Source organism: Lytechinus variegatus, chromosome 15 (assembly GCF_018143015.1).
Source record: "Lytechinus variegatus isolate NC3 chromosome 15, Lvar_3.0, whole genome shotgun sequence".
Taxonomy (NCBI): domain Eukaryota; kingdom Metazoa; phylum Echinodermata; class Echinoidea; order Temnopleuroida; family Toxopneustidae; genus Lytechinus; species Lytechinus variegatus.
Window position 1 is genome coordinate 22,512,957 of NC_054754.1, and position 72,089 is coordinate 22,585,045.

At 35.5% G+C, this 72,089-nt stretch overlaps 1 protein-coding gene and 3 long non-coding RNA genes across 6 annotated transcripts; 3 read left to right on the forward strand and 1 right to left on the reverse strand.

Annotated features, from left to right (window-relative positions):
• Nucleotides 1–13,799: 13,799 nt before the first annotated feature.
• LOC121428911 lies at nt 13,800–16,434 on the forward strand. The gene is made up of 3 exons (XR_005971854.1): nt 13,800–13,838; nt 14,827–14,953; nt 15,428–16,434. It is a non-coding gene; the product is annotated as an uncharacterized LOC121428911 (long non-coding RNA).
• An 8,311-nt stretch (nt 16,435–24,745) lies between these two features.
• LOC121428406 (MAM and LDL-receptor class A domain-containing protein 1-like) lies at nt 24,746–45,320 on the forward strand. Its single transcript, XM_041625006.1, has 4 exons — nt 24,746–24,899; nt 29,291–29,335; nt 30,042–30,098; nt 45,172–45,320. The coding sequence occupies exons 1-4, from the start codon at nt 24,830–24,832 to the stop codon at nt 45,318–45,320; spliced, it is 321 nt and encodes a 106-aa protein (XP_041480940.1). The 5' UTR covers nt 24,746–24,829.
• On the forward strand, nt 32,887–39,410 carry LOC121428862. 3 transcript variants are annotated; one of them, XR_005971847.1, is made up of 5 exons: nt 32,887–32,971; nt 34,953–35,314; nt 36,153–36,373; nt 36,754–36,830; nt 38,136–39,410. It is a non-coding gene; the product is annotated as an uncharacterized LOC121428862 (long non-coding RNA). The 3 variants fall into 3 exon arrangements; XR_005971845.1 differs by having other exon boundaries at nt 36,213–36,373; XR_005971846.1 differs by lacking the exon at nt 32,887–32,971 and adding an exon at nt 33,429–33,573 and having other exon boundaries at nt 36,213–36,373.
• A 23,671-nt stretch (nt 45,321–68,991) lies between the features above and the next one.
• Nucleotides 68,992–71,264, reverse strand: LOC121429118. Its single transcript, XR_005971869.1, has 3 exons — nt 71,225–71,264; nt 70,099–70,231; nt 68,992–69,619 (listed from the first exon to the last, which is right to left on the reverse strand). It is a non-coding gene; the product is annotated as an uncharacterized LOC121429118 (long non-coding RNA).
• Between the last annotated feature and the right edge of the window lie 825 nt (nt 71,265–72,089).

The window sequence follows — 72,089 nt, forward strand, 5'->3', positions numbered from 1 at the left end:
TAAATATGTTTAACACATGTTCAAACTTTAACTGAAACATATCTATAATTAAATTTCTTTCCTGACAATTGTTTATTTCTATTGTATATTGCTTACAATGTATATTCATTTGTTGTACTGGCTTGATTCTCTTAATATCTCTCTCATTTTCTATGTTGTATAATTGAGTTGAGAAATGAAATGAACCAAACTTGAACTTAAACTTAAATAGTATGATTAGTATTACATTAGTTTGAATATTAGTATTTCATTTCTTCTTCTGAGACACGTCGCACGGTTAGCCATTTCAATCAGGCCAATTCATGCACATAATGTATTTTACCACATAGACATGATGACAAGTACAATAATTTTAGTCAAGGATAAGCCCAATGGAAAATGGACAAAGCCTTGATTTTGTTCGTATATACAATATTTTTATGGGCTCTCGTCAATTCGATGGTGCTGATTCCGAATCTAAATTATGTCATTCTTGTCATCTTGAGCATTTTCCGCAAATTGGCAAAATCCAATATGGTCGCCAAAATATGCAAATTACCATGAAAATCATAAAATCGCCCACACATTGACTATAACATGCATGTAGTTGTGTTGTAGGAATACCCTCCGGAAAAAACGATATTTGACAAAATATTTTTTCTTGATATTCAAAATTACCGCCATATAGACCCCTGTATACACTATTTTGTAGAATATGAATGGGGAAAATACTTAAAAAATCAACAAGAGCACAATTATTGCATGTGATTGAAAAAGATTATTAAAAAATTCAAAATGGATGTTATAGACCTCTTATATTGTATACAATATAAAAAAGGGGACAAAACATTTTGACAATTGGATTTGCTCCACTATAAAATGCCAATAATTGTGAAATTTTGGCGTAACAATGTCTGGCAATATGAATTCTAACGAGACATATCATTTCCTTTGCGATTTTTATAATAATGCTTTATTATGACATTCAAAATGGCCGCCATAGGTCTTATATCTATTATGCACAATGCGAATAAAGAAACTAATTTCACAAGAGTAAGAACCATAAAATGAATGTAATTGCGATCTATACAAGTAGAATATTATCGGAACACATGTTTTCTAGCGAAGCATATCATTTCGTTTGCCATGCATGAGATTGTTAAATTCAAAATGCATAGACCCTCTCAGTATTATCTACAATGTTGGGGACAGATAATTTTGTAAGAATTATGATAGGCTTGACTATGAAATCCATATAATTCTGTTACATGAGTAAAATATTGTTTGGAAACGTATTTTTTTATATAGCATTATACATGTGTGCATATAATACACTCTAAAAAATGAAGTGCTAATTCAGCTCTTAAAAAGCGTGTATAGTGACTGCACTTCTGAGTGCTGATTTTTCCCGTTCAAATTTGAACTAGACAAATCAGCACTCCGAAGTGCAGTCACTATACACGCTTTTAAGAGCTGAATTAGCACTTCATTTTTTAGAGTGTATATGCATATTGCATTTCCTCTTCCGTACAGGTGATAAAATTCACTGTGACTTTCAAAACGGCCGCTACAAGCACTAACTAAACATGCGTATAGGGAAACTAAATTTTTCAAGGTTGAGAACCAAAAATGCATTTAACTATGATATATGAGTAAATTATTGTGGAGCGTTGTGGCCCGGTGGATTAGTCTTCGGACTTTGAAACAGAGGGTCGTGGGTTCGACTCCCAGCCATGGCGTAATTTCCTTCAGCAAGAAACTGATCCACAATGTGCTGCACTCAACCCAGGTGAGGTAAATGGGTACCGGTAGGAAGTAATTCCTTAAAAAGCTGTGTGCGCTATGAACGCCTAGCTTGGCCGGGTATATAGGAGCGCCTTGAGCACCTAACAAGGTGGATATGTGCGCAATATAAATACCCTATATTATTACTATTATTGTCTTGAACATGATTTATTACTAAATACATCACATATCAGTCATAAAGGTGATAAATTCCTTACTTTGAAATTCAAAATGGCTGCCATAGACCCCAAATCATTATGTACATTGTAACGGGGGACATATAATTTAGACAGAATTTAGCTTTATTTGATTATTAAAAAATAGATTTGATATGAGAGTGTCTAAAACCATGATTTCTAACGAAATAAATCTCATCCTGTGCATGTCATAAAACTGATAAATGCTGCATTTTGAAATTGAAAATAGCCGACATAGGTCCTTAATATCCTATAATGTACAATTTAAAGTAAGAAATATAATTACAATAAAAGGGCATATTGCAGCCATTTTGAATTTTAAAATGTAACATTTATTACCTAAATAACATAACAAATGATCTATTTCGTTAGAAATCATGTTTTCAGACAATGTATGAGATATTTTATTCGTCTTTCTTTCTGCACATGCATTTTGTCTTACAAGTGTGATTTCACATTTTACAAATGCAAATTAATTAATCATAAACCATTGTTACAGTAGAAAAAGAAACACAGCAAATAATGAATTACGTATTGAAAGAAAGACAAGGAGAACCCCTGAAGCAGGGCGTGTAAGGTTAGGGTCTCCTTTGTTTTAAGTACATGACTAAACAGTATTCAGTGTGTACATGTAATATCTCTAAAACTAAAAAAAACAACTAACAACTAAATAAGAAATAATAATAATAATCAATGACAAAAACACACAGACTATAATACATTGCTTGAATGTACAATTATTAAGTCTAATAAATTAACAACAATATTATCAGGTGATATATGATGGAAAAAGAATAAAACATGACAAAGGTAAAAAGAAACAATAAAAGAATACAAAAGGAAAAAAAAAGAGATGGGCTGATCCTCTGCAGATGGATCCAGTTAAACAAGTAACAAAATAAATAGATATAATAACATTCTCCAGTCATATATACACTTTTTATAGGCTCCAAAAGTAAAATAGACTAGTATATAAAAGCATATCTTAATCTAGAGCAACTCACAAATACCAATTAAGAAGACAACCTTTAAGTACACGCTGAAAAGTATAAATGCTTACCGATTTTGTTTTATACATTTGAAATGGGAGAGTTCCAGAACCTTGGCCCAGTACTTACAATTGTCTTAAAAGCAAAGCTTGAACGTAACTTGGGTAGGTGGAATACAGAAGCATTTCGTGTATAATGGTTATGTATGTCACTATTTTTCATGAATATTTTAACCAGAGCTGGTGGCATGATGCCTGCATTGCATACATTAGAGTACAAAGTTGAAAATCACAGATATCATGTAATTTTATAATTCTATGCTCATAAAAAGTGGGGGTAGTATGCGCTCGGTAGTTAACGTTACAAACAATTCTTAAAACTTTTCAGAATCAAGTACACTCTTTGTTGGTTTTAAGAGAATTACCCCATGCAAGAACATCGTAATTGAGATACAGGAGAATTAATGTTGAATACATCATACAAAGAATATCAGTAGAATAAAAGGTTTTCAATATGTATATTACACCACTATTTTTTGATAATGTCTTATAGAGATGATTTATATGGGTTTTCCAAATCAGTTTTTCATCTGTGTGCAACCGCAGAAACCTTGTCGTCTTTACTCTGTCTATTAACACATCATTAAATCGCCTGGAACTTCTATAATCGTGTTTCTTGTTTTCTGCAAATTTAGAGATGATTTATTTGCTTGAATCCAGAAAGTGACTTTCCTCAGTTACAACACCATTTAGTCCAGCAAAGCACAAATTCTGTTTAAATTATGTCTCCTTTACGTTATAACCGTTAGGGCCTGTAGCGGACATTTGCCTTTTAAATACAGTGTTTATCACTTATCTACAGTGGCGTAACTACGGGGGGGGCATGGGGGGCACGTGCCCCCCCCCCAATCGGCTGGCCCAAAAAAAAAAACGGGGAAAGGGAAAAAAAGCGGGAGAAAGAATGAGAAACGTAGTGGGGAAAGAAGAAATTATGTTCATTATAAATGTTATATTATAATTATGTTATATTACATAAGAAGCATTTTTTCATAACTTTATGAAACATTATTTGCTCACAGGGCCTATGACTTTATTGTTCCTGGTGCTCGCATAGACCGTTTAAAGAGATAAATAATCCCGATGTACTAAAACCTCCCGTTTTCAAATCAATATACTGTACACCAAATATATTACCTCGCGACTCGAGTCATAATTTTTTTCATGTAGTGACATTTGCTTTTTTTCATGACTACTTAAATTGATTGCGCTATTTAAGGTCTAATATAAAACATTTCCTGTCCGTGCTAACGTTCGCATTAGTTGATTGGTGAGATGTCTACTCTTCAATGAATTCCTAAAATCAGTCCTTAAAATGTCAAGTTTTCTGATCTCAATATCAAAAATTTTCAGCTCGCTCTTCGCGCTCGCATCATTTTGTTAGTGAAATACGTACAGTCTTAGTGAATTCCTGCAAACAAACAAGTCTTAGAATGCCCCTCTTTAGGTCTGAATTTCCGAAATTTTCAGCTCGCGCTTCGCGCTCGCAGTATTTGATTAGTGAGATGCGTATGATAATCATGATTACCATGTCTAAAAAAAATGCTAAATGTGTTTATATGTAATTCTAACAAAATCAGCAAAGGTTGGTACTAGCATTAGATGACTTTGCTGAGATATGTATACTCTTAATGGATTCCTAAACTATATTCCCCGTTTTGGATCAATATATACAAAAATTTCAGCTCGCGCTTCGCATCGTTTGTTTAGCGAGGCAGGTACATATCATGATTACAAAAAATGCATATAATGTCCCTTTTTAGGTCTGAATATGAAAAATTTTCAGCTCGCGCTTCGCGCTCGCATTATTTAATCAGTGAGATACATATCCGTTTAATAGCACTGAATGTCCTTAAAATGTTTCTATTAGGTCAGTATACCTAAAAACTATATTATATTATTATTTATGAATATAATGAAACACGATGAATTTTCATTATTTATAAACAATGAGGTATACAATTCATTATTTAACAAATAATCGTTATTAGTAATTAGTAATCGCCAACAATTACTATGGAAAATTACTTATAAATAAAGAAATGTGAAATGTAATCATTAACAAATAATCATTATTTATAAATAATGAGAATAATGGCGCACTCGAAAAATATCTATTAATAATGTTTTCATTATTTAACAAATAATCATTATTATAAATAATGGGAAACTCAACAACCTATTTATAGATAAAGAAATGTGCACTGGCATTATTAATAAATAATTATTTAAAAATAATAGAAAACTCGACAAACTGTTTTGTTGTAAAAAAATGAAAATTGAATCAAAATTATTTATAAATAAAGAAGTATGCAATGTCATTATTTAGGAATAATTTGGAGATAAGATATCATCATCTATAAATAATGGAACACGAATTGCAATTAATTATAAATAATGAAGTATGTAGTGTCATTGATTATAAATAATGAAAAAGAAATAATCATTATATATAAGTCATGGAATGTCGAAATATTTATTATTTACAAATAACGAAGTATATTTTGGAATTATATATAAATAATTAAAAATGTCATTTTATATAATAATAATCATTTAGAAATACAAACGATGCCTCATAGCAGCAGTAGTTGTATTATTATGTAATAAAATAATACTACTTTAGCACTACTTTACAACAACAACAACTACTATTACTTCCACCACTACCATTACCTCTTCTACTTTATTATTCTATTACTACTACAAAATTTTTTCTTCTATTACTGTTTTGAGTATAATTTATTTATTTCCTTGTTCTTTTTCGTCTATTTCTTCATATTTTTATTTGTCTTCTATTCCAATGGAATAGATTTTATTTCTTAACACTGAGGCACGTCGCATGGTTAACCATTTCAATCAGGCCACTTCATATGCATAAAATAAACTTTACCACGCAGACGTCGTGATAAGTACAATATTTAGTTTTCTTGATATTTTCTCTATCATGTCTAAAATCTATGATAATTTTCACCTTTAACCTCGACACAGTGCTCTCTTACAGAAACATTTCAGATAAAAAACATTACAAATACTTTTTTTCTGACTTTGCTTTTCTTATTCATTTGAGTTTTTCAAAATTCTTATGCTCGGGCACATAACTCCGTGACATTCTTACGCGTAAGAATAGAGTTCAGCTTCACAGAAGTCTTTGCTGGGACTTGAGGGTTTGTCTTATCACTGGCAAGAATCATTCGTGTTTATGGTTTAATTATTAATGTCGTAATCAATGAGGACCGTTAACATAATTCACATAACAATCGTTTTCTAGATTTGACAGAGTGACCCGATTCGGGGCATGTTTGTATAGTTAAAATTTAGTTTTACTTTTCTTTGTATTTCTATGATTGTTACATTTATCAAAAATCTTGCTCTACGTAATTGTGACGTTGATCGTTCTCATAAATTTTGTTACAGTGCAAAGCAGAACCTTCCATATGCGAGGGCAATATTCTGTAACAATGTCTTTTTCTATTTTAACATTTTTCATGTTTTTTTATCTCCTCCTCCCCTTTCTTCTTCGTTTCTTCTTCTTCTTTAGTAGTAGGAGTAGTAGTATAGTTGTAGTAGTAGAAGAAGAAGTAGTAGTAGTAGTAGTGGTGGTGGTGGTGGTATAGTAGTAGTACTACTAGTAGTAGTAAGTATGCAATAAAATAATACTACTTTCACACGACTAAAAAACTGCTGCTGCTGCTACTACTACTACTAATTCTTCTCCTGTTACTGTTTTTTTCTTCTTCTCCTTCTTCTCCATCTTCTTTTTCTTTCTTCTTCTCATTCTTCTTCTTCTTCTTCTTCTTCTACTACTTCTCTTCTCATTCTTATTGTTATCGCCTTTCCCCTGGAACCGCAACTAGTAATATTGTTTATTTCTCTTGTATATTGCCTACAATGTCTATTGATTTGTTGTTTTGATTAGCGTCCTTTTATATCTCTATCGTTTTCTATGTTGTATAATTGAGTTGAGAAATGAAATGAACCAAACCTAAATTTTAACTTGAAGACTATGACAAGTATCACTGTAATTTACATGTTTCATTTCTTAACACTCACTCTAAAAATTCGAATGTTAACTCAACATTTGAAAGGTTGGAAGAGTGACAACCTTTTCCAAATGTTACATCCAACCTTGTATAAAGCTGAATCCAACATATCAAGGGTTGGGTAGAACCATTTAAAGTGGTAAATGCAACATTTAGAAAATGTTGTCACTCCTCCAACCTTTAAAATGTTTAGTTAACATTTCTTTATTTTAGAGTGCTGCTACAACTGATAGTGATGATGAATCACTTTAACTATGTCTTCTGCTACCTTTTTATGTCGAAATCATAAAAGAAGAGGTATCGAAAAAAGAAAAGTTTGTTTTCCTAGTGAGGGGGGGGGGGGGTCACGCTGCCCTTGGGTCAGTTACCGGATACTACAATATGACTAACATTACATTACATAATTCATTTTTTGATACTGCTGCTACTAATAACGATGATGAATCGCTACATACCATCTCTACTTCTACCTCTTTTTCGAAATCGTTTGTGTTAGAGAAGAAGTAAGCCTACTGAATGGTATATGGGCGGGTACACACGCGCACCAAATGAAAATAAAAACGGATAGATTTTCGCCTTCAATCCAAAATCATGCTATTCATAGATTGTATTAAATGTACTGCCCATTTCAATTTTCCGCATGCAAAATCTATTACAGAAATTTGAAGAAAAAAATGGTCACTCTCTTTGATCCCTCACAATTTTCTGAAAATATTGAACTATGTCAAAACGCAACCCTTATTGTCGCCTCATCTCTTCATTGATAGAAGAATGATATATATTTCATTCTAAAGATGATAAAAGGTGATGGTGTCATTGGATGATATACATGTATACTGTAAATATTTATATACATGTAGTCTAAAAGAATAAATATTTAATAACTATTTTGTTGACCGTAGGTAAAGATTATAATCATGAGAGTCTACGAATAATGCTAACGATAGTAGCTTAGTAGTAATAATAATAATAGAAATAAAATTAAACAGAACAGCTTTATAAGGATGTTTCAAAGCACGCAGGTTTACTAACTCATTAATACAATGAATCTATGAACGAAAAGATATGTACATCACCAGGAATAATCTAGATATTGTGTTGAAGGAACACTATTTTGTCCCTCGTATTTATAAATCAATGTGTAAGGGCTAAATAAATATTTTATCACTGCATATGACTATTTTTTTCAAGCTGACCGGCATCATCACGTAAAAATCCTTTATCTTTACTTTCCCCATCTCCATTAATGTTGCTGACGTTTGCTGAATGCATTGAACCCACTTCAGGATTTAGTTTTATTTGATTTGGGCAGCCAACTAGACGCCTATTATTTTTGCATGATGATTATGCAAAAGCTTGGAGACTAGATATAACGTCATAGACGGATATCAGTCAATTAATCAAAACAAAATACATGTATATGAGACAATATCCGATAATACAAACGTAAGCACGTACTCAAGGTATCCTATTCCACTTTTTGAAGAATTAAGATGAGATAAACAATAAATGATCCCCTTCGGGATCAAATTCTTTTATCCAGGTAGGCGAACTATTTTGAAAAGGGTTAAATCGTCGTTCATTCAGACCTATTTTGGACTATATTGAAGAAAGAAGAGTGAAATATGCTGCTGCAATATGTGCCAATTTGGCCTTATTGCAACCATCATTGCAATGGTGAACTTTATTTGGTGTAAAATGGGGGAAATAGACAGTTTTTCTTATATAGCATTAAATCTATTTGGTTTTATTCACCTCTCTTTAAGAATGTCGAATAATCCGTTCTTCTGATTGGTCAAAAGTGGGGTCATGTAATCCACCATGACTGCAAAACAACAAACTTACGTGGTAGCCAAGGGCAACAGGCATATTTAACAAGATTTCTGCCCGTTGCCCCCTGATCCGCCCCTTAACCACGGGCACAGCAAAATTTGGCTGAGATCCCCATTTGATTGCGTGTAAAATGTTGCTTTCTGCGGTGATTGCGGATACAATAAATATCCGCGCGATTTGATCGAAAGTTTTAGACTATTTGCGCATTTACGGATATGACATATCGATGGAACGATGCCGATCTTTGACTTTTGCTTGTTTATTCTTGCGAAAATCTAGGCAATATTTATCGAAAATAATACTAACTTATAATGGATGTATATCTATCAATCATCAAATCTGTTGCAGTTGTTCAAATGCATGGTATATTGTATTACCGGACACTATCATATTTCCGGACGCACATATAACTGCGTAGGAAATCAATTTCGTACCGTAAGACTTCCGCAGTTCAATATCACAGATCAATTCAAAGAATGAGATTGCAAAAAAAGGCGAAAATATAACTTTTACCTTATTTTTCTCTAAAAATGACAGAAAATGCTTGAAATAACATATAACACAGTTTTGGCATTAACAATTGATCCCAATTGATCTATTTTCTGATTGAAATACGGACCTGATTCGCCGAATTTCAATCTCGTACGCTCCATCGATTAAATCGTCGACGGCTAGTTCTCAATGTTCCCGGTACGTACCCGGCGCGGCCGTGCGCGAGGTTTACCGTGATGGAGAGCCGTCAATGATCGACAGCGCATCGATGGAACTTAACTTGATGACTGAGTCTTACGATATGAACGAGTGCAATATCGAACGCGCAATTAAAAAAAGGAAATTAGTTAGCCAACGCAAATTTATAACAAAGATCTGATCAGAATCGTTATAAGAAAGCAAACAAAAACTTAGAATTTACTCATGAGATGATTAATCTCCAAAAAATCACACCAATTCTTTCTTACATCATTATAATCAAGAATATTTTTACCCGTCCGGCGCGCGTCCGGAATTACAATATAATTTGTCACGCACGAAAATAATTGTTTTTCGCGGAGGGGTATGCGGCAAGTGCGGTGCAAAGAAAACAGTTGGAAAATATGAAATAATTTCATCATATTCATAATTTTCAGAATATTTGGAATAGCAAGGTATAATTTTTCTTTATTGTATTTCCTCTAGTTGTCATTTTTAAAGCACTGAAATAAAGGTGTCCGGCAATAGGATACACTGCCATACTAGCAAAAGGTGAGTATAGGCAAAAAAGACAAGACTTTCGCTGCACGCCACTAGATCTAGACTCTAGAAGAACCTATGGACTAACTTTAGACTCTAACTTAACCAGATCTAGATCTAGGCCTAAGCATGACAAACGACAACGTTAGGTCCGGCCGTTAAGTCTGGACCTAATGACAATTAATGTTGTCGCTAGGTCTAACGTTAGAGTCTAGTTCTAATGGAAGCTTAGTCTAGAGAAGTCAGGGTCTATACTCTAACGCTAGATCTGTAACGTAACATCTAAGTTATAGACCTTGATGGTGGATCTAATGTTCCGTTTAGATCTAATCCTAGATCTGACGTTACTCTTACTGTTAGTAGTGTTACAGTTAAAAGTTAGAGATCTAAGCTACGTTAGATCTCGACTCTATTAGAGATCTAGATCTACAGTGCTAGATCTACTGTGACGCTAGATTTTTGAAATATCTTACCCTGGCCTAATTTGATTCCTAAAATATCTAGAGCAGGTATGGACTGTTTTGATTTTCCAGACCTAACGTCAGGGTTAGGCCTAACCGTTAAGACTAGACCCTAGATCTAGCGTTTAATTCGGTTCATATGGACTGCTGTGATATTCGAGACACGGATGTTTCTTTCGGCTCGCGGGTACCGCACCGGCCAGACCATGCCCTCGGGCAAAGCCCTCGTGCATAGTCGCGGTGCGGTCCCCTTGAGCCTCTAGAAACAACCATGCCTCTCAAAGCTGTCCATATATCTATATTATGTCAGTAAAAATAGTATTTGTATTAGTAGTGGTGGCGGTAGTTGTAGTAGTAGTAGAGGTAGTAGGTAAGTAGAGAAGTGTTAAGGTAGTATTACTTTCTTTCATACTTAGTTACATACTTATGTTATATATAGCAGAATTGTAAGTGCAATTATATTCATTTTTTTGTTATTTCCTCTGTAAGGATATTCATGGCATATGATAATTGAGAATATTCCAGAATGTCTCAGTAAAGCTTTGTTAGGCATGTCTATTCAATGAGAATAATTTTTGTTATTGCTGAAATGCACAAAAAGACAATAATAGACTGCAACACAATAGAAAATCCTTGTGGTAGTGAAAACAAAAATATGATTAGCTTTATTGTTTATGTTGTTAATTTCACTGAGGTCATTCAAGAGTCTTCTAGAAGTGGACTATTCTCGAAAGAAGGATAACGTTCTTTTTAAAGACAATAGCAGAAGCTTCCAGAATAGTGAATAATTTGTATATAAGCTGGCAGTTTCTTCAAGGACATCATCACAACATATCAGAACTCAGAGTTTCACACCAGACTTTATGCCAGAGCATAGTTTATTTCCAACTGGAATATAACATTTATCTGGAATTATTTGCACGCCATCAATAAACTGTTTGCTGTTACTTTGAGAGAGGAATTATCAGTTCTCATCGAGATAATCAAGCTGTCTGAATGAACGCTTTTCAACCCATGGATTGCTGAAATTGACTGTTAATCATCACCAACATCATCTTCATGGACATTTCAATATTTTCATTTCATCATCGCCATCATTGTTACCTTTAATGTAAGGAATGATTATAATAATAATATGCAACATTTATACAGTGCGTATCAAAAAAAAGTTTACACTTTGAAAAGATCCTGTAAAATTATACATTTGTAATATCCTGAAGATTGTTCCACATTTTAACATTGGTACAGGTCCATTAAAGCAAATGACAATATAACTGTCGAAAAATATTTCCGCTTGAGTGAGCACTACTTACTTTTGGAAAGTTAGTGAAGAATGATTTGCGCAGAAATTTGAAATAGTTATTCGAATAAAAGTAGACCTTAATCATAAAGAACACCTGGAATTTAGCTAGTAAAAGTGATTTGAAGATATCCTTGCCCAAAACACTTCGAAGAGTGCATTTTGCCCCACCCCACTCCCCCACACACCGAGGCAATCGTGACGATATTTGCTTTACACTGAGCTGTGATTTACATGGAATGGCTTAAGCTTGATTTTCATTTTGTTAGTCATTGCTAAGCTTGGGAAAAGTGTGGAGAAACAAGTATTAAATGAAAAATGAAATGTAAACCAACTTTCAATGATAAAAACTTAGTGAAAAAAATGCTGGAGATGTCTGATATAATCTTTTGTTCAGATTCAGATCCAGGTGGCACAAATAGGGTAAAAGTTGTGCTTATTGAGTGTTGAAATTTAAATTTGGGTGGCAAAATTGTCACAAAATGCTTGAATGTATCCGTTTTATTCCAATTGACTAAAAGTGCAAGGGAAATGTATGATAAATCTTTCGTAGTGTCAATTTGATTTCGTCCTTTCGACTTGACACAGCAAGAAAACGAGCATTTCTGCGCAAACAGATTTCTACGAGCTTTACAGAAATGGACAGTGCTCACTCAAGTATAACATTCTGACAAAACTTTACTTTCATTGGATAGATGAGACCCAAACCCAAGATTATATGTGAAAAAAATTACCCTAGTGTTGTGCATTTTTTAATTCCCAGGACTTTCTCAAAGTGTAAACTTTTTTTGATACGCACTGTATAGTGCTTAATGCAAATGTTTCTAAGCGCTGCATACTATTACCTCGGCTTTAGCACGGCTACCCTGATTGGGCGCATCGAGCATTCAAGGAATTTCTTCCTACCGGGTACCCATTTACTACACCTGGGTCGAGAGTGGCAAATGTAGATAAACGCCTTGCCAAAGGACGCTAGTGCTGCGGTGGGATTTGAACCCCGGTCCTTGTGGTTCACAGTCCGGAGACCTATCCACTGAGCCACAACACCTCTACACCAATCTTCACCAACCAACTTGGATTTTATCTGGATTTGATACAGGACTATCATAACTTTGGAATATAATCAGAACTGACACTTCAAGACATGTAAGATATTTTGTTTTATTTTGTTTTGTTGATAGATCTATTTCCTGTAATAAAAGAAAAAAATCTAATTTAAAACTAAATTTTCATTGTTTTTTTGTTGCAGTATCTTAACAAATAGTTTGGGGTCTTTTCCGGGAATTTGAACAGAAAACCAATTTGAAACGACAGCCAATTTGAATTGAATACATAATTTTTTGAAAGTTCTAGATTATACTGTGTTATTACTTGCTTGTATTTCTGTTATTCTACTATGGCTACATTTGATGTTGAAGAATTCCTTGCAATGACAGAACTGTCATATGATCATTTGAAGTCATTGAAAAAGGATGATTTGATAGCTGTTTGTGATCATCTGGGTGTATCCCACAGAGATACGATCTTACGTATACGTAAGCTCCCGAAGGGAGCTAGAGAGGTAACTCTTTTCGCGCGTTTTTATTTCCCATAGGTTTTGTACACAGCCAATATGGCTGCCGGCGGACAATTTGAAGGGTGATTTTGGAGGGTCAATGTTTTATTCATAAGAATGACGTCAAATTACGCAAAATGCACTTCTCTGATTGGCTAAGACGCTAATGTTTTATTCATATATTATGAATTAAACACGTTTTTTCGATCCCACAATTCCCTACGAGATCTGTGCGAAGTGTTGTTCTTTCGGACTCTGCGAATTTCCAGTTTCTACAACGAAATAGCTCGACTAATCATCTGTTTATAGAATTGATGTTCGAAATCGTGATTTCTGAGTGAACTTCATTGGAGCAGAAAATCTTGGAGGGAACATCAATATTAACTTAATGACATTCCATAAGAATAAAAGTAAGTTAAGTTCATTTTCATGTTTTGATCTCACTTGCAATGGTGATGTGTTTGCCGGGGTTCGGGGCCCATCCCGTATTACTTTACTACGTAAACCTCCATTTCCATACACTCCCATTTCTTTTGCCTGACTTCCAAATAAATCATCTGTCAGTTAGTTTCTCAAAAAAATAGGCCTAACTTACCATTTGTCGTAGACCTTCATCGGAATATGCTTCATGTAGGCAAAAAGTAAACCTGTATTTCAGTTTTATTGTCAATTATCAGGGGTAGATGTGGACTTGTTTCCGACCTCCTGACGACAAACTGTCGATTTTGGTCAGAGCGAGATCCGGCCTTGATATCGCCGGCGCTCGCCGGCTAGCAAGATTGTCGATGTAGTGATGGGGTATGAAAATAGCGGGGATGGACTAGGCCCAAACTTCAAGCTTGAAAGTTGAAGTTTAGGCCTAGTCCGTCCACGCTATTTCATCTTCATATGAATAAGTATAATTCTCAGCAGCTTCTATTATTCAGAAACTTTTTACTTCAGAGTAATCATGAATGAAATCCAATTGATTTAGTGTTAGGATTTGAATGAAATGACTTAGACGTAAATCAAGTTTCTATTTGAACAGGATGCCCTGGGCCTGGCCTGGGGTGGTATTCTGAAAACGTTTTTAGTACATAGTTATTACTTCATTCAAATATAATGTGATTCTTCAGTTATATACAGGACCAGCATAGACCAGGTCCTGATTCAGCTATACAGCTGAAGCAATATGTGGTTAGAATCATTTTACTTTAATAAACAGTTGGGTACCTGGTGTGCGTATGCCTCTGTGAAACTTCATGATAGAGAGAGAATGAAGTTTTTGGACCAGATAATTTAGTTTGGAATATTCATACTTCAATGATATGGGCAGCTGGATTTTTTTTAAATATTGTTTAAGAAGAGTAGTTTTATTTATCTCTAATACTCTCAAACTAAAAAAAATGTTTATTGCAGATCCAATAGGACCAAGATCTTAGCAGTTCACACCCGGTCAGAGGGACAAAATTGAGAAGCATGCAGATCAGCAAGTGTGAGTTACACTCTAATGAGGAACAGGACATCTGAATTGGAAAATTGCAAGGTATGCTTGTTGTTTTAATAATAATACAGCCTGTATCTAAGCTCATCCCACCCAAAAAACCAAAACAAATAGTCTAAATAAATAAATATTCCCTCTTTTGGGGAGGGGGGGGGGGTATGGCCAATTGAGCTGAATAAAGATGAGATGTCATGTAAAATTAAAGCTCCACTGATAGATAATATTTGCTTGAATTCAGATTCACCAGTATTTCCATTTTTACCGACCATACCTTATGTCTATGTGCATGTACATAAAAAAACATGATATTAACAGTTATCATCTGATAAATATTTGAAATAATTTGCACTCTTTATTATCAAAACATACTGTAAATAGTTATATTGATATATCAATTTATTTGGATGTAGAACTAAATAGAGTTTAAATCTTAATAAAACTGGACTACATGTAGATGAGTAAGAATAATTTACATCAGCAGCTCATTTTGTTCTTTCTCTATTTTTTACAATGCAGATTTCCCGCTGCCCAAGCTGTTTAAGTACCGGTATCACAACAAGTACCAAGATGGAAGAAGTATGTAGGCCAAGTTAATAAGTAGTTACTTCAAATTAATGTGAATAGACATATCAACAAAGCATTGAATGTTCTTTAAACTGCATATCTGTAGAAAAGAGTGTAGTACAAGTTCAGGTTCATCAGCAGGCAATGACATTAAAGTATAAAAAAATTTACACAGAATACAAGTAAGAAATATTTTTTTTTCCAATGGGCAAATGTATTACCTTTTATTAATATTTAATACTTCTACTAATTCTTAGAAATTTTTGAGAAATTAAATATAATTTCCATTTTAAAGGCCTATTGAATACAAGACAAAAATTTATCTTTTGAAATAAAAATCATGCGTAGATAAATGTTAATAAACGTGATCAGAGGATTAAGAAATAATTTTAGTATCATTCCTGGACCTCCATTATAAACAAGTTATTACTATTATAATCTTGTCACTATGACAATTACCATGGTAACAGGGCTGAGCAAGAAATCAAGGTCTTTATGGTAGCTGCAATGGGCTTGGACAAAGTTACCATAATTGCAAGTCTTCATAGAATGGCTGAATAATTATGTAGGAATATTAAATTGCATTTATTGTTATCTTACTTTTTAAAAAGTTTTGACATGGATAACCTCAGCAAAAATATATAAATAGACTATATTTTTAAAAATAGATTGAATTCTAGCCACAGTGACAGTAGACAATATCAAATTTTGTGAATGATTCACCAATGTATTGACTGGGAAAGGCACTCTTTAGGGAGATTCTGGAATTATCCCCCCCCCCCCCTTTTATGTGGAGTGCTCTCACATTAGTAGAATATTTCTTGTCAGCAAATTTGGAAGGAATTTACCTCCTTTTTTTGAGTGACAAACTTTTGTGGAAAAATAAACAGAATATCACAGATTTTATGTTCTTTATGAAATCCTGGATGCATCCCTCATATTAACTATTAGGCTCATCGACATTTTTTAATGAAATTTTAATAAACATTGTATATTTTGACTGAAGTGTAGAAAAATGTTCTCAATCCTTTATTTTTTAAATCTAAGTTAATGCTTGTAGACTCTAATTATTATTGTTATGTTATTTTCAATGTTTTAGAAAATGGATTTCTTAATAAACATGTTAATTTTGAATTAAATTATCTGATCTTGGTCATTTTCATTCATTAATCACCAATTTGTGATATATTGCTTCCAAAAATTGTTAAGCACAAATGGCACAAGATGTTGCACTCTGTACTCAAATGTGATGATACTACTGTGACATCATGAGAGCAAACAGCAGTTAAAGTATTCTTCAAGAGAAATAAGGATAAGAGTGGGAAAGTAATAAAATGATAGAATTGTTTGCCTTTATGCATATATTTGTGTGTGTCATTTTCTGAGAGAGAGAGAAGAGGCAGGAAATTGGGGTGGGGCAGTTAGAGAAAGTTGTTTGTTTTGGAAGAAGCAATCATAAGACCTTACTGTTCATGATGGGTGTACGGGGAGGGGAATTATTTCTACAAAATATGGAACCTGTATATAAAATGTATTTTTCTTTCCATACCAAAATTTACCAGATTCATTTCCAGTTGAAAATAAAAAATAAGTATCCTATAGCCTACGATGGGTTTGCTCTCTTGCCTAGATAATTTTGAGAATCCCCCTAAAATATTGTACCTAGGTCATGGTTATTGAGGAATGATGGTGACATAGAAGTCGCCATTTAAAATTAAGTGCTCCTGACTGCTATTCGTAATAGGACCTATATTGGAGACTACAATGATTATATAAAATAATTTGATTTGTTCTTATTTTTGTTCAAATGATGAAATAAAGGTTCGTTTAGTTTTCTGCAATTAAATATGAACAGAAAGGATAAAAATGTAAATGAAGAGTTTAGTTGCAAAAGGGGTTAGGTCCATTCTCATTCTCACTTATACTGCATTACTCTTATGAACTAATTTGTTATGATGTACTACCCTATCATGTGAACATAAAATTGGGTATAAAAGGAATCTACCTGTCTTCAATTTTTTTCTATATATTCTTTAAAAAAAATATCATTGTGGACCACTGGACCTAACCCCTTTTGCAACTAAACTGAAATGAATCCAATCAATTTTGATTAAAAAGGTGATTTTTCTTTCTCATGTGAATTTCAAATTTTTGTTTTCATTAGAACGACTAAAAATATAGAGGTTTTGAGACAGAAAACAATAAAAATTTATGAACTATGGACCTAACCACTTTTGACAAATGAGCTCTTCAGAATAGTTTGTTTGCAAAAGGAGTTAGGTCCACTCTTCCATTTTGCGATATTTTTATTTAAAACTAAATTGCAATATTCTTATGCGAAATTAAATTTTCATGATGCCCTACTATGTGAACATAAAATTGGCTATGAAAGAAATCTACCTGTCTTCATATTTTGTAAAATATTCATTTCCCCCCCAAAAAATGTGTGGACCTATACCCCTTTTGAAAAAAAAGTAGGCTCCCTAATTTTTCTTGGCCATTCTAGATCACCTTTCAGTGGGAATTTCAACTTTTCTTTGGTATCATCTTATAGAGCTACTAAAAATGTACACATTGAGACAAAAAAAAAAAAATCAAATTTGATGAAAAATGGACCTAACCCCATTTGCAAGTGAGGTCTTCAAATAAGGGCTTCAGAAACATAAAGAGATCAACCGAGGAACATTTACACGATTTAAGGGAAAAATTATTATGGCACCATTTTTTTTTTTGGGGGGGGAGGACCTCTTCTGTAATATAAATAGTGAATGTAATTAATAGAATGAAAATTGTAAGGAAAGAGGGCAAGTCAAGCTCAATTAAAATCCCTCCCATAAAGTTTCCAGTTATTGCCTTAGAAAAAATCCAGGCAACTTGCAGCTGAAATAATGCAGTAATAATCGTGACAGGCAAGAACAAATGGATCAATAAAAATACGATTACTTATGAAGAATGAATGGCCGTGGCATGATGTATTTTATTTAGACACGTACACCAACGGGTCGCGCATTATGCTAATTACAGACCAAATGCTAATTTACATATTTTACGCTATGCGCGAAGGGCGTTCCATGACCACGCCTCCATTTCGCTGGTGTACCAAAACAGTGGCGGCGTCCATAGGCTTGTACATGTAATATGGGAGCAGTGTGCACTTTTGACCCTCCAAAATTTTCTTCAATTCTGACCGGATGCAGAAGCGGAGTTTCCACCCCCTGGTGTATCCCTTGCTCCAATTTTAACGAAGGCAGAGATAATTGACTTATTAGCTATACATGAAGCTTGCAGAGGAGTCTGAAACTAATGGCATTGTTTCAGATGATGCTCACATTCAATTGACAAAGTTTGAAATGGAAATGAAAGAGAATTTTAAAAAGGAAAGAATCAGAGAAATCATTAAAATGGAGAAAATAAACATTGAAAGGGAGAGAATGAGATTAAGAGTACCAGTTAAAATTGAAAGAAATGGAGTTAGCTCATGCAAATACTAACTCTGCTAAAGATAAATCTCCCCAAATCTTTGATGTGGCAAAGAACATTCGCCTTGTGCCAAAATTTGATGAAGAGGGAGTTGATATATTTTGTGACATTTAAAAAAAGTGGCGAAGAGACTGAAATGGCCTGAGGAATATTGGACTCTTCTCCTCTATTAAGTGCTTTCGTTTGAAAGGCTTCAAAAGACTATTCTTTGCTCTCGGAAATGCAATCATGTGACTATGCTACAGTAAAATAAACAATTTTCAATGCATATGAGTTGGTAGTAGAAGCGCACAGACATAAAAGTAGGAACATGCAAAGACAATAAGGCCAGATTTATGTTGAATTTGCTAGGGAACGAGAAATGATGTTCGATAATTGGTACAGATCACTGAAAATTAACAAAGACCTTGTTCACTTTAGGGAAGTTGTCCTCCGAGAAGAATTCAAAAAGAGTCTTCCTTTTGGCATTAAATCTCAATAGATGACTATACGTTACTTAAGTCAGTAACGCAGCCTAATAGTAGCTGATGAATTTGAGGTCACATTTATAAAGGTAATGTCGATAGGCCTCCTTTCAAGAATTATCGGAAAAAGAAAGGTAAAGGGTCATTTGATTCCCACAATAAACCTAGTGAGGGAAAATATGCTAGCAAGGACAAAGACACTAACAAGAATCGGGCTAGAGGGGGAACAGAATCAACCAAAAGTTCTGAGAGTAGTAGTTCCAGAACTTGTACTCGTTGTCAAGAAATAGGACATTTGAAAGAATCATGCTGAAAATTGATTGGAATGCCAATTAACGTAAAGAAAGACATGGGTTTTGTCAAGCAAACAAGTGTTCCATCGATGGACTTTGTCCCGTCAGAGCCCATTCAAGATGTTCAGAGTGTTTCTTTGGTATCTGCTGACAATGTCAAGCAGGTTGATGAAAGTTTTAGAAGCTTTTTGTTTGATGGTGAACTATCCCCTTGTTCGACTGGTGCTGCTGGTAGGTCAGTGGTGATCCTTAGCGATACAGGGGCTGCACAGACCCCGGTGGTGCCGGGGGATTTGGCTCTTTGTCCGGAGTGTTCAGAGAGTGCCAAAGTCTTAATTCAAGGTATTGGCCCAAATTTCATGTCGGTTCCTTTGCATATGGTGGACTTAAGGTGTGACCTAGTAAGTGGTCCTGTGACTGTTGTTGTCGTTCCAGTATTACCCATGGACGGCGTTGATTTCTTGTTGGGTATCGACTTGGCTGGCGATAAAGTTGTTGCATCTTCAGTGGTTACGGAGAAGCCGGTTGAGGTAGCTGAAACTGAATTGCTGCAGGAAGATTTTCCAGGGATTATCCCGGATTGTGTTTTACTAGGTCACACACTCGTAGAGCTGAAAATGATGATGCGGATTCTGCTGATGTAGAGAAGAGTACTGTTGTCTGGTTGGCTGAAACCTTTTTCTATGATTTGAATGGGGAAAGTGTTGAAGGCTCTGTTGCTAACATATGATAGTTCCTCCCTTGTACAGGCACAACAGGTAGACCCAGAATTGAAAAGCTTGTCACAGAAATAATATTCAGAGGCTGATGCTGATAAGGTTCCTGATTGCTCTTATGTCAAAGATGACATTTTGATGAAGAAGTGGAGACCTCCCCAGAGACCAGCAGATCACGATTGGTGAATTATTCACTAGGTAGTAGTTACCGCACAGAGATTCTGAAAATGGCTCATGAGTTACCTATGGCAGGTCATGTCGGTATTCGGAAGACAGAAGATAGAATTATGAAGCATTTCTACTGGCCTAAGATGCACAAGGATGTGGTGCATTTCTGTATTGTCATACATGTCAGATTATTGGCAAGGCACAGCCTTCTATCAAGCCTGCTCCCTTGAAACACATTCATCCATTTGATGAAACATCTACTAGGGTTCTTGTTGATTGTGTTGGACCCTTACCCAGAACGATGTCGGGTCACATATTTCTCCTGACGATTATGGACTTGTCTACACGTTTTCCAGAGGCGATACCCTTGAGAAGTATCACTGCAAAAACAGTAGCACAGGCGTTTGTGCGTTTTTTTTTTTACTCGGTATGGTCTGCCTAAGGAAATTCAGTCTGACCAAGGGTCAAATTTCATTTCAGGAATATTTCAGCAAGTTATGAGGGAGTTTGGAATAAAGCGGATCAAGTCCTCTGCTTTTCACTCACAGTCCCAAGGAGCATTAGAACGCTATCATCAGACCCTGAAAAACATGATTAGGGCTTATCGTGAAGACTATCCGGATGACTGGGATAAAGAAATCTCTTTCCAACTGTTTGCCACTAAGGATTCCCCTAATAAGTCCACAGGTTTCAGTCCATTTGAATTGGTCTATGGTCATGAAGTTAGGGGCCCCTAAAGCTTATCAAAGAGAGGTTTATGGTTCAGGATGATGCAAACCTTCTCGACTATGTGTTAAAGTTTGGAGAAGGGCTGTCAAAAGCTTGTAATATAGCTAAGGAAGACTTGAAAGTGTCGCAGGGAGAAATGAAAGTTCAGGCTGACAAAATGCAAGAGAGCGAGGTCTAAAGCCTGGAAACAAAGTGTTAGTGTTGTTGCTTTGGACAGATAGGTTTAATGGTCCCTACATAATCAAAAAGAAATTAAATGATGTCAATCTTCATGACTATGTATCAGTACCTCTTATCGAACAGTCTCAAAGGGTTTGTCATGTAAACATGCTGAAATAATATTTTGAGCGAGAGGCTAGTCAGCCAATAGGTATAATACAGTTCAAAGAAGAAGAAAAGCATGTATATGTTTATGATGATGAATGCTATGGAAAGACAGATAATGAATTTTCTTACGTGTATTCAGATGTATCTAAGAACGAACCATGTGGTGTAATGCCTAACTCAGAGCTGTTAGAAAATCTGGATGAGACATTAAAACAGCTGCCTGAGGATCAGAGAAATTATATATCTGGCCAGTCAAGAGAATATGAAAATGTATGTAAAGACAAACCAGAGCGTACGCCTTTAACTGTACATGATGTAGACGTAGTTGATGCAAGACCTATCGAATAGAATCCTTATAGGCTCAATCCAGGCAAGTTGGAAATGGTGAATAAGGAAATACAGTTTATGTTAGACAATGACATCATCGAACCGAGTCAGAGTAATTGGAGTTCCCCTATTGTAATGGTTCCAAAGCCAGACGGATCTCAGAGATTTTGCATTGATTACCGAAGGTCACATATCTAGGTCATGTGGTTGGTCAAGGGCAAGTGCTACCAAGAGAAGCCAAGATACAAGCTTTCTTAGACTTCCCAATTACCACAACTAAGAAAGAATTGCTCAGATTCTTAGGTATGAGTGGCTTCTACAGGAAATTTGTTCCAAATAAGAATGCAGTGGTTAGTCTTCTGACAAACCTGCTGAAGGCAAAAGTGAAGTATGTTGGTCTGACCAATGTCAGAGATCATTTGAGAAATTGAAGGCCATTTTGGTGAATGAGCCTGTTTCGACAGCTCCAAACTTCTCACAGCCGTTCAAAGTAGCTATTGATGCATGTGATGTTGGAGTAGGAGCAGTGTTGCTCCAAGAAGATGAAGAAGGCATCAGAAAATCAGTATGCTACTTCTCTAAGAAACCCAATCGGTTTCAGAAGAAGTACTCAACTATCGAAAAAGAGGCACTGAGTCTCGTACTAGCCCTTCAGCAGTTTGAGGTGTATCCAACCAATGGAGAGATTACAGTCTATACATACCACAATCCTCTTGTGTTTTTGGAGAAATTCAAAACAAAGAACTAATGACTGTATAGATGGAGCCTTATGCTCCAACAATTCCCATTGAAAATTTTACACTTAAACGGAAAGAATAATGTAATTGCTAATGCTCTTTCAAGAGTAAAAAAAGGGAAATTATTTTTGCTTGTGACCAAGTGTGTCATTTGATGTTCATTTATTTAAAGAAGAAAGTATTTGTAAATATCCTTTATTACGGTAAAGCTTTCTTTTCCCCGGTGGGGGAGGTGTTATATATAAGTAGAATTGTAAGAGCAATTACATTCATTTTTTTTTGTTAAAGTTTCCTCTGTATAAAGGATATTCGTGACATATACTAATTGAGAATATTCCTGAATGTCTCAGTAAAGCTTTGGATAGGCATTTCTATTAAATGAGAGTAAATTTTGCTATTTCTGGAATGCACAAAAAGAGACAATAATAGGCTGCAACACAATAGAGATTTCTTGTGGTAGTTTTAGTTTTATATGGCGAATCATGTTTTTGGCAAATTTTATCATTTTAGTAACAGTTTCAATTAAAGCTCTTTGTGAAACCTTATTTATTGGGAATCAAACTGTGCAGTAAAGGTTTGGTACCCATACATCTGATCCACCATTTTTTCCTTGTTTGTGCTAATTAATTATTGCGGAATTAAAGATAGAGTTGGAAATCACTGACTCTGATTATGTTCATCGCAGAAGAATTCCGTTACTACCTACAAAATTTGGACAAACAGATGAAGCGGATGGCCAAGCACAGTGGCATCCTAATAAGAAAACCGAGGAAAATTGGATCCGTGGCCGTCTTAATAGGTTCAACTTTGAAAGATGCATGCTAGATGTCACACTGGGAGCCCCTTTACAGTGCAACTTTGCATTTTGGGGGAAAGGTACAACTTTGCAACTTTCTTGAAGGTGCAAATAAGGACCTTTGGGGTGCAATTCTGTACCTTATATCTGGTCTGCATCATTAAAGGTGCAAAGTTGAGCCTATTTTTCTTGGTGTGTACTACTGCTACTAGTACCACGACCACCGCAACAACCTATACTATTTAAAAAAATATCTTTCGTCCATTATTGGATATAATCATACTCAGAAGAAGGAGGAGGAGCAGAAAAAGAAGTAACCGTATTAGTGGAAGTAGTAGTAGTAGCAGCAGCAGCAGCAGCAGTAGTAGTAATTGTAAAGTAGTATTAACATGATTAAAATAGTATTTCTTTCTCCCATACTACTACAACTAATATGTTTCCTAATTATGATTGTACAGGTGTGTGATAATATCCCATAATATGAATGATGACATGCCCGTGGATCTGCAGGCTTCAATTAAGCTGCATGAACTATACTGGATGATCCGAATGAAAATACGCCTTATCCTGTGAAAAAATAATATTGTAAATGGTCCCTGTCTGTAATTAAATGGAGTGTTTTCGCACGGCCCTTGGAACTTTTCTTGAGTGGGGATGTTGAAGTGAATTTGAAAAGCAAAAAAAAGAGGTTTTAGGTTTTACTTAAGGTTTGGCAAATGAATGTCTTTAGTTACATTCTCACACATCTTCCTAGGGCCATATTTTTTCCAGTAAAAAAAATCATCTCTAAATTTCGGGTTCATTAAGACAGTGCTGTAAACAAAGGGTAGGTCTATTGGCTCGAACAATAGCCCTTTTATCAACTGTCTGGAATTATCCGGCAGCCACCCAGACAGGTGGGAGGGGTGAGAATAATAGGAGGGCTTTCAGGAATAAGTAGATATTAATATTATGAAGGCTAATCAGTCATTTACCTTTTCAGTATGATTCGTTGAAAATGGTAGTCTAATACACTTCTTATAATTTCATGCCGGGACTTCAAAATTATCTGAGCATGCGCAAAACTCGAGTCCCCTATTTGTTGAACCTGTATTTACTGACGATATCCTTCCGCGAAATCGAAGACAACTCAATGGTGATGAAAATGTTATGATCTCAAATCTGTGATAAAAATCGAAGTTTGTAGGCGAAGTCTTCAGAAAAGTGAAAAGTTCCTTGCATAAGATGATCTTTTGAATGAACAGGAAATTGTGGAAGCTGCATGGTTATTTCATAAATTTCTTAGAATAGAAGTGTTCAACATAATAAGGAAAAGCCATGGGGAAGGCAATTTTGATCAGCCTTCTACTCGCTGTAAGTGTGCGGAACTCTCTGCAAGAAGGCAATGGTAAGATTTGTTTGATTGTCATCTCAAAATGTAAAATATTCACCAGATCTAGACTTCTTTTATATGCAAGATCAGCCTCGATTGCATTTTTTTACGTGCGTACAAGACAGACATTTCCTAGGTGGTGGTTGTCCTAGGAATACATATTTCTTGAGGGTGCATGGATGTACACGGGGTAGACGCATCTAGAATTGAGTCTAAACTTCGCGGACTGTCATTATCTCAAAAAGTATTCAATAAAATCTCACATCATTATTGTAAAAAGCGACTTAAAATTACCTTTTGCCGCAAGTTTTTTTAGGATTTGTTCAGGATTTATGAACATATTTATCATAGACAAAAGATCGGAAAAAATTGCCGTTGTTAGCGCCCGTTCCGAAGAAATCTGAATTTCTCAACAAGCATCAAGATATCTTCATTTTGCAAGCAATTATAGAAAATTGTGAGTTAAATGTAGTATTGACCGATTTTATAGCATTTTGCCGTCAATCTGATATAAATATATTACCTTTTAAGCTTGATTTGATTAAATCTCCACGAAACCTTTAGTCCGCTAAGTAAGGTCACACTTTTTCAAAACGGATTTCCAGCAAAGCGCGCTTTCGTCGATCGGAATAGAATTTTGAGATCGCGATACCGGCGTAACCCCCGAACTCCTTCCCATTTTCGTCTATGATTTTTCAGTTCACGATCTTGCCGTCAATTTGGTAGCTATTATTTAATAATTTGTGAACAAACTTAAGCCTGATGAATATTTTTGAAATGTCCGTGAAGTTTGAACACCCCATCATACCATGGACCTATCAGACGTAATAGGTCCATGATCATACATAACAGCATTTTACTTTACTAATAACGAATATGGCGGCTTTGTGATAGAGCGTCGCCTTATGAACGGGAGGTTGTGGCTTCGATCACTGACCAAGTCACTTACCAAAAAATACAAAATGGGACCTTCATGTAATGGGCTTGATATCTTAGATTGGAGAAGGGTTATAAGGGTTATTAGGAAATCAAGTGTACCCCACTTGTCAAACTGATCAATGCTCAGTTGTAAATGTTTAGCTATGTGAATGATTTTTGTTTTATATGCATGTATTAGTTCTCATTAATTGTCAATTTTGATTTTCTTTAAGATTATCATGAATTATTTTATCAGCCTCAATCCCATACCCAAAGTAATCTCTGTTCCATTCTTCATGTTCTTAATCGACTTCATATCTCAGAGGTTGTGGTTTTTCATTAAAATATTCTATAACTATGATTAATATATGTTGCAATAACTGGATTCTAAATATTTATTTCATAACTTCATAATAGAAATCAAATCTGAACTATTTTTCTGACCTTTTTGTTGTATGATTTTAAGTTTAAAACAGTTTTTCCCCCAATACACAATTAATTGAATCCCATGCTAGTACTATTATCTACTGAAATCTCACTTATGCATGACTCAATCAGCCAACTGTTTCTCATTTATATGTGATTTTTTTTTAAATATATAATCTTCAAATGTAAATAACATTCAATGTAAACTTTGCACAATTAGTCTTCGGACTACAGCATTGTATTCTGTTTTATATATAATAAACCGAATTGAATTGAATGAATTGAATTGAATAATAACACAGCATTTGCAGGGCCCGCTGGGAGAAAAGTTCCTTTGAGCTCTATATACCCCAGGCGCAGATCCAGCCAGATTAGACACGATGACCAGTATTCTGAACTCGGGCTTGAATTAAACATTGGTTTAAAGAGAAAATTGGAGCAGAAAATCCCTGACAGTAGACATTGGGTCTATTAATCCAAATTACACCCACATTAAAACAATAATTTTAGCACAGAGTTAGACCGTGCTTCAGAATACTAGCCAATATTAGTTTAGAGGCCATTATTGTTTTTACTCATTATAGTCGGCATCTCAAAACTATTGTGACTAAATCGGCTAGATTCGCGCCTGTGCTAGCCCCGGGGGGGGGGGCCACTTCCATTCACGAGTGGATACCATGCGCGACCATGGGGTCTCGAAAAGCACCCTAAACACGTAATTTCCATATTCTGAAAATGCACCCCTTAACAAGTATTGGCGTGTGAAACCCAACCCTTAACAAGTATTGGAAACAAAACGATACTCTTGGCAAATATTTCCTGAAATGAACCCCTAAACAAGTAATGTTTTATTGTTACGGGTCCTTTGGTTGTCGGCTTTACCTTATTTGGTTTAGTACGACCCCACCTTCTACACCTCGCGCAAATAGGACTCTAAACACGTAGTGTTGGGGCAAAAAAAGACATCCTTTATAAAAAAAATTTAAGTTTGTTTTATCATCCCCGCAAATTCGACCCTAAACACGTAATTTTACTAGCGAAATAGATACCCTTTTTTCATTATATTTGTGTTTTTGACACCCTTTTCACGTTACGTGCGTAACGTGCCCTATCGTGAAAAGGACATCCTTTTTACGTGTTTTTTTGGTCGCGCATGGTATCCACTCGTCAATGCAAGTGGCCCCCCGGGGTGCTACCCCGAGTAGATACAGTGTGTCCAACAAAAAGGGAAACCCGTTTTCAGAGATACATTTCACAATGATTATATGCGTTTTTACTTTAAATTTGATACTCAAGGCAAGAGTGGAATAACCTCTCGAATTTGAAATTAACAGCTTAGCAAATTTTTCACGCATGGCAGATTACAAGCAATAAATATTGAGGCGTTTCGGAAAAGATTTGCGCATAAAATCAGGTGTGCATCTGAATCCATTCTAATTCAGGGATCAGTGAGAGAATTTTAAAAAGATTACAAAATATGCTCATGAGCCAATCGTCAAGTAAGCAAGGTTGTCGAATCTCGAACAAGCTTGTCCCATTTTTCTGCGCAACCTGTTTTTTTTTTTTTACATAAAAATGTTTAAACTCGTCTCGCTCATTAATGCGTGAAATGTTTGTCTCATGTAAAGGTATAAAAAATAGGAATAATTTAATTATATGACTATGTAAATGAAATGGCATAGCTTATTTGCCATTGAAGAAAAGAACATGGAAATCCTGGTTTCCTTATGTTCTTGGACGCACTGTATATATGAAGAGTTAACATGCAAAAGGGACTAATTTTTTTTTTATCATTTGCCATTTTCTTGCATGTTTAAATGGACATTCATCATGTGCATCAAACTGACTACAGTCCAACTCCCAAAATTTGTAAGAAGCTTATTAAAAATGGACGTGAAAGTTGCGTTTTTATGCAAGAGGGTGCACATTTGTTCACTATTCATAAATCAATATTTTTTTCAGGATATTTTGTTCCTATGTTTATAATTGAGAAACATACGTCAAAAAATGACAGTTAAAAATGCTCCATGTTTCTTATATTTCATATCATTTTTTATAGACTTTTTGATTTAGTTCCTTTTTTTGCATGAAAAGTCTAGAAGGGTTATAGATCTAAACAAGGTTTAACATGAATATATTGGTACTTCTTTCTTCCCCCAACCTTCCTATTGTCACCTTAGATGTTGAACTGGTTTACTCTCCTGTTTACTACCTGTAATTACAAACTTTGCCTGACATAGCAACAACTTGAAATCAGTTTTCATGCAAAAGGGAATAGATCCATAAAAATGATAAATATAAAAGAATCATATAAAATCAGAATCATCTATATCGTTTTCTTAATTGTTATTTTTCTTATATTGATGACTCTTGAACATAAAATCTTCCTGAATGGAAACATATATCTGGGTGAAATAAAATATATTAATTTATGAAGAATGAACAAAAGTGGATTTAGTCCCTTTTGCATGCAAACTCTTCATATATATATATATATATATATATATATATATATACATATGTTGTAAAAAATGAATGTAGATAATAAAGGTAGGCGTAGCTTAAATCGAGGTTCCCAGAGCTTTCTGCCTTTTGGAAAAATTTGTGATGCCGATATAATGTCTCTGTCGGTCAATTGGATCAGGGTCGCCCTAGCCACTAACCCGTCTCTGTGGTCTAGTGGTTAAGGCATCGGCGTTCAAAGCTGGGGCCCGTGTTCGCTTCCCGGCAGAAACATTTTTTTCGGCATCACCAATATTTTCAAAGGGCAGATAGATAACTCTGGGAAACCTTGACTTAAGCAACGCCTACCATTATTCTCTGCATTCATTTGTATATATATATATATATATATATATATATATATATATATATATATATATATATATATATATATATATATATAATATATATATATATATATATATATATATATATATATATATATATATATATATATATATATATATATATGAATATACATATATGTATATATATATCCATGTTATTATTAACTCAGAATATTAAGTAATTTGTGTTGTGTTGTTTTGTTCAACATTCAGATGCTAACAAGGATGAATGGTACACGCATATGCCGTACTCATCTCGTAAGTATATGATTATCATTTATTGAGCACGTATAATAATATACAAACGTCTAGAAGCCAAGAATAGTTAAAATAGTCATAAACAATATACACTGTAGTTTATATTTTCTACACTGTAGAAAATACAATAACGAAGATAGTGAATGGGGTTTTTTAACCGAAATTGTAGACATAATGTATTGAAAATACAATTTTTTTTATTTGAATAAAAAGGGCATTTTATTGACTGCTAGTATATTACAGACAAGATGAAAATAGAAATAAACAATGTTGTAAGAGAGTGATGGTTATCATGATTTCTAGGCACAGATCGGGTGGGGGGGGGGGGGGCGCTACGGGCGCAAGACGTAAAACTAAATATTTGTGTCATTTCATTGTGGAGTAATGAACATGTTCTGCTTCTTGATATTTTGAGACGAAGAGCAGCCCTTTCAAAGTTGATTCGCTGTTTATCCCATATTTAAGATTTCGACCAGATTAATTGACGACTTTTCATAATTACCGCAAGACCTGTAGAAGATCCGTTATTATATCGGCTAAACGCTTTCAGATCGTTTAGAGATATTCTACAACCATTATAAACGCTTGCATGAGCAAGAGAAGTATACAGATTTATAGCAGTACTTGATCAAATTTCGTTTCAAATCGCAAATTTAAGATTTCCTTCAGAAGTTTCAACGTGAACTTTCGATAAATTATTTTTCAGCAAGAAGTACAACTGACAACGAGACAACCGTCCGGACAACACCCAAAGTGGATCAAGGTAAATTTGAAAAAAAAAGGTTTCCACTAAAAAAAATGGAGGTCTTTTTGATTCCGAAGAAATTGAAAAGCCCCCCAAAACGAGGTTTCACTACAAAACGAAGATTATTTGAGTAACATTTTACATAATACCGGGAGGGGGAGGTGATGCCTATATGGAGAATAATATACACATGGAAATTTTGGGTGGTGCTTCAGCACCCCCGCTTCCCAGAGCCATATGAGACTAACTTACCAGCACCAGGACATTGGATATGACTTAGATTTAGGGAGCGAGAAACAACATTTTCCAAGCAACCCGTCTCCTCCATCGCGAATATCGAACTACTGTTGCCGTAATAATTGAGGTTTAAACTATAAATTTGTTCATTTTGGTTTAAAAATCCTTTTGATAGTAATATAGCGCTGTTACTATGTGCATATACTCAACTGCGCTTTGATGTGTGGTTATAATATTTTTACCCCGGCCGTAGCTGAGCCGCCATATCGGCGCTAAAGTGTCAAGAAATAAATCCTTCTGGGTACCCATTCACCTCACCTGCGTCAGGTGCAGCACAGTGTGGATAAATTTCTCGCTGAAGGAAAACACGCCATGGCTGGGATTCGAACCCATGTCCCTCTGACTTAAAGACGAGAGTCGTAACCACTGGACCATATGACGCCCCACCTACCTTATCAAAAAGCAAAATCACAAGCCCTTGCGAGCATGTTATAAATATAGTGGTTTCTAAATGCATTCTCAAGCAATTAGAATTTGTTGATATTCTCGCTCGGTCGCTATACGCGAACGCGCATCGTTATTTTGCCAGGATAGGAGGGAGACTGATATTAGAGACATCTTACTCCGAGCTAATTAGTCACTAGTCTCTAAAATACCATATTCTGTCGAAAAAAGTTCAATTTTCATATTATTGAAATGACCCTTAAACATGTTGCAAACCCCGAGAACCCCGCCCCTTCCAAAAAGGGGACTCATTTAGATCCGCCCCTGGAAGTAGACTTCATAGTTAATGTAGTAATAAACCTTTTCCGTGGGCTATCATCGTGACAATATACACCTTATCTAAACTAGTGTGATATTTTCGATTGGTCGCTACGCTCCCTCAAGGCGTCATTGAAACTTTTTTTCCCCGGGGGCTGATACAGACATCAATTTCCAGCTACTAAGTCATTGTAGTCCTACCCAGTGCCCACAACAGGTAATTTTCTTTTTTTATGAAAATGACCCGTCAAGAAATGTTTTAAACCCCCTGAAGACCGCTTCCCCCGCCACAAAATAGTCCGTAGAATTGTCCTTGAAGGTAAACTTCATAGCTGATGCAATGGTAATAAACCTGTACCACGGGCTGTCATCGTGATAATAATAATGATGATGATAATAATAATAATAATAATAATAGTAATAATAATAATAATAATAATAGTACATGAAATTTGTATAGAGCACTTTCCATCTTGATTAGATGCTCAATGCGCTTTAGGGCAGAACAACAACAAAAGATATTTACATTATGTCTGAACAATATTTCAATGTCTATGAAAAAGCACTCTTAAACAGGTATGTTTTCAGGTTGCCCTTAAAGGTGGTCACTGTTCAGTCTGGGTTTTCAATCTCTGTGGAAGAGAATTCCACAGGTTAGGCCCTGTTACAACCGATAATGTCGCACCAACGCATAATGTCGCAGCAACGCATAATGTCGCAGTTTGCGACATTATACCAACAGCGTCCGACGCATAATGTCGCAGTCAACGCATACGCATAATGTCACATGTCGCAACGCATAACAGCATAATGTCGCAGCAAATTGTCAACGCATAATGTCACATGTCGCAACGCATAATGTCACAGCGGTATTTTCTTTAGGACTCGAGCCACACATAAGATATAAAATATGCTTTCACTTAGTATTTTGAGACACGAGAAAGAGAAAGGAATTATTTGGAAATCAGGATTACTCTTTGTATGGATATTTATCGGTTTATTGCCATTTCGTCTACTGCCTTTTCCCCCACTATCGCATGGTCTGATATCATTTCGACTACTATTAGTTAGTCAACTATCAACATAGTCCAATAACCATTTCGTCTAATTACCATCTCGTCTAATAGCCAGTTGGTCTAATAGCCGTTTTGTTTATTATCATTTAGTCTGATTGTAGTTTTTCAATAAGTCCGATATCCACTTTGTCCATTATCTTTACGTCTATTACCTTTTGGTCTAATAACCACTTTGTGTACTCTCATTTTCGTCCATATTCCATTTGGTCTAACTTCAGTTGGTTCGCTATCACTTCGTCTAAATCCATTTCGGCTAACAATCATTTGGCATCGTTGCCATGGGTCCAATCACCAATAGGTCCGATCACCTGTTCTAGGACAATTACCCCCCCCCCATGACAATCACCTTCCGGACAACTACCCCCCCCCAGTAATTGCTCCCGAGGACAATGATTCCCCAGACAGTTACCCCCGGACAATTACCCCCCAATAAAAAAAAGCAATTCCCTTAATGTGGGGACAATTTCCCAGGAAAATCTCCCCACACCCACAGATAAAAGTGAGTCATGTGACTCATTTATGTATAATATTTGTGAGTCAGGCGAAACTTGACTCACTAACAAAATTAAATGAGTCTTAGTTGACTCATCTGTAATTAACAAGTGAGTCAATAACGAAATGACTCACTTGCAGAATGCTCCGACTGACTCACATAGTTGTAAAAAATGAGTCAAGATCGGCGATTGACTCATTTACAAAAAAAAATGAGTCAAGAAAGCCGTGCGCGCATGCGCTACTTGCACGCTATGACGTCAACCATCGCGCGAACCATTCCCGTTTGACGTCGCCATTGCTGAATTGGATCAAGAGAATACTGTGAGTAAAATCGTTTTAATCCTGCAGTTTTGAGAATAATTTTGTTCATTTCACCTGTAGGCCGCTGAGAAATTAATTTGCTGAAGAGAATGAGAGGAAATTTGGTGGACATGAATAATTGATTCTCAATTTAGGTGATGATTTGTGGAACTTTGAGAGGATTACGTGCACCAGACGGATGCGTGTACCGGTATGTGTGTGTGCTATATGGCTGTACTTGTAGGGCTGTAGTGTAGCTCCGCTGCGCGTCTGTTTAATTGAGTGTAGATATATGTATTGTTGTGTGTTCGGACAGGTTGTGTGTCCGGACTTTAGCAAGTCAAAGAAATTTACAGGCGAAGTTTCATCAATTTTTAGTACAAAATGTAGGAAATATAGAGAACAATATAGAAGATGATTACAACTATTGAATTCATATTTTTAGGGTAGGCTAATCAAAAGACAAAAAAGAAGGCTTCAAAAATATAAAATGTCCGGACACCTGACCCCCCATCCTACGAAACAGATTACCACATCTAACAGTTAGGCCTATAATCTGGATCTGGATGTGTACGATGCAGGGCCCTCCTGGGCATGAACGCATCGGATGAGCCTGAGATCGGGTGAGCTTGAGGGAGGGCGAAGGGATGATTAGGTCTTTTCGATGGCATTCTTGAATGAGTTTGTCGATGGCGAGTTTATTCGATGTCAATCAGGTGGTTCCATATGATTGATGATGGTACCGGTACTGAGAAGAACAAGTTCCTGTATTTTTCAATTCTTGCTCTTATTGGATGATAGGTCTGGCACTTACTATTATTTGTCACTTGCCTATCGATATAATCTGAGTTCAAAATGACTCTCACATATCGATCCCTATGTTTTTTTGTCAGGTAGATCAAATCTAGAGTTCTAGACCACTCATTCTATAACCTTGTTCTCAGGGACCTGGGAAGCGGGGGTGCTGAAGCACCCCCAGAAATTTTCCTGGGGGTGCTGTGTGTATTATTTTCCATAGGCAGCACCCCCACTACATGTAAATCAGGTTGACAAGCAAAAGAAAAAAAAAAAAAGGTTTTCGCTCCCAAATGAGGATGATTTGGGAAAATCATCTCGGGTTAAATTTTTTTTTTGCTTGCCATTTTTTTTTCCACAATCTCACAGCACCCCCACCCAAAAAATCGTTCCCAGGTCCCTGCTTGTTCTCTGTTAGTGTTACTGCCCCCTGTGTGGTGAAATAAGGTTGGCAATGTTTGGCCTATTTTCTCCTTTTCTTTGGGACAAATGTTTAATTTTTTGACAATGTTAGGTTCCATTACAGCTATTTATCATATACATGTAACTTGTCTCTTAATTAAATTTGATTCTTTAAATTAATTTTTCTTAATTAAAAATAGAGATTGAAAAACTACAATTGTCTTGCCTTTATTTTTCCACTAATAGAGGGTGTACACAAAAATATGCCCAAAATTTAAGTTTTCAAGTGCTCTGGTGAATACAAAAATTACCCCCAAGCTACTAATGAAAAATAAATTGCAACTGTACAGAAATTAGTATTATGGTCACAAAAGTGATATTTTAATGATTTTTTAAATTGTGTGCTGTGTACAGCATTGGCATACCATATAGTCCTAGATTCCCCACAGGCAGGCATGTAATGAACCCTTGGGTGAGTCTAGACTACATGCATTTCCTTCTCACAGAAAAATGTAGAGGTGTACTGTAGGACCTATTCCTGGTCTACTGAGGTGTTTTTAATTTGATAAGTGCCCCTTTCCCAACAATAATTAAGATGAATATTTTTATTAGATAATGTTGAGATGTGAGCCCCCATCTTGAATGGATGTGGTTTTTGTTTTTATTAACTTGGAAATGCAGTCACTATCTGAAGCATGTGTCACATTTATCCCATCAAAATAACATTAAGAATATTTCCAATTCATTTTTTTCTTTTTTGCACATTTTATTTGTTTTTTATAATTTTATTATTATTTTTTTACAGGGCTACTGGAAGAAGTCACTACGCAACAGATTCAGGAATTGCAGGAAGTGTCATGAACGTGATAATCCATTAGGACAAATGGAAGCAAAAAAAGGGGACTACACCCAAACCAGACAAAGCTGCAGGCAAACACATGTATGGCATAAAGAAAGTACCTTCCTGCATCCCCAGAAGGTGAGGATGAAGAAACGATCAATGCTCACATCAAGATGCTTCAGAATGAATCCAGAAAAACAAGACAGGACAGCTTGATGATAGACAATCTACTAACTTATGCCCATAGGCGCAAGGGTATCATCAACAGCAACTGGACTGAATCCTACTTGAAGGATATGTACCCTTACCTTTTCCATGAAGATGAGGTAAGTTCAAATCAGCGTTAATACAGATCAAGAAACTTCAAGAATCTATCATTAGATTTACGTGTAACAAGGGTCTATTCTTGCAATAAGCAAGTCCATGCTTAACCCTAAACAGGCCGGGAGGTTGAATTAACCCCCGGCCACAGAACAGCCAAAAAAAAAACCGGCCTAGTTAGGGTTCACTGGAATTGGAGCTATAAGTTTTATAGAAATGGGTATGTTCACATTTCTAGGATCATGCAATCACATTCTGTATTTTAACCTAGTTTATTAGTATCCATCTTTGAAATAATCAATAAATTGTGTGAAAACATACTATTTAGAAAGTTTGAAATTTTAATCTTTATCTGATCTCAATCATATCATGTCTGTTGATCGAGAAGAATCTAAAGGTCCTACCATTTCACACTCAATGCAGTTAATAGCGTGTACAGGCTTAAAATTATGATAGTTAAAGCAGATCAAAATTTGCAAAGTGATAAAATTTACAAGAGCAAAATATTTACTCTTCTTACTCGAATTTTTGTTCTTGCGGACAAGTAAGGGACAATTTCACTGAGCATCTCATATGCAAAAACTTATCTTTGTGAATGGGTTAAGTGATAGGCCCATTTCAAGAACTGTATGTAATTGTTCACCAATAAATTTCCATATGAATTCAATACATTGATTATTGTATATATAGAATGAAAGTGATTCCAACTCGTGGAGACAAAGAAAGACTGGAGTCAGTTGGGTCATTTTATTTAGAGTGTAGAGATTTGCAAATAGTCTTCAAAATTATTCTTGATTGAGCCATTTTTTACACACCTATTCTTTTTCTTTTTTTTTCACGCAGAGAAACATAAGACTGCCCTGTTTAAATTCCCTGTTTATTCTTTTCATTTGATGTTGAAAGAGTTTGAGAGACTGTCAGAGGACCCAATTAAGCAGAAGTTGGAAGCAGGACATTTGAATATGCTGATCCATTACTAGAGATATGTAAGACTCCCAAGCAAGGTTTGGAGCTCAAAAACCTGATCTTGGCTGCAGCAGCAGAAAATGAAGACACCAGGAAAAGTATGTTATTGAGATGTTTGATAAGGAGTGGGTTTGCAATAATTTCATTCTTGGGAGGAAAACTTTGAAAATGGTTAAAGAGTTACTGTACTTGCCCCCCCCCCCCCCCCCCCGAGTTTTACCAGCCCCAAATCCATATACCCCATTTTAATTTCAAGAGAGAGAAAGACAATAATTACATGGCTCCAAAGTGTACTCTTCTATTTATACCTGATGTGCAATTCAAATGGTTAAAGAAGGATGACCCAGGCCAGTTGGTCAAAATGTATATTGTATACTGTATATTTTTAATATTTCTGAATGGACAACCACAATTTACTGATATTCTGGAGTTCGATTTACATTGCTTGAGTTCAGTCTTCATTTTTTTTTCTTTGCAGTGATCAAATCATGTGGAGCACTTCTGTTGATTCCTACTATTTTTGGAGAGAAGGCATTGCTTTGTCAGCATAGCCAGGTAAGTTTGATGCTTAAAATTCATTTAAGGTTTATACAAATATCAGCAGAATTTTGAGTGAGTGAGTGAAGCTGTCGCAGGCATGTCCATTTAGATAGCTCAACTGACAGGCCATATGAGACCTGGCACCACAAAACTCTTAAAAAGTCAGAAGAAATAGATATTGGATTTAATCTCTCTTTTAACACAGGAAATTCTAATAAGTTTTGAAATGATGTATAACTCACTATCACAGTAAGATCCTAACCTTCGAAAGATTAAGAAAAGAACATTGCCTACCATAGAATTCTACTTATGAGAATAAGGGATTAGATTTTGCCCATTTGATTTAGTATTTTGATTGCTAACTTTTGTTTAGCATCAATGTAAAGAAGATTACACATCAGTATAATTTTCGTGAAAATTGATTTATTGAATCTCAAATTATCTCCAGAGTTGATACATAAATTGAGAACATCCTCCTGAAGCCTATAAACCAATATCTCACCAGGGTTTAATTCATAGGGGTTTAAAGTGAAGAGTAGGTCCTATATAATTTTCACCCCCCCCAAAAAAAAAAAAAAATAATTCATTGCTAATATTCTATTTGAAAGTTGCAATAATAGTACTTCAGATTTAAAAGGCACTTAGAAATTTTTAAAGTGGCTTAAGAAAAGTATAGGTGAATTCGACTTCACCTCACTGTAACTTGTGGCGGCCATAACTGGGGGGCTTCCAAAAAACAACAAAAGCACTTTCAATGGAGTATGTCATGAGCCAGGTGTGTTGCCATGTCAGTGTTTTTGTTGGGGTGGACTTGTCCTTTAATGAACTTTGACCATCAAAGTCAGCACTGCTGCTATATTGAACTGAGTAATGCAGGCGAGACTGCCAGAGGCGTTCCACTTGTATATAAATGATTTGATGGCTATACAAACTGTTCAACTTGATGTTTTGGTGTTTCCAAGAAAGTAGTACATTTCTCAACTCTGAGTCCAATTTATTATTCATTTCCATCCATGTAATTTGATAGAGCTTGGATGATAATTCATAGTGAACACTTACTCAACCATGGCTAAGAAATTCTTTATTACAGTTACAATTTTGTAAGTCTTGCGGTTCTTTAGGCTACAATTTGTAAAGTATCAAAATAAATACTATAGTGTTTCATTTAATATCATACATCTTGGACTACAGTACAGTTAGCAGTATATGTATTAGCATAACCTTGAAATTATCATTTTCACTAGGATCAACCAATTTGCCTTGTGTACATTACCAGAAATAAACTAATCAGCATTTCTCACTTATGTTTCCCTTTTTTAGGATAAAAAACGGACCAATCGCCAAAATCATCTACAAAAGTAAGCCCGACAGTGCAGGTCTGACTCTGAGCAGTGATCATGAAAAATTCACGGAAATTCTGCAATCATCCTATATTACAGCAGAGAATGAAGTCATCTGCGAGAAAACCACCTACCTCATGTCAGCAGTCTCTCTGCTTATGTCGGCCCATTATGTATTCAACTGATCATACACCCCCAAGATGGGTAACACCCTCACATTCATTCAGAAGATTCTGATGAACATAGATTCCACATCTCAACCCTCATCCAAGGTCGTAAGAAGCCTGTATGACTTAAATGCTGTCCGAAATGCTGATGCCAGTAGTTCTTCAGTTTAAGAGAAATTAATTACTTGGGTGATGCTACTGCAACACAGCTGATCACACTTTCTCTACGTGCAATCACCTTAGGTGTTGTATCTGTCTTTTATGTGCAAAATAGATTGAAATAGATACGACAGGTTGACCGTGAATTTAGACATCAAGTATGTGCATTATTTCGCTTTGCTTCAGTACAATTTCAGTGGCCCTTGAATTGGAAATCTTTTCATATCCCAAGAATTACGTATAAATGCTTAATGAAATTTTTGTCACAGATAAAATAGGATTTTGCACACACAAAAAAGAAAAGATATTTGGACCCAAAATTTTTACAGATCAGATGGTCAACAATTTTTTTTTTTTTTTTTTTTTGGGGGGGGGAATTGAAGACTAAGCTATTAATATTCTACTTTTTGATTTTTGTACACATTTTGTTACTGTACATGTAAATAAGTTTAACACCACAAATTTGAAGAATTACAACATTTTAAAGGTTCTCTATGGAATTTTAGTTAGTTTGTAGGTTTCAAGCAACTTAGTATTTAATTCCAAGAATTATACAAAGGCACTTTTCAAGATTATGGCTTCCAACATCAGTACATGATGGAAACAATTCTCAATGTTTACATTTATTGAGATGGTAAGCACATGCAACTGATTTGAAACTAATTTTATAAATTTGACAAAGCACTGTCATTAATTTTAAGCCAATCTGCACACTTCCAAGCATGTCAAAGGTATTGCTTAATAGCCCAATCACCACAATTATCATTGCCTTTAAAAAAAAATTGCACAAAAATATTTAAATAGAAAAGGTCAGTATCTGCTTGAAGATACAGCTGCTATAGGAGGCAGATTTTGCGGAAAATACCAGGGCTTCACAGTGAGAGAAATGGTATTAAGAATGGGGGATTCTGCGAAGTGCTTTAAAAATTGAGAATCCAAATTGCACATTTTGAAATTGTCTTTTGTACTATTAGTAGTAAAATATTTTTGTGGGTTTTCCTACAGCAAAAATTGACATTTGGGGGATTCCCGTGTCATGCATGGGGATTCTTAAATTTAAATTGTGTTTGTACGTATGCTTAAGTTTGAAAAATTTCTGAATTTTAGGTTTCTGGAAAGCTGTTATTGGTTTTGAAGTACCAAAACAATGGTATTGTGTTGTAAGCAGAGTCTTAGGAATTCATGTTTGAAGGTTTCACTTATAGTGAATTGTTTCAAATTCAGTAAATTATGAATTTCAGTGAATTATGAATTGTTTCAATTTCAGTGAAGAAATGATACTATAAAAAATTATGATTTCATTGAATTGTTTCAATTCCAGTGAATTATGAATTTCAGTGAAATATGAATTATGAATTGTTTCAATTTCAGTGAAGAAATGTTACTGTAAAAATGTACGATTTGGGAAGAGATTTTTGTGAAGTACGATATTTGAATTACAGTGGAATCTCATTATAACGAGGTCGAAACATTGTTATATCAGGGTAAAAAGAAAAGTTATTAAGGATAATTACTGTGAGAAATAATGGACTATCATTATCACACTCTCTCCAATTTCATAGACGTTTTGTGACAGCTTTATCTTTGTTTAGTCGGTTAAACCATGTTGCCAATCAGTTATAAAATCTATCACTCTCTCTTGATAGTTTTATTTTTTATTTGATGAGAGGTAGCAGTGCACTTATTTACATGTTTGGTGACTGGATTCTATGCTTGAGAATAGATTTTATTATAGAAAGAAATGCACAGCAACCATAATTATTTTTCAAGTAAACTCTTAAACATTTATCCCATGAAACACATTTCTGTCTGTTGTGGTTACATCACTGATGCATAATGGTCACTTTTGTTTTGGTAATATTGGTGGTGACTCCGGAGATTTATTGTTGAGAGGAAATAAATCAGATGGCATGTACAATGCATTTATACATTCTAGTTCTTTTGCTTTAACTGATTGTGATGTGTCTGTTAAGTTAGCATTAGGCTGTTGGTTGTAGGTCCATCATAATCGGCTCTTCTAAAGCATGCAATGAGACTTCCTGATCCATTCAATTTTGCTGATGATCTATGTTTACTTGGAAAATGTTATTAATCATTTTTGGAAAAGCCCCTATGATGACAACAGACCATTTATTTTATTTGGCATCATTTTACACCCTTTTCTTTTGGTTTAATTATCACATATGTATTTGACTCATTTTCAGTTGAGTCGCCTTGACTCACTTCTTCATACATGAAGTGAGTCAAGAGGCTTAATCTACGAACAGAAGTAATGACTCATTTAAGTAAAACCATCTGAGTCATGTGACTCACCTAGGCAAAAAGTGAGTCACCCTGACTCATCATTGATGAGTCACTGGTTTGTCCGTATAACGACACACTAGAAGGATCACATGAGTCACCGTGACTCATTCCAAACGAGTCTGAGTCTTACTGACTCACTTCAAACGAGTCAATGTGACTCATTTAAAGTGAGTCTTGAGATTATATGAGTCACCGCGACTCATTAAAAATGAGTCTGCGTCTTAATGACTCACTTTAAATGAGTCAGGTGACTCATTTGAAGTGAGTCTTTAGATTATTTGAGTCACCATGACTCATTACAAATGAGTCTGCAAGGCAAAGATGAGTCACTATGATGCATTAAAAATGAGTCTTCTATGATCAGACTCATCTTTAATGAGTCATAGTGACTCACATATTCGTAAAAGTGTTTCGCTATACGGACAAACTGGTGACTCGCCAAAGTGAGTCAAGGTGACTCACTTTTTTTTGTGGGTGCACCTTCTCTCCGGCATCGATGTTAGAATCAAGCGTGACCACCGGGGGGGGGGGGGCACTCGACAAAAAAAGTGGTAGGGGTGTGCCGCGGGCGAGACAAAAAACGGGGTCCTTGGAACGGATCGCCAGCGTGTGAGTGCGTATGCATCCCTATGGAACGGGCATGCGTGCATGACGCAGCTAGCCCGGCGGCACGGCAAAAGGGTGCGCTCGCGCAGAGGCGATGGTCGGACAGCGCTCTGCGGCCGCATTTCACCAAAATTGCAGCTCATTGTAGCAGATCAATGCGACCGGAACGGCGTAACGAAAAATATGTCAAGTTTTGGAGCGGATTTCTTTCTTCTTTTTTCTCGATAAGAAGAAAATGCTTTGCTATGGAGCGGCTTTCTTGGTTCTTTTTCTCAACCAGATAAAGATGCTATGCCTTGGAACTGAAATTTGAGTGTAAAACTGGGGGTCCCCTCCGCGGCACATACCCGGCCACTATGCATTATATACTGAGGGGGTAATTGTTCTAGGGGGTAGTTGTCCAGGGGTAGTTGTCCGGGGAAAAATTGTTCTCGATGATAATAGTTCGGGGGTTATTGTCTGGGGGGGGGGGTAATTGTCCTCAGGGGGTAATTTTCTGGGGTTAATTGTCCTTGGGGGTAATTGTCCTTGGCGGGTAATTGTCCTCAGGGGGTAATTGTCAGGGGGTAATTGTCCTCAGGGGGTAGTTGTCCGGAAGGGTGATCGTCCGGGGGGGGGGGTAATTGTCGGGTAACGGGTAATTTGACCTATTGGTGATTGGACCCATGGCAATGATACCAAATGCTTGTTAGCCGAAATGGGTGTAGACAAAGTGATAGCGAACCAACTGAAGTTAGAACAAATGGAACATAGACGAAAAATGAGAGTACACCAAGTGGTTATTAGACCAATCGGCTATTAGATTAAAAGGTAATAGACGTAATGATATTGGACAAGGTGGATATTGGACCAACTGAAAAAATACAATTAGACGAAATAATGATATAAAAACGGCTATTAGACCATCTGGCTATTAGACGAGATGGTAATTAGACGAAATGGTTATTGGACTATGTTGATAGTTGACTAATGGTAGACGAAATGATATCAGACCATGCGATAGTGGGGAAAAAGGCAGAAGACGAAATGGCAATAAACCGATGAATATCCAAACAAAAAGTGATCCTGATTTCCAAATAATTCCTTTCTCTTTCTCGTGTCCCAAAATACTAAGCGAAAGCATATTTTATATCTTATCTGTAGCTCGAGTCCTAAAGAAAACACCGCTGTGACATTATGCGTTGCGACATGTGACATTGTGCGTTGACAATTTGCTGCGACATCATGCGTTGCGACATGTGACATTATGCGTTAGAAAACTACGACATTATGCGTTGACTGCGACATTATGCGTCGGACGCTCTTGGCATAATGTCGCAAACTGCGACATTATGCGTTGGTGCGACATTATCGGTTGTAACAGGCCCTGCATGAAAAAGGCCCGTTCCCCCGCATAATTTCTTAGGAACTGGAATTTGTAAGAGATTAGACGACGAGGATCGTAAGGTTCTTGAGGGTTGGTAATTATGCATCAAAGACTTACTATAACTGGCGGAAGTTCCATTGACTATATGAAAAATCAGAGAAAGATTTTGAAGACTATGCGTTCCTTCAGGGGCAACCAGTGAAGAGTTTTTAATATAGGGGTGATGTGGCTGCGTTGATAGAGTTACAATACATGCAGCTGCATTCTGCAACATCTGCAGTTGAGAATCTGTTAAAGTTGTAAAGGAGGCTATTACCAATCGTAAAAAAATTAGTGAATGCATCAGTTTCTCTGTTGCTGAGCGGGTGAGATATTTTCTTATGAAGCCAATATTGCGCAATTGATAACGAACTGATCTGCAAGTGCTCGTAATCTGGTTGGACATGGACATGTGAGAGTAAAATATTATTCCAAGATTATTAGTAAATTTTCATCAAATTACGCCTTATCTAAATTAACGTAATATTTTTGCGCTTGTTCGCTACGCTTCTTCGCATCGTCATTGAAAATACCCCCCACGATATTGCAGACATTAATTCCCAGCCACTTTGTCAGTATAGTCATACCCCAAGGTGCCCACAATGGCAATTTTGTCTAGAACCGCCCCAGAAGGTAAACTTCACAGCTAATACCATCGTGATAATTTGTGAAGCGCTTTGAATAGTCGTAGATTGATAAAGCGCTATATAAATGCCAATTATAACTTTTCTTATTATTATTACTATAAACTTGTAGTACTGGCTACCGTCTCCAGTGATTTAGGCCTTATTTACACGTAAATGTCCTATTATCCAGATACTTAGGCAACTGTACGCACATTCGCATTCGCTTCCATCGGTTTATCGCATGCAGCTCAGTGGTCTGTAAACATTTCGTTGACTTCTCGAATGGTCTAATGTCGGTGACACGACATTTGCTCTTTCGACCTATTAATAGGCCAGAGGGTATCTGGTTAGATAGAGTTAGCTTTTTAATAGAATTTCTTGGTTCAGATCGAATAGTTTAAATTTAATGATAAGTGTTTATTAAATTTTGGATGTTAGATTTTGTGCTTGGCATAACGGGCATATTTTCCATTGGAGGAATTGTCGCTGGAGTAAATGTCATGGAACCCTATTGCCACACGGAATTAACCTAGATGGTCTACTATCAATATGGGTTAATTTTCGTTAAGTACACATTATAAAGCGTGGGTCTAATGCCACCTTAGTGTAGTTTTAAGGGTTTAATCGCTAACCTTTTGTGAGAAGGGGCCCTGGTCGTAATGGAATGTTGATGTATCCTGTTCTTACTCGTCAGGCAAAGTACAAATAATCTTTAAGACGAAGTGGAAAATGGACCAAAGTCAACGCTAGATAAAAATAGACTGAGGTGGCATTAGACGTATGTTGTATGAGGTGTACTAAATGGCCCTGGGAAGCGATGGAGCACATTATACAACATAGGTCCAATGCCACCTGAGCCTGTTTTTAGTCTAACGATGGTGGACGTCCTTTGATTTTTTTCAGTGCTCATCCTGCATAGTTCCAGGACTGGCAAAACATAAAATGCTCATTTTATGGGAAGTATTTATTCTGTTATTTTAATTCGTGGCGGTACTAGCGTAACTACGGGAGGGGGACAGGGGCAGTCTGCCCCCCTGACAAGTTACAACCCATGCAAAGGACGAATCCCTGCCCCCTGACGAGCTTGATAACTTGTTTGCCCCCCCTGACGAACTTAAATACCTATTTTTACCCACCCCCTCCCATCCGACGAGGTTGACGACTTTTTTTTGCTTGTCAATTTTTAAGATTCAAGACCCTTTTTTTATTTGCTTGTTAAATTTTTCGGCGGAAGGTTTTGCCCCCCTCCCCCTGTGGAAAATCCTAGGTACGCTACTGCGTGGCGGCCTTGCTCGTGAAACACGTAAGAAATTTAGCATTACTCTAATTATTTCAAGTAGACACGTCTCAATATTCGCAACAAACCCTCACACAAAGGGCAAGGACGATTGCATTAAATGCTGCCAGAGTGTTCTTCGCTGTGCGAATATGTATATCAAAATTCAACTAGAGATAATTTTTTTATCATCAAGGTCAACATGGTAGCTTTATTGATCGAAACATGGGGGAAAGTGCAGCACGCTAAAATGTACGACTGGAAGGTTGCGTAAAGATGAACGCGATGATGCATCATCATAAAATGGCCAATGTTCGTATTGATAATTTTCATAATAAGACATTAGTATGATTATTTTCATTATCATTATTTGTTGTTATTACTTTTATCATCATCATTATGATGATGATGATGGTGATGATGGCAATGAATATTATTCTTACTAATACTATTATTATTATTATTCCGCACAGCTTCCAGCCAGTTTGACTGTAACTTCGATTCAGGATTCTGTGGATGGACTCAAGATAGCACAGATTCTTTTAATTGGATCTTGAACCATGGTTCTACCGGTTCACAGGATACAGGACCAAGCTCAGATCACACGACTGGGAGTAAGTGACGTATCCCATCTATGAATATTCATGAGTAGTTTGCATGAAATTGCGGTCACGCGGTAGATCATAATTTTATTAATAAGTTATATTATCCACCGTATTTAAACATATTAAAGTATGATTTGTAATAATTTTACAAATAGGCCTGCATGCGTACAACATTATTTCGTCAATATCATTACAAATGTATAGTTGCGTGGGTGTGTAATACTGTGGGCGTGCGAGAATATTTTTTTTTTCAATTTGGAGAACATTGTTTTTTAGAAACAAACGTTTACTATATAGGCTTATGATAGGTGTATCATTAGATAAGTTAATTCTATAATTACAAAAGCCATGTTTGAAGAAAAGTACATGTTTAAAAAAAGTACAGTATTTGGGGGGAAATGGCTATGAGTAAAGGCGTCAATTAATGACTATGAACAATTTTATACAGGCGGACTGTATGCATACATCGAGACATCAAGCCCCAGAGTTAATGGGGACATCGCACGTCTGACAAGCCCCTCTAACCAGGTAGTGGCCGGCGGAACGAAGTGTCTTCGATTCTATTACCACATGTACGGGTCGACCATGGGCACTTTCAATATCTATGTGTCGAAGGTCGGGGACACCTTTGGTAGTCCCATTTTTCAGAAGTCTGGGAATCAGGGAAACAATTGGATTATTGGACAGGTGAGATTTTTTTTTAATTTGTTTTGTCTTTGCCCATTCGGACGTTTGTTTTTCCTTTTATTATGCTCATTATTTATCATGTTAGACATGCTTGTAAACTAAGAATAAGAGTATTGTTATTAGTATCAGAGTGATGTACCCCTCAAAACATACACACACGCGCACGCACCCACTCTCATCCTCTCACACACAGTCTCGCTGACACAGACAGTCACAAAGTATAGGTAATATAATCATTGTTGTGATAAAGAGGCTTGTCGGCTAAAGGGTGCCCGAACAAAATAAAGATTTTTTCACCCCCCCCCCTCCTCTCTCTCTCTCATAATTATCTTTTAAAACGGTATGGTCTTGCAAATTCAGGAGATAATCCTTTACCGGCCGTACAGAAACATTGTTCCCGACCTTTCGTTTGAGGACGCGCATGCTTATTTACGACGGTAGTTGATTTTGGAAGAGACGTTTTGGGCCCGTCATCATGGTAGTAAAACTCTGTCCTGCAATGCAAATAAGCCAGTTCGTAGTTCGTTTCTGCGCATGATCAAAAGATTCTACGCATGATCAGAGAAAGTTTATTTGTACTAAAGTGACATGTTGGTTTAAAATCCAATGAGATAAGCACCAACTTTGATGTCTTGATTATTCATATATTCTTTCGAATTGCGGTTTTCATTTACATCCACAAAAAACAACAATGTGTCCACGAACGACTGGTATTTCACGGTTTGCCAAGTACATTGTGCAACATCTTATGATATGCATACAAAGTAGGAATGCAACAAATACCTTCATAAAGTTTTTTGGCGTGCTATTCTAGTAACCTGGTCTATTCAATTTCTTCATCCTGCTATGTAAGGCAAGCTTACGTAATATCTTGCTTTGAAATCTGCCTATCAAAATGAAAGAAATGAAAGGTCATTTGACCAAAATTGTCCATGAAGTAACTACGAACTGGTCTATTGTGTGACATGAGATTGTTTTTTTCGTTTCGCATCTGGAACGGAAACATGCCATATGCGTTTCGTGTGCAAAATTCTGGTTGCTACTATGGTAACAGCGATATATCCGATTGAGGACGACTTTCCAAAGCCACATCTGACTCCTCCCAGAGCTCAAGAGGCCACCCGGGGGATCTGTTACACCCACAAATGTAATAATCGCCCACAAATGTAATAACGCCCACAAATGTAATAACACTTTACCCACAAATGTAATAACGCCCACAAATGTAATAACACTTTACCCACAAATGTAATAATTTCACCCACAAATGTAATAATGCACTTTACCCACAAATGTAATAATTTTTGATCACCCACAAATGTAATAATGACTTTACCAACAAATGTAATTAATTTTTAAAGGGATTTTTGGCAAATCCGTTCTAAGCTAAAATCGTATAGTAATGCGTTCATTTAGCACAAAAGTGCAAAGTCTCATTTCCTGACCCGGTTAATTAACAAATTATAATATAAGTCCAAAGTCTTTATTCCAGACCCGGTTGTTTCAAAAATAATAATATGAGCCCAAAGTCTTTATTCCAGACCCGGTCGTTTAAAAAATAATAATATGAGCCCAAAGTCTTTATTCCAGACCCGGTTGTTTAAAAAATTATAATATGAGCCCAAAGTCTTTTCTCCAGACCCGGTTGTTTAAAAAATTATAATATAAATCCAAAGTCTTTTTCCAGACCCTGTTGTTTCAAAAATTATGATATAAATCAAAAGTCTTTATTCCAGACCCGGTTGTTTAAAAAATAATAATATAAGTCCAAAGTCTTTATTCCAGACCCGATTGTTTCAAAAATGATAATATAAGTCCAAAGTCTTTTTCCAGACCCTGTTGTTTAAAAAATCATGATATGAATTCAAATTTTTTTTTCCAGACCCGGTTGTTTAAAAAAATCATGATATAAATCCAAAGTCTTTTTTCCAGACCCGGTTATTTCAAAAATCATAATTTTAGTCCCAAATGAGATACATTAATGATATTCCAGTGGAATGAAAATGAGAATCGAGCTTAGTCTTTTCTCCAGACACTAATGGTAAATTGAAAATCAAGCATAGTGTTTGCTCCAGACCCGGTAACTAAAAGCTGAAACTTTATAGTAATGTGTTTATATAGCACAAAAATGCGAAATCTTTTTTTTAGACCCGGTTAATTAAAAAATTATAATATAAGTCCAAAGTCTTTTTTCCAGACCCATTTATTTCAAAAATTATAATAATTATAAAAAAACAAAGACCCACGATCCTATTTATGTTGAATAACATGGAAATGTAGCGTAGTCTTTCTGTCAGACCCAGTTATAAAAGTCATTAAAGGTCAAGTCCACCTCAGAAAAATGTTGATTTGAATCAGGGAAAACCAAACAAGCACAATGCTGAAAATTTCATCAAAATCGGATGTAAAATAAGAAAGTTATGACATTTCAAAGTTTTGCTTATTTTTAACAAAATAGTTATATGAACGAGCCAGCTACATCCAAATGAGAGAGTCGATGATGTCACTCACTATTTCTTTTGGTTTTCATTGTTTGAATTATACATTATTTCAATTTTTACGAATTTGACGATTAGGACCTCCTTGCCTAAAGCACAAAATGTTAAAACAATAAATTTCCACGTGTTGCAGGGAGGAATGAAACTTCATTTCACATGACGATGACGAGAAAATGAAAATATTTCATATTTCATTTAACAAAATACAAAAGAAATAGTGAGTGAGTGATGTCATCAGTTCCTCATTTCATACCGACCGAGATGTGCATATAACTGTTTTGTGAAATGAAGCGAAACATTAAAATGCCATAACTTTCTTATTTTACATCCGATTTTGATGAAATTTTCAGTGTTATGTTTGTTGAATTTTTCTCTTTTTATTCAAATCAAGTTTTTGTTGGGGTGGACTTGTCCTTCAAAAAAAATAATTTGTTGTATATTCCTTCCTTTTTTCTATGAAAAAACCTAAATAACAAAACATTAAAATACATATGAAAAATCCCTGAGAAAAAGATATCAGTAAACAATAGGGGATTACTTCCCGAAAACGATAAAGTTGTTGATTGACGATCTATGATATATTATATAAAAGAAAAACATTCTAACAAGAGAGGATAACCATTCCATTCCATGTTTTTATTTGGCAATAAGTCATGATTGACTATTTTTGCTACCCACTGTATGAGAAGTAGGGTAACAGTTTTATTTAGTATTATTTTTATTACTTCTTTTTGTCTCACCTGCATAGCAGAGTGAGACTATAGGCGCCGCTTTTCCGACGGCGGCGGCGGCGTCAACATCAAATCTTAACCTAAGGTTAAGTTTTTGAAATGACATCATAACTTAGAAAGTATAAAAACCTAGTTCATGAAACTTGGCCATAAGGTTAATCAAGTATTACTCAAATTCGATTTGGGGGTATCTGATGAATTACAATCAAAACTTAAAAAGTTTTTGGATCTGATTCATGAAACTTGGACATAATAGTAATCAAGTATCACTAAACATCCTGGGCAAGTTTCAGGTCACATGGTCAAGGTCAAAGGTCATTTAGGGTCAATGAACTTTGGCCGAATTTTTTTTTGTTGAATACCATCATAACTTTGCAAGTTTATTGATCTGACTTTTGAAACTTGGACATAAGAGTAATCAAGTATCACTGAATATCCTGTGCAAGTTTCAGGTCACATGATCAAGGTCAAGGTCATGTGAGGTCAATGAATTTTGGCCACATTGGGGGTATTTGTTGAATTACCATCCTATCTCTGTAAGTGTATTGGTCTAGTTCATAAAACGTGGAAATAAGAGTTACCAAGTATCACTTAACATCTTGTGCGAGTTATAGTAGTTTTCAAAGTCAGCACTGCTGCTATGTTGAATCGCGTGATGCAGGTGAGACGGTCAGAGGCATTCCACTTGTTTATTATTATTATTTCTTGTATATTCATTCCTTTTTTTATGAAAAAAAAACACAAAACCTTTAAAAACATATAAAACAAAAAACTGAGGAATAAGATATCAGCATACAATATGGGGATTACTTCCCGTAAACGATAAGGTTGTTGATCGACGATCTATGAGATGTTATATAAAAGAAAATCATTCTAGCAAGAGGGGATAACGTTTTAACAAGTTCTTCGGTACTTTAAATTTTCAGTGTACCAAGCACCATTTGTAATATATTCAGCATTTTTTTTTATTAGTTACAATTCCAATAATCTCAGTGGCCTAAGATATATTTTCTGGGGTTATATTGACCCGTTAAGTAAAGAGAGAGAGAGAGAGAGAGGATTTATGTGATCAAGAAGTGATAAGATAGGAAAAAAAACTGATTTGAAATGACTGAAAGAGAGACAGGCAAAGAAAGAAGAGCCCCCTCCCACACCCGTACCAGAGTTACGGAGTTAGGCTGTCCCGTCGGTGGATTCAGGTCCATCAACATTTTGAGGTTTAATCTTTCCAGGGGGCAAACGTGTGTGTGTGTTTGAGTTTTGTCAGACGTGTCTCAATCAGATATGATTATTTACGTCTGGGACCGACCTTTAACGTCACCATCCGAAAGACGTGACCAGGGCTCGAACCTCGAACCTCTGCATCAATTTGTAACTTCCCCACATAGCTTGGATTACAGGCGCACGCCACAACGCCCAGTCTTTAAATATGGTGTAGTCTTTGCTCTAGACCCATGCAGTTATTTCAAAATAGGAAATTATTAGAAACGATAAAAACAGACAAACAATATTAACAAAGACGCCACAATATCATTGATGTAGAATAACGTTGTTGTTGTTGTTATTTTGGGTTTTTAAGGCGCGTACCATTCAGATCTGAATATTTACGCCTTTTATTAATTTGACGTTTTTGTGGTATTCAATTCAATTTTATTTATTTCACTTCCATCAAACAAAAACAAGTTGTATACCAACTTACGGTATGCCTTATCACAGGGTTTTATAGTTTGGGAGATGCTGGTGTCTAAGTTTTTAGATTAATCTTTTGCTTAATTTGTATTTTAAGAGAACTGGATGTGGGGTAAAGACAACTCTCTAAACCCAAGCATTTTAACTGGGTTTAATTTTAAAGATTGGTCTTAGCTTTGATTTTTTTCAATATATGTTATAAATAGCTGGGTCTAGACGAAGGTCTAAGCATAGTAATATTGTTATTCAACAGGAATAAGAATATGACAAAGTCTTATGTTTTTAAGATTGTTTGAATTAATTTCTAAATGACTGGGTCTGGAATAGAGACAACGCTCTAAACATGTGCTTTTGTACTTGGTCTTAATTTGGAGGATTGTTGGTTCTTAGATTCGTTGTTGGGGGTTGGGTTTTATTGTTTTTTTTTTATTCTTGAAATAATTGTGTCTGGAGGAAAGTCTACAATCGATCTCCATGTTATTCCACAGTAGTTAGATTATTTGGTATTTGTTTTAGACAATTTTATTTTTAAATAATAACCAAGTCTGGAAAATGGACGTTTTCTTTGCAAATGCATAATTACAATGTTTTGTAGGGGTCTTAGTATTATTATACAAACTAATCTGGGTGTGCGGTCTAGACATATTTTTTACTGGGTGTAACTTTTGAAAACTGGTTTTAGATTTGATTTTCTTTTTAATTCATTTCTTAGATAACCTGGTCTGGAGGAAAGAGTACGTTTTACAACTCATGTTATTCCAAGAGAATATGATAGGGTCTTATGTTAGAAGATTTTTTTCCCGTAATTTTTGTAATGATTAGGTCTGGAATAAAGACAACATTCTAAACCTCTTTTTAAAAACATGTTCTTAGGTTCAAGGATTGCTTGGTATTAGATTTGGAGTTATTTATATTTTTACTCTTAGCCTTATTTTGAAAAACAAATGACTGGGTCTGGCTGAAAGACTACGCTATATGTCCATGTTATCCAGCATTAATAAGATTATGGGGTCTTTATACGGTTTTTGTTGTTGTTGTTGTATTGTTATTTACAATTTTTTAATAACAGGGTTTGGAGAAAAGGCTAAGCTCGATTTTCTTTTTTTCCACTGGAATATCATTATGGTATCTTAGTTTGGACTTATATTATAATTTTTGAAATAACTGGGTCTGGAAAAAAGACTTTGGACTTACATTATAATTTTTGAAACTTCTGCGTCTGGAAAAAGACTTTGGACTTTTGTGCTATATGAAGGCATTACTATAGGGTTTTAGTTTTTAGTTTTAAATAACCGGGTCTGGAGAAAAGACTATGCTTGATTCTCAATTTACTCATAGCGCGTATATTCACAATACGTTCAGTATAATTTAAAACAACAACAAAGACTTTGATTCCACCAGTTTTAATTAACTGGGTCTGGAGAGAAGACTAGGCTCGATTCTCATTTTTATTCCACCGGAACATCATTATCGTATCTTAGTTCAGACTTATATCATAATATTTGAAACAATCTGGTCTGGAATAAAGAATTTGGACTTATATTATTATTTGTTTTAAACAACCGGGTCTGGAATAAAGACTTTGGATTTATATTATAATTTTTAAACAACAGGGTCTGGAAAAAGACTTTGGATTTATATTATAATTTTTGAAACAACCGGGTCTGGTGAAAAGACTTTGGACTTATATTATCATTTTTGAAACAATCGGGTCTGGAATAAAGACTTTAGGCTCATATGATTATTTTTTAAACAACCGGGTCTGGAATAAAGACTTTGGATTGATATTATAATTTTTGAAACAACCGGGTCTGGAGAAAGACTTTGGACTTATATTATCATTTTTTAAACAACCGGGTCTGGAATAAAGACTTTGGGCTCATATTATTATTTTTTAAACAACCGGGTCTGGAATAAAGACTTTGGATTTATATTATAATTTTTGAAACAACTGGGTCTGGAATAAAGACTTTGGATTTATATCATAATTTTGGAAAAAACCGGGTTTGCAAAAAAAAAGACTTTGGACTTATACTATAATTTTTTAGACAACCAGGTCTGGAATAAAGACTTTGGATTTATATTATAATTTCAGAAACAGCCGGGTCTGGAATAAAGACTTTGTCCTTATATTATCATTTTTGAAACAACCGGGTCTGGAATAAAGACTTTGGACTTGTATTATAATTCATTAATTAACCGGGTCAGGAAAAGAGACTGCACTTTTGTGCTATATGAACGCATTACTATACGATTTTAGTTCAGAACGGATTTGCCAAAAATCCCTTTAAATTTATTACATTTGTGGGTAAAGTCATTATTACATTTGTGGGCGATCAAAAATTATTACATTTGTGGGTAAAGTGCATTATTACATTTGTGGGTGAAATTATTACATTTGTGGGTAAAGTGTTATTACATTTGTGGGCGTTATTACATTTGTGGGTAAAGTGTTATTACATTTGTGGGCGTTATTACATTTGTGGGCGTTATTACATTTGTGGGTGCAACAGGGTCCACTTCCATTGATTAATGGATACCAGGAGCGACCACGCGTGAAAGGGGATAGAGTGGGCAAGTACGTTACATATAGGCCTATGTAACGTTATAAGGGTGTCAAACCGATGTTTAAAATGCTGGAAAACGGATATCTATCCAATACTTGTAGGGTTTCACAAGCCAAATACTTGGCAAGGGATGCATTTTCACTGGAAATGGTACCCCCGGAATTTGAATCTAATCCCCCATTTCTGGGGAAAGTAAAACATAATGCCCATTACATCGTGTGCTAGAGGCATATCGTTTGTGTAGAAGGGGTTAACAATAGAACAAAAGACACCCGTTCAAACGTATTGCATATGCTGTGTACAGAAATAGTTTCGGCTAGAGAGGTTGATCTGACCCATGAAATCAATTGCCAGTGATCCACCAATAATCCACATTAAATGCAATATCGATGCGATGGAAAGTAATGATCTATATCTAAGCCTTCATTCACTAAGTTTTTCCTCACTCAATATGTACTCGATTTGTTTGAAAAAAAAACACTTTTTTCCGTGTCATAATCTATTTTAGGTCCTGCATTTCGAATATCTCCAGCCCTTAGTCGTAATATACAATCATGTATGTATGGTGCGGGTGTCGCGGAAAAGGGCTTTGGACACGAAAAGCAGATCTGTTGGGCCTGTAACCCCCTGTAACACAAAGCTTAGCATTGATTTTAGAGCAGTTTTCTACGTTTGATTCTATTGACTACAATGTACAATCAATCTTAAAAATCAAGTGTATGATTAAGCGTTCACGTTTGTGTTAGGGGACCCTAATATTATGAAAGGTCCCAGTTGGCGCTAACATAGCACTAATAGCACTGTGAGCGAGATAAAAGCCCAATCACTAGCTAGCGCTGGTGACTAAAATTACAAGGTCACAGCATAAACTATTCACTAACAGTACCAAGGTGCGCACTGTTAGTGAATAGTTCAAAACTAGCGCTGATAGCGACAATGGATCCAGTTTCTTCCAAAGGGGGGCACATTTTCCCAAGAAAAAGTTTGACAAGCAAAAATAAAGGTTAACATCTAAGGTATCATTGTCCCAATAAAAATCGACGAGAAAAAAAATCTTTAATTGCTTCCAGGGGGCGGGGGCACACTTGGGTAAAAATGGCTGGCATCTTTACTTTAAACATTTTGATTATTGCTTTGGATCCGCCAGAGCTTTATAATACATTGAGAGAAAACATAATTGAATGAGATGAGAAGATTTTAATTTCAATCATTGTATTTATTTATTCAACCATAAAACACATATCAAAATAGCAATGTACAATAGATGATAAAATTAAATTATGGTTTGGGACACCGAAAAGCAAAATGCTTGTACATGGTATCCCAAAAATTATAAAAAACAGGAAATAACTTACATTAAGAACAAATGCAATAACAATAGAACATAAGTTCACACACCAACATACGCACACACACACAAACACATACCCTAACACACACACACACACAAATGCCTGAGACTAAAAGACTTAAGGGAGGTACATATATTTAAAGAGTGTCCATAAGTAGTGATTTGAACAGTAATTTAAATTTATTCAGAGTTGTACTTGATTTAATATCTGGTGGGAGTTCATTCCATTTCTTTACTCCATTGCTTATTAGGGACTGAAGACCAGCTGTAGTTTTAAAAAGAGGAATATAAAGCTTGTTACCTTGACGAGTGTTATAAGGGTGCAGTTCTGAATTAAATACAAAAGGATTATCCTTAGACTCAGGAATGATATTATTCAATGTGGAGTATATAAATATAATTGTATTAAAAGTGACAAGTTCATAAATAGGCAGTATTTTCAAATTTTTAAATAGAGGAGCAGATGGGGAACGAAAATCAGATTTGTTGATTATTCTAACTGCTTTCTTTCGAAGTAATTCAATTTTGGATAAATGAGTTTTATACGTGTTGCCCCAGACATAACTTCCATAATTAAGATAAGACAAAATAAGGGTATTATATAATATAAGCAGAATATGTTTAGGTAGAATATACTTAAGCCTGGATAATATACCAACATTCTTTGATATTGTGTTGCAGAGGTGATGTATATGTGTACTCCAGTTTAGATTTTCATTAAATATAATCCCAAGAAATTTAACATCACTTAATCTATTTAATGTTGTATTATCGATATGAATATCATCTAGGTTTCCAGGAACCCTCCTGTTCCTTGTCCTGAAAATAATATAATTAGTTTTTGAAACGTTTAAGGATAATTTATTACATTGGAACCAGGTGTTTATCTTTTTTAATTCGACATTAATGGATTGAATAACATTAGTTAAAGATTTATTAGCCATCATTGCACAAGTGTCATCAGCAAACAAAGAAAATTTAACCAAGTGTGATGAATTTACAATATCATTAATGTAGACAAGGAACAGGAGGGGGCCTAAGACAGAACCCTGGGGTACCCCACATCTATTCGATTGAATAGATGATTTGACACCATTGACCACCACGTATTGTGTTCTATTATTCAAGTAGTTATCAAACCAATTAAATGCATTACCTCTCACGCCGTAATGAAGAAGCTTTTGTAAAAGAATGTGGTGATCAATGGTGTCAAATGCTTTGGACAAGTCCATAAATATTCCAACACAGTACTTCCCATGTTCTATATTTGATAAAATATGTTGAAATAAATTCAAAACTGCAAGTTCAGTAGAATGTTGTTTTCTAAAACCATACTGGTCTTTTATCAAAATATTATGCAACTGAAGATAAGAATACAATCTTTTGTGAATGAGTTTTTCAAGTAGTTTTGCAAAGATTGGGAGTACTGCTATGGGTCTATAATTAGTCATTTCGTTTTTGTCACCTTTTTTGAATATGGGTATAATTTTTGATATTTTCAGTTTATTAGGTACAATTCCATAACAAAGTGATTGGTTGAAGATATAGGTTAATGGTTCTACAAAAAAGTTTATACACTCTTTTACCACACGAGGTGATATATCATCAAAGCCGCTCGACTTTGATGGATTTAAAGTGGAACATACTTTCAGAACTTCAAAAACCGAAGTTGGAGTTAAAAACATTGAATTTATCGGGGATTCATTACTAAGAAAGGAGCTGAATGAGCATGGTGTAGATGGAATATTCTGAGAAATGTTACTACCTATGGAAGCAAAAAATGAGTTAAATTCATTTGCAATATCAGGTGCTGTTTCATACTTTTTACCATTATTAAACATAACATTAGGAATACCACGAAGCTTTCTTTTCCCTAGCAGATGGTTTATTTGGTTCCATGTTTTCTTAATATCTCCTCTAATATTATTAAAGAGATGAAGATAATAATCTTCTTTTGCAGCACGTAACAAATGAGTTAGTTTTTCCTATATTTATTCAACTTAATCTTATTTTCCAGACATCGATTTTTCAAATAATTCTTATGCAGTCTGTTCTTTTTATTAATAGATCGCAACAAGCCCTTTGATACCCATGGTTTTTTAAATTTGTGTTTATGTGTTCTTTTAACTACCTCTGGAAAAGACTCATTATACAGACGTTGAAATTTGTTGAGAAACATTTCATAACATACATTGACATCATTGATTACACTTAAAATACTCCAGTCTGCGTTTTTTAGTTTTCTCTTAAATGCATTGATATTGTCATCAGTAATTAATCTCTTCTTTACAGTTGTATTAGGACATTTGTTCACATGTGTAATCTTCTTCACTGCACAAATAGGAAAGTGATCTGATACATCATCGATAAGTAAACAGCTTTTTATCATATTGACATCATAAGAATTACAAAAAATGTTATCGATGAGAGTTGCTGATGCGTTAGATATTCTTGTGGGTTTGGTTATTAATGGATAAAAGCTATTACTATACATGAGATTCAAAAATGCATTAGTACTCTGACTTGTTTCAACATTCAATAGATTTGCATTAAAGTCACCCATAATAAACATTTCAAGATTACTTCTATTAATCATATTAATATATTCATGCATTTTCTCATTAAAACATGTCAAGTTCACATTTGGTGCTTTGTAAACACAACCAATAACAATAGACTTTCTTTTCTTGCATTTCAATTCAATAAATAAAGAATCACATATATCAGAGCAAGTAGATACATCCTGGTATGTTTCAAAATCAAAATCATTGTTAACATAGATACACACTCCACCTCCAGCCTTTTCAGATCTATTTACATGTACAAGAGTATAACCAGGAATATTAAACATATCTGTGATTGTATATGGTTGAAACCAGGTTTCTGATATACCAATGACACTGAACTTATGTTGAATTGACCCCAGTAAGTATAAAAATTTGTCAAAGTTTCTGATCAAACTCCTTGCATTAATATGAAGCAAGGAAAATAAATCATCTGGATCCCAGTTGAGCATGTTATTGAACTCGTCAGAAAATATATAATTACATTTTAATCTTTCAATAAAGTTTTCATTGTCCAAACCATAAGAACAAATGTCAAAATCTAGATCATTCATTTCGAATGGGTTTAATTTCATACATCTAAATCTGTCATACTCAATATCCTTATTCAACTTAAAGAATGATAATAACTGGAATTTGAATTCATTGTCGGATTTATAATGATTAAAGGGTAACACATAAATACAATCATCACATAAGTTACCTCGTGTATACTGTCTCAGGCATTTACCACAAATATAACACTTCATCACCACTCACACAAAAATTATGAACCGTACGGAAAAGAAGAAAAACAAAATGTATATATATATTTACACGAAACAGACAAGGTAAATTTGAAACTACTAGTATAGATATGAAGTTGAGTCCACTGGCAAGTTTATCACTGTAAGCATGTAAGTATTTTGATACTCAGGATGATATCCATAGTTTAAGTAATCCGTAGATGTTCAATAAGACAAGAGTTTAATACTGAGTTCATAGTTTAATATGTATTTCTATAAGTCCAGTTTACAAGTTCGTTCACAAATCGTCTATGAATACATCATATTAGTTTAATGCGTTCAGATCAGACACGGTTCTGATAAGTTTTTTGTTCATTTGGCCATCATCCTGTTGGATCAAGGCAAAGACGCGGCCATCTGTGCTCCACGAAGTTGATACGCGAGGATGACGCGATGTGCGTGTAAGCAGGTCAAGATTTTTCTTTGAGAGATCTTCTGCTATAACAACACCAGAACCTTTTAGTTTTCTACGGTTACTGAACATTAGGAATTTGGTTTGGTGTGAAACGAATTTGACGATAATAGGTGGTGGGCGTGAACGGGTAGTGTCATTGCTTGGTGAGATACGAGCTGGGATCCGGTGTGAGCGATCAATACTATCAGGTTTAAGATCGACTCCAATTTGCTTGGCGATATCGATGGCAATCTGGTTGGTGTCCTCTCCAGGGGTAGCTTTGACTCCCAGGAGCCGTATGCTGTTACGTCGCGAGTACTGATCAAGGTGATCTACCCTGGCTTCTAGGTCCTTCAATTTAGCTGAAGTGGTTTCCAGTGTAGCCTCTACTTCACGTAACTGGTGGAGCTTGCTATCGATGGCTACCTCCAAGTCATGAAGTGTGCCAAGCTTCTCATCCAAGATGTCGCTGATTTTATGCCGCTCAGCCTCCATGGCAGCTGTGAGCTTTGCTTCCAGGATTTCAGTGTAGGAGTGTCGTTCCTTCACTAAAGCAGACGAAACTGCCTTTTCTACAACAGTCTGTAAATGATCCCAGCCCTGAGCTGGGCTGAGGTTGACTTCATCACTGGTACGGGAGGAAAGCGGGGTAGTACTAGTATAGCTCCCTTTCTTTACACTAGTAGAATGCGGGGTAAGCGGAGTGCCTTTCCCTGCCAGTGATGAATTGCATGCAACAGAGTCGGACTTCAATCGAGGACGAAGGTTGGGTCTTTTAGCACCCGACATGCTGTCTGGTTACTACACAGTATCAAATGGCAATGTGACTTAAAAAAAAAGCAGTTTAAGTGAACCGGAGGAAGTAGGTAAGTAGTAATCTCTTCCTCAGACAAGGAGGCAAAGAGTTGAGTAATATTGTACTGAACTACTGGGACTGAGGATTAAAGGACAATTTGGCCTCAGAATTGAGTACAGAGAGTTAGTGTATCAGTAACTGACAAGTTATTAAGGCGAATCAATCACCAAAGGACCAGAAAGCAGTCCTGAGAATACCAATGAACTTTGTGATAATGAGTCATCACCAGCACAGAATCACACAAGTGGGAATGGAGTGGGACTGAAGCAAAGTTCACACTGTCTTGGTGAATAAAGTATACTCAGGTATCAATATCAAATATAAAATCACTTTAGCAAATGTTTCCACACATATGATACGAGATGAACTGGTTCCAATGAGGGATAAGTCAAAGAGACCTGTAGCTCAGCTCAATTAGTCATTATGGTCTTCATACACCCTCGATGAAAAAGTATATAGGTGGGACTGAAGTACAAGCTGATTCCTATTATGCCAGTATTTAGTATCAAAAATTTAACAACATCAGGTGAAAATTCACATTACCAGTGGTTTCTATGTGTTCTCAGATGGTCCTAAAACATGATTGTCCTAGTGAAACGTAGAATTTTAAGAGATAACAGCAGTAAACAGTCCAAAATCCAGAGCATCCTAGTGACAGGCACAGACAATTCAGTACTCATTCATTATTATTCGATAACATAACTTTTCGATGGAAAATACTGAAGATAAATAAATAACTGAAGTTATTGAATTCAGTATGTGTACATTATTTTTAAAAACATTGATGCCTATCCATGCCACATGAATATCCTTGAAATGGAATTACGAAACCAAGTCCCAAGTTTCCTTTTTCATGATTGCTATTATTACTGCCGTTATTATATTAATTACCTTGCTTTCCTACATTTAGTATACCAATGATATGTACACGTTGTGATCATGTTTGTCATCAATAGAAAAGTATATATATATATATATATATATATATATATATATAAAACAAACAAAGTTACACAGATAACGTGTATGGGCGGCCATAAGTGCCAAAATTACCGATTTGAGAAATATATATGTACCGTTGAAAATAAACTAAAATGCAGAAATATATCTAAAAATAAAGAAATTTTTAAAATAATTAAGATAACAAAAAAATAGAAATTCACAGAATCAAACATTAGTGCAGAAATAAGGACAAACACAAAAACAAGACAATCGCAAAGAATAATAAATGATAAAAAAATACGTAGATAACCATATAATTGAACACAATCACAGAAATATAGGTTCATGCAGGAATAGAGAAAGACTGAGAAATGTAAAGACATTCATAGAATTAAATACAACTTCAGAAATATAGACAACCGCAGAATTGAAGAGAACTACAGGAATAATAGAGACCACAGAAATAAAGACATTTTCAAAAATATAGACAGCCAGAGAATTGTAGACAACCTAATAAATATAGACAATCTCAGAATTTAAGAAAACTTCAGAAACATAAACAACAGAAATATAGACAACCTCAGAACACAAAATCTTCAGAAACATAAACAACAACAGAAATAGAGGCAACCTCAGAAATACAGACAACCGCAAAATTAAACAAAACGACTGAATTATAGTCCATCGCAAATAGCGCTACCTCGTCGAAAATAGAGACTGCAGAAATTCTGGAGAGCACAGAAATTCTGTAGAGCTGAGAAATAAAAGTACAGCACGTCAAACATACTGGAAATGAGAGGGCAATAGAGGGCGTACTACCACCACGCACGTGTATGATGCATGCATGCGACGAGTGCGATCGAGCATGTGCTATGGTTTTCATCGTTACCGGTATTTTGTATTACATTATCCCACTTGTTTTGGGATTTAATTTCAACCTCTATGGTTGATTACGTTTGTTGGGCCTGAACTTGGTAAAGAGGACTTCGTGAAACAGCGGACAAGTAGCTCACTATCTCCGATTCAGTCAAGAAGTTAGACTTATAACGGTGTTGAGAAACGGGCCCCATGATGTCTAATCTACGATGACCGGCGTGAAGTTGGTTGGATATTCGATATTCGATATTCAAACTGTGAAGTTGGTTGGATATTCAGGTTCGATATTCAAACGCGTGTGAAGTTGGACAGATATTCAATATTCGATATTAAAAAATTAGGGGTTTTGAAAGCTAGCTAGGGGGTTTAAAAGGTGGAACACGTCTCGGGCAACCATAAAATAGCTGGCTTGCCCTAATACGAGGATTTTTTAGGGGACAAAAGTCAGTGAATAAAAGGGTTGGAAATTTCTAATTTAATTTTTTTTTCAAGGGGCCCCAGGGATATCCCGACGGCCTAGCCAGGGTAACCACCTATCCTAACTTGTAGAACTCGATTCGGGTAACAAGATAAACACCTGCTTGACCCGGCGCATGTACATTAAGGGGCTCAAATTAACAAAATTAAAGGGAATAAAGGGCTATTTAGACCATTTTTTAATTAAAAAAAGTATTTTTTCAAGGGGCCCCCAGGGATATCCCGACGGCCTAGCCAGGGTAACCACCTATCCTAACTTGTAGAACTCGATTCGGGTAACAAGATAAACACCTGCTTGACCCGGCGCATGTACATTAAGGGGGCTCAAATTAAGAAAATTAAAGGGAATAAAGGGCTATTTAGACCATTTTTTAATTTAAAAAAGTATTTTTTTCAAGGGGCCCCCAGGGATATCCCGACGGCCTAGCCAGGGTAACCACCTATCCTAACTTGTAGAACTCGATTCGGGTAACACGATAAACACCTGCTTGACCCGGCGCATGTACATTAAGGGGGCTCAAATTAACAAAATTAAAGGGAATAAAGGGCTATTTAGACCATTTTTTAATTTAAAAAAGTATTTTTTTCAAGGGGCCCCCAGGGATATCCCGACGGCCTAGCCAGGGTAACCACCTATCCTAACTTGTAGAACTCGATTCGGGTAACAAGATAAACACCTGCTTGACCCGGCGCATGTACATTAAGGGGGCTCAAATTAACAAAATTAAAGGGAATAAAGGGCTATTTAGACCATTTTTTAATTTAAAAAAGTATTTTTTTCAAGGGGCCCCAGGGATATCCCGACGGCCTAGCCAGGGTAACCACCTATCCTAACTTGTAGAACGTGATTCAGGCAACAAGAAAATCACCTTCTTGACCCGGCGCATGCACATTAAGGGGGCTCAAATTAACAAAATTAAAGGGAATAAAGGGCCATTTAGAGCATTGGGAACTACTGCCCCGACTTCCTCCCTATCTCTTAGTGCCGGCAATGGGAAGAGTAGAAAAAAAACCAATAAGAAAAGGGAGAAAATGAAATAGAAGATATCATTTATTCTACTCTTTTATATTGTATTAATTATATTTGATTTTTTATACAAAATTATGAAAAAACAATAAAAACTTTAAAAGATAAAAAAAATAGAAGAGAGAGAAGGGAAAGGGACTCGGAGAGAGAGCAAAGAAAAGGAGGGGGGAATATAAAGAAAAATAGGGAGAACGGAGAGGTCATAATAGTATGAACAGGATACTTTAGGATTGTGCCCCGAGCAACTTTGAGATTGTTTTAGACATGCATGGTGTGCAGAAAATGAACATCATATATCTTTCATCTTCCTTTCCTTTCTTTCCTTTTGTCATTTCTTTTTTGTTCCCAGTTTCAGAACTTTTTGGGGGGCTTGGGGCAGTGTTATCGGATGGGGTCCGGAACAATAATGGCACAAGGGTTTTTATCCTATAAGGAGGCAAAATAACATTCTCGGTGGGGGGGGTGACACACAATTTTTTTAAATCGAGCGAGAAGTGCGAGCTAATTTTATTTCAAAAATAATGGTGTCCCTCCTGACTTGAAAAGCGACCTGTTAAGGACTAGCTGTTTGCATTAATTGGGTCATGAAGATGATATCTCACCAAATAAATAGTGTGAGCGCGAAGGGATGATACCTGGACGTTCTAAGCACCTTTTTTGTCATCATGAACTGAATGGGTATCTAATTCGCTGAAAATATTTCAGTTATGAAAATTGTGGACACGCAGGATATGTATCTCGCTAAAACAAATAATGAAAACTCTAATGACATTGGATTTTTAAGACCCATGTAAATAGATAATTTACTTATTTCAATTATTAGTTACTGCGAGCGCGTAGCGCGAGCGACATCGTGAATTTTATATAATGACCTGAAAGATCTATGTTAGTGACCAAAATTGTCGGGAGCTAAATGCTAACGGTGAATGGATGAGAAAATTTTCAAAATTTTAAGAACAAAAAAAAAGTCTTGGAGAATTATGACAATGCTTACTAAACATTTTTTTCTTCAAAATTTCGGGGGGTTGGGCAACTCACTGGGCCTCATCCTTTGGTGCCACCACTGGTCTGGGGTGGAGCCCCCGGAACCTCGTGATATTTTAAAACTTTGCAGATGGCCAACATTTTTTTATCATATCGCGGGTATATACACCACATATTATATTAAAGGGATGGTCCGGGCTGAAAGTATTATAGCTTAATAAATAGAGTAAAATTCACTTAGCAAAATGCCAAAAATTTCATCAAAATCGGATAACAAATTAAGAAGTTTAAATTTTAGCAATGTTTTGTGAAAACAGTATGGTCATGATATTCATTAGGTGGGCTGATGATGTCACATCTCCACTTGTTCTTTTGTATTTTACTATATGAAATTAGGTCTATTCAAATTTTTTCCTCCAAGAGCTAGAAAAATTGGATTGTCCATTGATTTATTGCATTTGATATTATTTTATTGCTGCAACTTATTTCATTATAAGGGAGACATTATTCACACAAGTATGAAATAACGGGGAAAAAAATTATGTATTAACACGTTAAGAAAAATGAAAGTTGAGATGTAACATCCACAGCCCATCTAATAAATATTCATGATGATTGTTTTCACAAAATATTGCTAAACTTTAAACTTGTTTGTTTGTTTTATTTCATAACAATATAGATACAATAACGGAGGATCGCCCAATTCAGCTGTATTTGCAAAATACTGCTGTTCTTCCTTGGAGTCCTACATTTACCAAACAAAGTAATATACACCAATAAAAATACTAAAAGAAAAACATTTCCAAGTAAAGTACATTGACAGAAAAGTGTTCAAAAAAAAACTTACTAAAACTATGAAAACAAAAAGAAAGAAGTAAAAATACAAATGCTCAATCTAAATAATCATAATAGAGTATGAAAGCAACTTAAAGTTGGTACATTATGAATTTCATTGAGCAATCGATTATAAATTGATATCCCCGATAGAAAAATGTCCTTTTACAATTGTTAGAATTTGGCTTGGGTAAATTAATAACAAATACTTTAGTATTTGTTTTCCGATTTTAATGAAATTTTTGGCATTTTGCTCAGTGAATACCACTCTATGTATCAAAATATAAATATTTTCACCCCGGACTATCCCTTTAAGTTCAAAGCAGTTCAGTGCGGATAATAAACGAAATATATTAAAGCAGCAAAACATAGCAAAAGTGGAAAATTTGTATAAGTCACCAGCGAGCGAAGCGAGCTAGAAAATCTTGGCCTTTTAAAAAGATTTTAAATATAAATTCAAATTATGTGATGGTCGCATTGGCAATTTAGCCGATCAATCAATCAATCAATAATTAGTCACGCGATATCGTATAAAAGAGACATGTTAATTCATAATACAATTATTTTTTAGGGGTATAACTCCGTCCTTGTTGATTAATTGAATTGAAGGCTACACGTGCCATAGAAAATGTTTCCTGAGAATTATTTGAAGATTAGAAGAACGTTAAACTCATATTTTCAACAAGACGTTTTGTATCGATATACGGCCCCATATTTTTTCGGTATGCCTATTTTCTGCAAGAGCATGCAGAGACAGCCGATCTACAACAAAAGGCTAAAGATAATCATTCGACCCAACCCATTCTCATTTTTCTTACTTTGTAATCTGATTACAAAAAAGTAAGTATGTATAATGATTAGACTGATTCGAGAAGAAAAATATGGTTAACAACTCAACAAACTTTGTGCGAATAAAACAAAATACATGTATCACTCGGTTTTCGGAACTATGTTAGTGGCGGAGGAATTAGGACTGAGTGTCATTAATGAATAAAATCTGCTGATGAGATGCTTTACCGAGTTGCCCCTAAATGTGCATGCGCCGGGTCAAGCAGGTGTTTATCTTGTTACCCGAATCGAGTTCTACAAGTTAGGATAGGTGGTTACCCTGGCTAGGCCGTCGGGATATCCCTGGGGGCCCCTTGAAAAAAAAAATTAAATTAGAAATTTCCAACCCTTTTATTCACTGACTTTTGTCCCCTAAAAAATCCTCGTATTAGGGCAAGCCAGCTATTTTATGGTTGCCCGAGACGTGTTCCACCTTTTAAACCCCCTAGCTAGCTTTCAAAACCCCTAATTTTTTAATATCGAATATTGAATATCTGTCCAACTTCACACGCGTTTGAATATCGAACCTGAATATCCAACCAACTTCACAGTTTGAATATCGAATATCGAATATCCAACCAACTTCACGCCGGTCATCGTAGATTAGACATCATGGGGCCCGTTTCTCAACACCGTTATAAGTCTAACTTCTTGACTGAATCGGAGATAGTGAGCTACTTGTCCGCTGTTTCACGAAGTCCTCTTTACCAAGTTCAGGCCCAACAAACGTAATCAACCATAGAGGTTGAAATTAAATCCCAAAACAAGTGGGATAATGTAATACTCCGTGGAGGTTTATGCACACTACTGGAAGAAGAAGAAGAAGAAGAATACAAAATACCGGTAACGATGAAAACCATAGCACATGCTCGATCGCACTCGTCGCATGCATGCATCATACACGTGCGTGCAGGGGGTGGAAACTCCGCTTCTGCATCCGGTCAGAATTGAAGAAAATTTTGGAGGGTCAAAAGTGCACACTGCTCCCATTTTACATGTACAAGCCTATGGACACCGCCACGGTTTTGGTACACCAGCGAAATGGAGGCGTGGTCATTAAACGTCCTTCGCGCATAGCGTAAAAATATGTAAATTAACATTTTGTCACTAATTAGCATAATGCGCGACCTGATTTAATATCGTTGGTGTCTATTGTACATCATGTTACTCATTCATTCACAAGTAATCTTTTTTTATTGATCTATTTGTTCTTGCCTGTCACGATTATTACTGCACCTTTGATTTATTTTAGCTGCAAGTTGCCAGGATCTTTGCTAAGGCAATAACTAGAAACTTTATGGGAGGGAATTTAATTGAGCTTGATTTGCCCTCTTTTCATATAATTTTCATTCTAATTACATTCACTATTTATAGAGGTTCCCAAAGAAAATGTTGCCATAATAACTTTTTTTCCCCTTAAATCGTGGAAGTGTTCCTCGGTTGACAATAATGGTTGAATGTAATTACGATGGCATCTCGTTATGTTTATGAAGCCCTTATTTGAAGAGCTCACTTGCAAAAGGGGTTAGGTCCATTTTTCATCAAATTTGATTTTTTTTTTGTCTCAATGTATAGATTTTTAATAGATGATACCAAAGAACAGTTGAAATTCCCATTAAAAAGTGATCTAAAATGGCCAAGAAAAATCACTTTTTTTCAAAAGGGGTTAAGGCCCATTTCGGTTTTGTTGCAAAAGGGGCTAGGTCCACACAATTTTTTATTTGGAAATGAATATTTTACAAAATATGAAGACAGATAGATTTCTTTCATAGCCAATTTTATGTTCTCATGGTAGGGTGTCATGAAAATTTAGTTTTGCATAAGAATATTGCAATTTAGTTTTGCATAAAAATATCACAATATGGGAGAGTGGACCTAACCCCTTTTGCAAACAAACTATTCTGAAGAGCTCATTTGTCAAAAGGGGTTAGGTCCATTGTTCATAATTTTTTATTGTTTTCTGTCTCAAAACCTCTATATTTTTAGTCGTTCTAATGAAAACAACGAAAATTTGAAATTCACATGAAATCGTGAATAAAAGTGGCAAAGAAAATCACCCTTTTTATCAAAATTGATTGGATTCATTTCAGTTTAGTTGCAAAAGGGGTTAGGTACACAATATTTTTAAAAAGAATATATCGAAAAAAATTGAAAACAGGTACATTTCTTTTATACCCAAATTTATGTTCACATGATAGGGTAGTACATCATGAAAAATTAGTGTCTCATAAGAGTAATGCAGTAAGTGAGAATAAAAAACATGGATTTTCTCGGAATGGTAAAAAGTGGACCTAACCCCTATTGCAACTAAACTCTTCATTCATATTTTTATCTTTTCTGTTTATTTTTAATTGCAGAAAACTAAATGAACTTTTATTTCATTATTTGAACAAAAATAAGAATAAATCAAATTCTTTTACATAATTATTGTACAGTCTCCAATATAGGTCCTATTATGAATAGCAGTCGGGAGCACTTAATTTTAAATGGCGACTTCTATGTCACTATGACCTAGGTACAATATTCTAGGGGGATTCTCAAAATTATCTAGGCAAGGGAGCAAACCGATCATAGGCTATAGAATATTTATTTTTTATTTTCAACTGGAAATGAATCTGGTATAATTTTTATATGGAAAGAAAAATACATTTTATATACAGGTTCCACATTTTGTAGAAATAATTCCCCTCCCCCGTATACCCATCATGAACAGTAAGGTCTTATGATTGTTCTTCCAAACCAAACAACTTTCTCTAACTGCCCCCCATTTCCTGCCTCTTCTCTCTCTCTCAGAAACTGACACACACAAATATATGCATAAAGGCAAACAATTCTCCTGTCATTTTACTTACTTTCCCACTCTTATCCTTATTTCTCTTGAAGAATATTTTGTTTAACTGCTGTTTGCTCTCATGATGTCACAATAGTATCATCACATTTCACTACAGAGTGCAACATCTTGTGCCATTTGTGCATACAAATTCTTGGTAGCAATGTATCATTACAAATTGGTGATTAATAAATGAAAATGACCAAGATCACATAATTTAATTAAAATTAACATGTTTATTAAGAAATCCATTTTCTAAAACATTGAAAATAACATAACAATAATAGAGTCTACAAGCATTAAATTAGATTTAAAAATAAAAGATTGAGTGCATTTTTCTACACTTAAGCCAAAATATACAATGTTTATTAAAATTTCATTCAAAAAATGTCAATGAGCCTAATAGTTAATATGAGGGATGCATCCAGGATTTCATAAAAAGAGCATAAAATCTGTGATATTCTAATTTTTCCACAAAAGTTTGTCACTCAAAAAAAGGAGGTAAATTCCTTCCAAATTTGCTGACAAGAAATATTCTACTAATGTGAGAGCACTCCACATAAAAAAAGGGGGGGGGGATAATTCCAGAATCTCCCTAAAGAGTGCCTTTCCCAGTCAATACATTAGTGAATCATTCACAAAATTTAATATTGTCTACTGTCACTGTGGCTAGAATTCAATCTATTTTTAAAAATATAGTCTATTTATATATTTTTGCAGAGGTAATCCATGTCAAACTTTTTAAAAAGTAAGATAACAATAAATGCAATTTAATATTCCTACATAATTATTCAGCCATTATATGAAGACTTGCAATTATGGTAACTTTGTCCAAGCCCATTGCAGCTTCCATAAAAACCTTGATTTCTTGCTCAGCCCTGTTACCATGGTAATTGTCATAGTGACAAGATTACAATAGTAATAACTTGTTTATGAAATGAGGCCCAGGAATGATACTAAAATTATTTCTTAATCCTCTGATCACCTTTATTAACATTTATCTACGCATGATTTTTATTTCAAAATATAAATTTTTGTCTTGTATACAATAGGCCTTTAAACTGGAAATTATATTTAATTTCACAAAAATTTCTAAGAACTAGTAGAAGTATTAAATATTAATAAAAGGTAATACATTTGCCCATTGGAAAAAAAATATTTCTTACTTGTATTTTGTGTGAAATTTTGTATACTTTAATGTCATTGCCCGCTGATGAACCTGAACTTGTACTGCACTCTTTTCTACAGATATGCAGTTTAAAGAACATTCAATGCTTTGTTGATATATCTATTCAAATTAATTTGAAGTAACTACTTATTAACTTGGCCTTCATATTTCTTCCGTCTTGGTACTTGTTGTGATACCGGTACTTAAACAGCTTGGGCAGTGGGAAACCTGCATTGTAAAAAAATAGAAAAAGAACAAAATGAGCTGCTGATGTAAATTATTCTTACTCATCTAGTCCAGTTTTATTAAGAAGATTTAAACTCTATTTAATACTTTTGTCCTACATCCAGATAAATTGATCTATCAATATAACTATTTACAGTATGTTTTGATAATAAAGAGTGCAAATTATTTGAAATATTTATCAGATGATAACTGTTCATATCATGGTTTTTTATGTACATGTACATAGACAGAAGGTATGGTCGGTGAAAATGGAAATACAGGTGAATCTGAATTCAAGCAAATATTAGCTATCAATGGAGCTTTAATTTTATGTGATATCTTATTTTGATTCAGCTCAATTAGCCATACCCCCCTCCCCCAAAAGATGTAATATTTATTCATTTAGACTATTTTTTTTTTTGGGGGGGGGGGGGTGATGAGCTTAGATACAGCCTGTATTATTATTAAAACAACAAGCATACCTTGCAATTTTCCAATTTTTATTCAGATGTCCTGTTCCTCATTAGAGTGTAACTCACACTTGCTGATCTGCATGGTTCTCAATTTTGTCCCTCTGACCGGGTGTGAACTGCTAAGATCTTGGTCCTATTGGATCTGCAATAAACATTTTTTTTTACAGTTTGAGAGTATTAGAGATAAAAACTACTCTTCGTAAACAATATTTTAAAAAAAAATCCAGCTGCCCATATCATTGGCGTATGAATATTCCAAACAAAATTATCAGGTCAAAAAAATTCATTCTCTCTATATCATAAAGTTTCACAGGGAGGCATACGTATACCGGTACCCGACTGTTTATTAAAGTAAAATGATTCCAACCACATATTGCTCCAGCTGTATAGCTGAATCAGGACCTGGTCTATGCTGGTCCTGTATATAACTAAAGAATCACATCACATTTGAATGAAGTAAACACTGAGAACTTTTCAGAATACCACCCCAGGCCAGGCCCAGGGCATCCTGTTCAAATAGAAACTTGATTTACGTCTAAGTGAGTCATTTCATTCAAATCTAACAGTGTACACTAAATCAATTGGATTTCATTCATGATTACTCTGAAGTAAAAAGCTTCTGAATAAAAGAAGCTGCTGAGAATTATACTTATTCATATGAAGATGAAATAGCGTGGACGGACTAGGCCTAAACTTCAACTTTCAAGCTTGAAGTTTGGGCCTAGTCCGTCCCCGCTATTTTCATACCCCATGACTACATCGACAATCTCGCTAGCCGGCTAGCACCGGCGATATCAAGGCCGGATCTCGCTCTGACCAAAATCGACAGTTTGTCGTTACCAAAACAGGAGGTCGGAAACAAGTCCACATCTACCCCTGATAATTGACAATAAAACTGAAATACAGGTTTACTTTTTGCTTACATGAAGCATTCCGATGGTCTACGACAAATGGTAAGTTAGGCCTATTTTTTGAGAAACTCATGCACTGACAGATGATTTATTTGGAACTGAAGTCAGGCAAAAGAAATGGGAGCGAGGTTTACGTAGTAAAGTAATACGGGATGGGCCCCGAACCCCGGCAAACACCTCACCATTGTAAGTGAGATCAAAACATGAAAATGAACTTAACTTACTTTTATTCTTATGGAATGTCATTAAATTAATATTGATGTTCCCTCCAAGATTTTCTGCTCCAATGAAGTTCACTCAGAAATCACGATTTCGAACATCAATTCTATAAACAGATGATTAGTCGAGCTATTTCGTTGTAGAAACTGGAAATTCGCAGAGTCTAAAAGAACAACACTTCGCACAGATCTCGTAGGGAATTGTGGGAAGGAAAAAACGTGTTTAATTCAAAAGATATGAATAAAACATTAGCGTCTTAGCCAATCATAGAAGTGTATTTTGCGTAATTTGACGTCATTTCATGAATTAAACATTGACCCTCCAAAATCAACCTTCAAATTGTCCGCCGGCAGCCATGTTGGCTGTGTACAAAACCTATGGGAGAAAAAAACGCGCGAAAAGAGTTACCTCTCTAGCTCCCTTCGGGAGCTTACGTATACGTAAGATCGTATCTCTGTGCGTGCGTGGTGGTAGTACGCCCTCTATTGCCCTCTCATTTCCAGTATGTTTGACGTGCTGTACTTTTATTTCTCAGCTCTACAGAATTTCTGTGCTCTCCAGAATTTCTGCAGTCTCTATTTTCGACGAGGTAGCGCTATTTGCGATGGACTATAATTCAGTCGTTTTGTTTAATTTTGCGGTTGTCTGTATTTCTGAGGTTGCCTCTATTTCTGTTGTTGTTTATGTTTCTGAAGTTTTTGTGTTCTGAGGTTGTCTATATTTCTGTTGTTTATGTTTCTGAAGTTTTCTTAAATTCTGAGATTGTCTATATTTATTAGGTTGTCTACAATTCTCTGGCTGTCTATATTTTTGAAAATGTCTTTATTTCTGTGGTCTCTATTATTCCTGTAGTTCTCTTCAATTCTGCGG

Coding starts and splice junctions, on each gene's coding strand:
- LOC121428406 (XM_041625006.1), top strand. CDS start 24,830: ATGGGGAAGGCAATTTTGATCAGCCTTCTACTCGCTGTAAGTGTGCGG. Junction 24,900..29,290: donor CTCTCTGCAAGAAGGCAATG/GTAAGATTTGTT, acceptor TTCAACATTCAG/ATGCTAACAAGGATGAATGG. Junction 30,099..45,171: donor AACACCCAAAGTGGATCAAG/GTAAATTTGAAA, acceptor TATTCCGCACAG/CTTCCAGCCAGTTTGACTGT.